The following is a 72,089-nucleotide window of genomic DNA, read 5'->3' as shown; positions in this document are numbered from 1 at the left end:
ATTGAAAGCATGAAGGCTGTCTTTGTAGATGTTATAATGGACTACAAGTTTTGTCTTCCGCCACATGCGCTCTGCTTTTCTGCATTGTCTTTTCATATTTTGCACTGCTGTTGAGTTTCTCCAAGGTGCTTTTTGTCTGCCACTCTTCTTCCTGACTTTCACAGGAGCAATATCATCAATTGCACTTTTAACTTTTGAGTTAAAAGAATCAAGGAGAAAATCAACAGAGTCAGCAGATATGCTTGGTGTTAAGGATATAGCCTTCATAAATAGTACACTAGTGTTCTCATTTAAGCATCTCTTCTTGACAGACTCAGATCTAGCTTCAGTGGCAGGAGAGATCAATATATCAAAGAAAATACAGAAATGATCAGACAGTGCTACATCCTTAATAACAATCGATGAGATGTTTAGACCCTTACTGATAAGTAAATCTAGAGTGTGTCCATGATTGTGTGTGGGTCCATGTACATGCTGAGTCAGATCAAAAGTTTTTAAAACAGTTTTGATTTCTTTTGCCATATTATTTTCTGCATTATCTATGTGAATGTTCAAATCTCCAGCAATGGCAAAACAGTCAAACTCTGAGGTAATTGTTGATAACAGTTCTGTAAATTCCTCAGCAAAGGCTGGAGAGTATTTTGGAGGCCTGTAAATAATGATGAGTAAAATGCGTGGAGCACCTTTTAATACAATACCCAGATATTCGAAAGACGTGTAGTTCCCAAATGATATTTGCTTACATTGATAGATATCTTTAAAAAGAGCAGCTAGACCCCCACCTCTCTTAACAGTAGGGATGCACCGAATATTCGGCCACCGAAAATTTTCGGCCAAAAATGGCCCAAAAGTGCATTTTCGGTTTTCGGCCGAAAGACTTTTATCAGCGAAACAATACGGCCGAAATGTTGTGATGACGCAAACAGCAGATACCGCGACCTGCACGTGCTTGTCTGAAGCAACATATCTGCGGTGTGGACGTATTTCAATATATCTGAGAGTGACCCACGGACAGCGATTTTCAAAACACAGACATCCCAAGTCTTCCGGAAGTTCCGGGAGTCTCCCGCGTATTGATAGCGGCTCCCTGATGCCCGCAAATTAGTTTAAATCTCCCGGAATCGCGAGCGAGCATGAGCGCGCATACGTAGCGTGCGCGCGGCAGAGAGAGGGAGCGAGAGACCTTGCGTGTACCAGCCGTCATTTCTCAGAGGTGTGTGTGTTTACCTTAGCTGTTTATGGTTTTTGCAACTCACGTCCATGAGCATATAGCTGCAGATATTATTATGGGCTATGGCAGTATTGGCCTAAATGCACTTTGTTTTTATGAGAGAACATTTAATTTTTAAACCTTTCTGCAGGCCAGTAGGCTTTTACATCATTATTTAATGTACACATGAGTGGGGTCAAGTTAAACATTTAATTTTATATACTTTGCAATGTGCTAAATAAATATTTGCATACAATTTTAATTGATTTATTCCTTGAAACTTTAACATTAATTTATGCAATTGCAATGCCTTGATTTTAGTAAAGTTAGTACACAGTCATAGCCATAAATGCAATGGTACTAATAATTGGCATAATTTCTTTCGGTGTTTCGGTTTTCGGTTTTCGGCCTTGGTTTCCTCTTTTTCGGTTTTCGGTTTCGGCCAAGAATTTTCATTTCGGTGCATCCCTACTTAACAGCTCTGCAGACACTCATAAAAGTAAAGTTAGGAGGGGATGTTTCATTGAGGATTGTTGCACTGCAGCTGTCTTCTAGCCAGGTTTCATTTAGAAGCATAAAATCCAGGTTGTTTGTGGTTATTAAGTCATTGACTAGAAGTGATTTATTTTTAAGTGAGCGGATGTTTAAAATTGCTAACTTAACAGTCTTACTTTTTTTCCCTACACCAATCTTAGTTAGACGTGCAATAGGCACCAGATTAGTTGAGTTTGCTGTACGGCTATTGAAGGCCTTAGACTTTCTATCTTGTAATAGAACAGCAATAGAGAAAGATACAGGCACACTGGGTTCCCGCTTGTTCTGTAAACATTTGAGAAAGTTACTGTTATCAAAGCGGGGACCCGACACACATCACTGAGAGCTGGTATCAGTTGTTTTTGGTTCACCTCGAGCAGACGGAGGAGGGTGTGGGCCCTGGCGTTGTGGCAGAGGCCGAAGAGCTCTCACAGAGGCAGGGGGAGGGTGAGCTGGGCCCGCAGGCTTTGGTGGTAGCGGTGCCCGACGTTTTTTGGTTGATATCTGGGGGCTTGCAGCAAAAGAGTGTGATAGTCTGGTTCCAGCATGCACAAGTTCTTCCATTTTCTGTGAGAAGCACAGGAGTGGAGTTGCTGGCGAGAGGGAGAACGTGTCTGGTGAAAGGGGCTGTTTCTCTGGTGTTTTAGGAGGCTGTGATATGCTGTCCTGGCTTCCCTGGCTGTTTTCCAGGAAGTCGTCCTTGGGTGCTGAATCTTGGAGCAGTTCTGATGTGTCTGTCTGTGGTGAGCTCTGTGGGCATGGCTCAGCTGAGATTGTGTCCGTGAGCAGAGGTTGTTGTGGCTCAGTGGTGTTATCATTGTCCTTGTGTGATATGTCAACATCATGAAGTGAAGTCCTGTGGTCATTCATACTGTGTCCAGGTGTGTGTGTGCCGTTCTGATTGAGTGGATTGGCACACACTGCAGAAGGATGATTGAGGGAGAAGTAGATGTTGTCCTTTAACACTCTTGAACCAAGTTTGTTTGGGTGATGGCCATCCCGATGAAATAGTTGTCTCTGACTCCAGAAGAGATTGAAGTTGTCAATGAAGTTTACTCCTTTTATATTGCAGGTTTTTTGCAGCCATGTATTAATCCCAAGCAACCGTGAAAACCTGTTTGTTCCTCTTGCTGGGAGTGGTCCACTGATGAATGTCTGAACTTTCAGTTTTTTAAGTGTTTCAAAAAGTTCATTGAAATCCTTCTTAAGGAGTTCTGACTGCTCTTTATGAATGTCATTCTTCCCCACATGAATGATGAGTCGATTTGCAGTCTTATGTTTCATTAGAATGTTCTGAAGTTCCCTGTTTATATCAGAAGTTGTTGCTTGTGGAAGGCAGCATGTAGTTGTATCCCTGCTGCTAATGTTTCTGATTATGGAGTCCCCCACTATCAGAGTCCTGGGCTCGGCTGCGCTCTGAGCTGAGTGCCGCTGTCTGCTCGACCTTGAGCGCCAGTTAGCATCAGTGTTAGCTACTGGCTGATACAGTCTGTGTTCGATCACATTCATCACGTTTGGGGATTCCTCATTTACATTCATTAGTACTTCAAATCTGTTCTCAAGATGTATAGGTGTTGGTGGGAGACCAGTGTTTGCAATCTTTGTCAGAGCTGTATCTGGGGTAGAGGATGCTACTGCGGTAATATGTAAGGCTCGTGACAATCTGATGTCTCGAGTGCCTTTGGGTCTCGCTCCCTGTTTGTGCCATCGGTTTGTAAGTCGATCGGCTTGTTTCTCTACCTGTCGAGGAGCACTAGTTTCATGGGACTCACCGGCTATATGCTGAGGGTGTCCATGACGAAGCTCTGTTGTGTGTTCCGTCTGGTTTGGTGGTCCCGTAAATAACTTTGTTTCAAGAACTGCAATCCTTTGTAAAAGTCTGTGGCAGTTAGTGCAGCAAGTAGATTCCAGAAGAGGCATTTTCTCTCTTATCCTTGTAGGCAGTTGTGTTTTCCTTTCCCCGGAATGTAAGCTGGTCTGGTAGAAGAATTCTGCGTTTTTGTAGTAATCCAAACTTTGTCGTTTGAGCACTGTGCTGATTTGCTGAAGTTAAAATTAGGTGATAAAAGGAGCTCAAATTATAAAAGTATAGAAGATAAAATATAAAAGCGATAGAGCAAAGCGCGGAGCAGTAAGCAAGAGCGTCCGAACAGTAGCTCAGACGCGTACACACACCCGCGTACACATATTACTAATTAGTGTCAACTATTAAATGTAGGCTACTGATAAGAGTTGCCATAGACTAAAGATTTTTTCTAGACTAGTAGTCATTCATTTAAGCAATTACTAATCGCACATTTATATTCAATCCTTGGTATAGCCTATAGCCTATATATTCCGCGCTCAAGCGCATACATAAAACTTGCCGCAAAGCACCGGCAAAAGTAGGCTAATGAAAATAAATTTGTCTGAAAAAATAACAAAACATTTTAATTGTTTATTAATAAACGAGTGTTTTCTAAATCAGTGTCGACTGCAAACATCTCCATACATCTCCGCTGTAAAGTAGATGCACCTTTCATCGGACAGGATTACATCATCAGATAGGCTAGTACCGTACGTATTGGCTTTCGATTGGATTTTTTTCGTTGGTGAACATTTCAAGCTTTATAGATATATTTCTCATGTCTGTGAGGCTAGTGATACGCTGTTTTTTCAGTTCATTTTTGAGATACGCTCCAATTCACAGAGATCATGAAAGCGCGTCCTGTTTCTTTTATTTTACAAATGCACAACGTTTTCTTGTTGTTGTGAGTTTACACAAATAAAAGTAGTTGCGACTGATGTATTATTATTTTCTGTATGACCAGAAATTATGGAGTATTTTAAGTTGTTTCCACTGTTGATAGGAAAATGCGAGTGATGGCACCGGCGCGTCCATGTCATGCAGTGCGCGCTCCACACTCCGCACAAACACCTGGATATGTGCTTAATAATAGCGAACATTTATAGGTTAACGTTAGGACGAGCGGCCATGCCAGACGGATAAGTCCTCTTCATGTTTAACAAATTAAATCATACATTTTCTACGGCGAGTAAGCGCTGTGCCAGTGGGCGGCTGAAACATAACACTAGAGAAAGCTGGTGTTTTTCTTTAAATAAATTCGTTTAGGCTTTAAAATAAATATTGTTTGTGGGCTAATTAATGCCACAATTATTTGTTTATTTTATAGGCTACTTATATATTTTCATTTTTTGTTTTGCATTGAATACCATTTAAAGGATTTGTTGTGCACTGCAATTCCATCCTCCCATAAAGCCACGTTAAGATTTTTCTTTATAATAAAGGGTTTCTATGGGAGGAAAACGCTTAACGTGTGCGTTGCGTTCATATTCTGGACTCATCTGCTTTTCTGTTGGATAGTATGGTTTAGTAATAAGGTGTGTACAGAATTTGATCTTTTAACATGTCCATTAGGGGGCTGCTATATCAGCTTTTTGAACGTAGATGTATGATAGACATGAAAGGCTTAGGCTATATCAATTTTATGTGGATAAAGGCATATTTTGTAGGCTACATAAAATTGATATAGCCTATATCAATAGCGGAAATAATATGTGGCACCGTAGCCTACTCTGACGACACCCAAGACGTCATATTTTATTAAATCTATTATTGAAGCCTTTACATTTATGTCCTTTCACTTTCAAGTCATAATATCATTTTAGTTAATGTTGACACAAATTAAATTAGGCTACTGTTCCAGGAAGATATCACCATACTTTATTTCTCCAAATAAGCTGCCACAACTGCAGTAATAAAATTAAGATAAACAAAGTCTTAAAATTATCTAAAATGACTATTACAATAAAGATTTGTTTTGTTTTGAGTGCGGAGAAGCTCGACAAGTCAAAAAACATCCGCTGATGTAATTGCCGGTAGATTCTTCAGGGAAGTTGTGTGAAGAGTAACGTTAGCGCGTCTGACTCTTTTTCACCGGAAGTCGCTTTACACAACAAACGCTGAACCGGATGTGCGTTCTAACTTACGTGAAAAAGGCCTATTGCGAGATCAAAGATGGATATCGCGGGATTCACGCTCGTGCACAGTGTTGCAAATAAACTGGATGTAATTCAAGTTCTGTTGCTTTTATATGAAAATAAATAAAATGAACAAGACACCCAAAGTACTTGTTATTTAATTCCATTCCAAATACATGTTTATCAATATTTTTTTTCTTTAATACAGACATATGTGTTTTTATTTATTTTATTTTTTTTATAAAAATTTAATTGCATAACCCAAAGAGATCGCACTGTCAGATAGTTTGGGAATATTCACACATAACATATACACATAAAACCTGATATTAGAGTTTTAAAATCAAACATTTTAAAAGAGAACAATACATCACAGTTGTTTAAACCAATGAGCATTAAGCTGTGTCGTCAGCAAGTCGTTTCCCATCGTGCTTTTGATCAGCGCAGTCGGTGGAGAGCAACTGCGCTCGACTGCAGAATCCGACACGTGCGCCTTGCGCTCGCGAGAGATTTTTGACATACGTCAGCATGACATCAGAGCCAGGCGGTCCGCACTCGGACACATTTCTAACCGGCATGCATCTCGCGCTGATCACCGGTGATCGATTCTGCGCAGATTTTGCTCATCTCAAACAAGCCTACTTACTGAGTAAAAAAAAAAAAATAGTCCACCCACATTAAGTATTTATGGTCACATTATAAAAAAAATTATCATAAAAAAAGATTAAAACAAAAATATATTTACAGACTTGCAAGAAACAAACTGAGTTAACTCAACTTGTTTTTGTTTATTGTGTTGCATATGAAACATGGTTCATCACAGATTATTGAAATAAAAGCCATTATGAAACTTACCTATATCTTGCAGATGTCACAATAGCTGATCGTGTCGTTTGCTCAAATCTGTTGACAATAAAATGAGCTTAATGTGTGAATTTACAGATCTGGGGCCTGTACCATGAAGCCGGTTTAGGTGGCTAGCCAGCTATGTTTCAGTTTAGTTTCCACCAACCCTGGGTTTTAGGTACTATGAAAGTAGCTTGGCTTGAATCGGTGTTCGTTGCCATGGTATCTTATGCTGCACGGCTAACCTGCTCCGGGACAGGTTATGTTCTGGATTCAAGATCTCAGACTGAAGTTTGACCAATCAGCTGAGAGCAAAGAAACATATAGGTGACGTAACTTATTCCCAGTGTCTGTTGCAATGACTTCACCTTTTCTTCCAAATCCTGTGACATCTCAGCGCAAATTGTTTGACGAGCACTTCGTAGAGAAAGAGTTTTTAGCCAGACAAAATCCCCTTGCCTTTCCTGATAGTTATTTGTATGAAAGATACAGATTTTCCGCGGAAGCAATGTCTTATCTTTGCGAACTTCTTGAGCCGCACATAAAGAATTTAACACGTCGAATTCATGCACTTACTGTACCGCAAATATTGCGTTGCGTTTTTTTTGCAAGTGGTACATTCCTGCACGGTGGGTGACGCACAGAAGCTATAGGGGAAAACACGGTTTGTCAAACCATTCGCAAGGTCGCTCTGCAGGAGTACATGAATAGTTTCATTAATAGTGTTCCCCGGACATTTATCGACCATGTCCATAAAAGAGGGCTTTTATAAAATTGCCTGTAAAATATATTGATAGGGTGACATCACATGAACACATTTTTGTAAAAAAAAAAAAGAAGCAAATTTCACAAATGTACTATACAATACATGTTAAGAATTATTTTAAATCTTTTTTATTATTATTCTGTTAATCTTATGATATGATTCCCTAGAGTCATTGCAACATGTATGCAGTCTATAGGGATCTCCCAGTCACGTGACCCCTAGCCGCGTGTCAGCCATTTTGACGGAATACTATTGCACAAGCGCACATACATGAGAATGCGGATTATCACGTTTTATGGCTGCGAATTGATTAAAATAATGAATAATGGTCACTGTATTATTTATCTTGAGCCTGCTGAAATGTTCCTATAAATATATTTTCTTTCCAACTGTGCAATCTTAATAATAAATAGGCTAAATATATTTATCCACTAAGCTGCAGCAGTCCTATGCTCTTCTTGCCATTAAGTTTTTTTTCTCTTTCTGACATTTCATACCTGTTGTTACATTTTTTTTATTAAATTGACTATAAAAAAAGATTGCTTGTGTGTGCTGGTGTTCATTCCAGTCTTTTAAAATAGTTGAATGAATGAATGCTCGCGAGGTGCCTGTAACGATTTTGAATAGGCTAACGTTAGGCTATTTAATCAATAAAGTACACAGGGTAGAGGAGAACGACAGTCAACTACTTTGAATATTATAGCATTTTGGGCATAAACATGTAAATAGTGAAAAGACATTGAAAAATGACACAGAATGATTAAAATTTAATATTTAAAAATGTAATCCAAATAAATAAATTTTCGTGGTTCGCACTGATGTTATTCATTTGTTCTCACACACTTCAGCGTCGCGGTCACTGGCCACTATCTATTATTAGCGCAGCGGCCGTCAGCTAACTCTTCACGTCATGTCATCATAAAAAGAAATATACAAGAGGAAGATAAAATAATTAGGAATCATAGATATGAAGCACCACGAGTTCTTTTTACAGGCATTAAATGTGTAGAAAAACTTCCTGACATTGAGTTCGGTGACATTTACAGCTACCTTATTCACTTCCCATCACGCTACACCGGAGCTTCATTAAAAGCATACAAAAGCTTAGCAGACTATCGGTATCACGAGTCCGGATTGGTCAGCAACTCTTTGATTTGGACGCCAGCGGGGAAGGATTTTTCAATCATCACCGCAAAGGTTGGTCAATAGATGAATATTTCGCGACGAGCTGTATTAACACCAGCGGTTTAGCATTTTCTATTCCGTCAAGATGGCTGCTCCAAATGGCGTGACGTCACGCGGGACGTCCCTATTGCTCCAATCTCCACTGCTCTAGGGGAACATGAGGCAGATTATGTTAATAGGAAGTCCTATCACAGCCTTAATGTTCAGGTAGAGATGATGTGAATATGTGAGATGACTATTTTCTGTGAGATGAATCTTTAAATTAATAGTAACATTAACAGATATAACAATGATCTATTAAACATTTCATCTGCAAACGACTTGTGGTCATGAACGTATGATCACAAGTTTGGATGCCAAATGGCCTGGCGCTTGACTCACGAATTTTCCGTGAGTCGATGTTGTGTCAGCGCTTTGAGGAAAGCAAGTTAAATTTGGTACAGTACAAAACACTGTTAATTTGAACGGAGATAGAAAAACCTACACAATAACCCCCTATCATGACCCTCAGACAGGGCCACAGCACCGCTTCAATGTGGCCCTCAGTAAAACCAGAGTGAAGATAGAGATGACCTTTGGCCTCCTAAAGGCACGTTTCACCTGTGTTCGGCGCTTCAGAGTCACCAGAGCGGACCAGCTGGTGCAGATGAAGATGCAATCACCATACAATATTACACTTAATAAAAGCACATTGAAACTGCAGATAGGTCTCAAACTGTTTTATTGGTTTTATGGGATGGGAGGGAGAAAGAGAGCAAGACAAAGTTGCATTAATAAATATTCATACTAAAGTGTTACTTGGTTAAATAAGTTCACATACTGAGATCAGTTTTATCCAGCGGTTTGATCTCCAATTATTTTATTTTTTATTTTTTTTGGAGCCTCCTCAGCTCACATTCCAGCTCCTTTAGTGAACAGTCTAGTTCAAGACTCCTTTAGTGTGCAGTCTAGTTCAAGACTCCTTTAGTGTGCAGTCTAGTTCAAGACTCCTTTAGTGTGCAGTCTAGTTCAAGTCTCCTTTAGTGTGCAGTCTAGTTCAAGACTCCTTTAGTGTGCAGTCTAGTTCAAGTCTCCTTTAGTGTGCAGTCTAGTTCAAGTCTCCTTTAGTGTGCAGTCTAGTTCAAGACTCCTTTAGTGTGCAGTCTAGTTCAAGTCTCCTTTAGTGTGCAGTCTAGTTCAAGACTCCTTTAGTGTGCAGTCTAGTTCAAGACTCCTTTAGTGTGCAGTCTAGTTCAAGTCTCCTTTAGTGTGCAGTCTAGTTCAAGACTCCTTTAGTGTGCAGTCTAGTTCAAGACTCCTTTAGTGTGCAGTCTAGTTCAAGACTCCTTTAGTGTGCAGTCTAGTTCAAGTCTCCTTTAGTGTGCAGTCTAGTTCAAGTCTCCTTTAGTGTGCAGTCTAGTTCAAGACTCCTTTAGTGTGCAGTCTAGTTCAAGACTCCTTTAGTGTGCAGTCTAGTTCAAGTCTCCTTTAGTGTGCAGTCTAGTTCAAGTCTCCTTTAGTGTGCAGTCTAGTTCAAGACTCCTTTAGTGTGCAGTCTAGTTCAAGACTCCTTTAGTGTGCAGTCTAGTTCAAGTCTCCTTTAGTGTGCAGTCTAGTTCAAGACTCCTTTAGTGTGCAGTCTAGTTCAAGTCTCCTCTTGTACAGGGCCCTGACTGAGTCTGTTTCCACCTGAAACATAATTCCACCACAAACATGATCATTACAAGTTTTCTGGAGGCTCATCAAATCACAAAAAGTTCCTTGACTTCCTACAAACACAGGACTGACTGTAATTTATGGCAAGGGTTTTAAATCCTTACCTTGTTCACATTTCTTCTGAAGCCCATTGAGGTAGAGGCCTCAGTTTCTGGGGCAGGTTGTGAAAAATCCTACAATAAAAGAGATGTGTAAGGGCCAGTCCCTTTTTTATGCCACACATTCAAATGTTTGCCATAATAAAAAGCCCAGTGCATTCACCTCAGCAACTGCCTGAGACCACACACACAGAGTGTCTTCATTTCCTCCACCCTAATAAATAAAAATAGGCCAATGTAAAGCATAACTGTTGTAAAGCAGGTTATGTTTCTGGTGTTCTGTCTGCTGTATACTGACCTCTGTGTGGGAGACTGTGTGTATGTGTGCTGGCTTTAACAGGGACATTGTATTTCCCTCTACTGCAGAACATACAGTCAGCCATATTTAAAACTTAAAAGTAGTAATGTATTGCACACGTACCCAGTGTTACTTGCTTAGAGGAGCCAGCACCAGGGTCAGATTGTACAGCACCTGTAATCACATCCATAATCGGCCGTCCCTTATTGCCGACTCAGAGCCAACTCCTCCACCACAGTGTATTCTGGTTTACTGAATTTAACTCTTTATTTCTGTTTGCTGCAAACAAGTGTTTGTGATAAAATGTTCACAAAAGTAATAAAAGGTTGTGGTAAATACTCACCACTTTGAATTATATTTTTATATTTTGTCTTTATCTGCTGGCAAGAACATTTGGAGTTGGGGTTGCATCTAAAAATCAATGAATATTAATCTTTCTTAGTACATGCACATTTTTATATTATAAAAATAGGCTATAGGCTATATTACACGTATAGGCTACACATATATAATTTTACATAAATATAGAATGTATTTGTTTAACTTACACATTAACCATCAGCAATCTTTCTCCAACAGTCTTATCATGCTTTGGCAGCAGAGACCGTATTGTTTCGAGCTTGAAATACATATTTAAATTCATCGTAATTCTGAATGATTATCTCTTGCTCCTCCGCAGAAAAATATATCGCTTTCGCTCTACCCGCGATTGGTTGTTCAGCGTCGACGTCACTCTTTTATGTGCACGCGCGCGTGGAGTAATCATAGCTTGAGGATCAAAGCCTGAGTTGACAGAGAAAGTTGATGAGCTGCATCATGGTACCAATAAAGCCTGATTGCATCGGTTTGGTTGTCAACTCAAAACTAATCCTGTAACCCCGAGTTTGTTTAGCTACCTTCATGGTACAGGCCCCTGAAGACATCAGCATAATGAATGAGGAGAAAACAGGATCTATTGACATGAAATAAAGAGGCTTTTCAGCTGCTCTGATAATAGTGATGAGCCATAGACTATCAATACTCATTCAACAAGAATATAGAGAATACAAGAATGATACATAAAATATATAACAACAGTAATATAAATGTAAATATAAAGACAGACGCTGATGACATTATCAACCCTTGTAATTTGTCCACATGAATCCGATTCCCTAATAACTTCATAACAACAAAGTAGTTCTAACATCTTACCGTTTTGTATAGGAAAAGAAACAGACACACGATGAAAACCTTTCTGAAAAGACCCCGTAATATATTGAGTAAACGTCATCACGCTGGTATACCAAGCGAAAATAATTAATTTAATAACTCTTAATTTAATAAACACTCTTTTTAACATAAAGCACAAATAAGAAATTGAACATTATTTAAAAGTATTAAAAAAATAACATTTTACTATATTATAATGGAATTGAAGAAATTGTAAAAACATAAACGGCTTGTACTCACTATAATTTTTAAGCATAACTTTCAGACATCCCAAGTCTCCATATTGATAGCGGGTCGACTGATGCCCGCTAATTAGTTTAGGGCTGTGTTCGAAACCGAATACTCAATGAGTACTTCATTTAAATAAGTACTTACTTAATGAGCGCTAAAAGAGTAGGTACTATATAGCCAGATCTCGATAAGTATGAATGCGATCAACATGTTGACGTTTTCACGTGACCTACGATGCATTATCACAAGCGCAACAACTTAAAAGATTTGAATGACACGTTTAATTAATCTATCTGTAAATATCTTGATTTTGATTAAACTTGCTCATTTTGTGGTCTTGTTGAAGAAACTGCTGCCCATTTATTTAGTGAATACATTTAAGGCCCGTACACACCGGGACGAATTTCGCGCGTGATATTCGCCGACGTTTAACGCCTCGTGACTAAACAAAGGGCGCCAATGTGAGTGTGCACACCGACGCGAAAAACGGCACGCGTAAAAGCGTAATTTTTTTTTAACCGCCTCGGGTTCGTTTTTTTGGTTTGACGCGCCGCGTCAAAAACTATCCAACCAATGAGATTGGCGCTTTTGCTCACGTGTCTGGAGCTTCTGAAGTTACAGTAAAACACAACTTGGGGGCGCTCAAACACAAAACGGTCTTGCCGAGCACACATACGTAACAGCGAAGAAGATATACGCCAAGTAGCGTCTAGACTCTACACTGCCGGGAAGAAATGACGAGGAAGATGCAAGGCAAGATGAATGTAGAGCTGCTGGTCTCGTTGGTGTCGGAATAAAGAACTATATGACAAACGCGACAGCGACTACAAAAATCTTGTTAAAAGAGAACTGTTATGGAGTGGTATTGCAGAGTATAGACTGTTATGGAGTGGTATTGCAGAGTATAGACTGTTATGGAGTGGTATTGTATTTCTGTTTTACATTAAGCGCCATCTAATGTCAGGGAATGAATTTGCATGTTCACTCGGCTCATCGTCAGCGAAAATCGCTTGGGTGTGAACACAAAAAACGCGTTGAAAAACGCTGGCGAATAACGCGCGCCGATATTCGCCCCGGTGTGTACGGGCCTTTAGGGTTGATTTAAGTTCTTATATTTTTAACCCTACTAATGTGACCCACCGTTTTATCCTTAAAGGTGCATTGCGCAAGTCTCTGAGTTTTTGCAGAACTGTGCCCCCTCTGGCGGCAAGCGAAACTGCAACAACAAAAGTTTTCTTTTTTTAATCTTACGTGGAGTTTGCGTTGGTGTTTGAAATGAACTACAAGCTCTTAGAATCCATCTTCTACGGAGAATGGCGGCGAATACACAAACCTGCCAGACATAGCCAGGTGAGCGTGCCGTGAACGCGCATGACGTCACGCCCAGTCTCAAATTCCGACCCGAATCCCTCTTATTTATTTGACTGTACAGGATTATAGAGACAATCGCAGTGATCAGAGAAGGGCTCATTCAGCCCATCAGGCAATTGTTTAAGCATGTATGGGTTAGAAAACGGGTATTTTTAACATGAAAAGTTGCGCAATGCACCTTTAACGATATTATTTATTTTTATTACGAAATCCCAAAATCGTCATCTCTTGAATATGTTGTTAATTTCTTTATTTTATATCCAAACATTTTCATCCACAAGCAAAAGTGGCTTACTGCTTTATGTTCTCCTCTTTTACTTGTTGAATTTAACTCTCGTTTCATCCCTCAGGCCTAGGCCTATAAATAACAAAAAATGCATTTTTTAAAATTTATTATAATGAATTATTCAAGAAAATATATATTAAGATATTCAACCTTGTCAGTTCTTTTTTCCTGTGTATAAAATCTCATAGTATGTACACAAACACATGACATATATATGTATATATCTTTTTTTTTCTTTTTCTTTTTTGGTCATTGTGATTGTTTATTGTTAAAGATACAACCATGGTATCTTTCCCTGATATTGTATAAGTTCTGCAATAAACAATATTAATATGAGCGACAGGTGCACTGACACCTCATAACATCAGTAACTTGACAGCCCTACCTAGAACGGGTTTCCTCAGTGTTTGTAATGTCTGCACAAAGGAGACGTTGGGCAGCTGTGCGAAGATTCGCCTTTGGAGAAAACTGTTGATTTTATACTCGAAAAATGTAAGTATGATTAATATTAAAAATGTATATTACCCCAGAATGAATTGTATTGCTATCCCATCCCAAAACATACAGTAACAATGATAGATGCTGACCAATACTTAATTATATTACTTTTTACTGAAAATGATACAATTCAATAAAACAAACTAAATGTAATGTACGTCATATGACATAGCTATGCATGAATACACTCTAGATGAGTACATAGTGAACATCTACATTTTCAGTTAAACAATTAATTAATGCATTAATTAAATAATTATATTTCATTTACTGACAACATAAGAAATATGAATAAATTACTAAAAAAAAGAATGAAAGTCACCATCACACAATAAACAAATGCATATACAAGTCAACACATAAAACAAAGCTTTATTCAAACTACAATCATGAATGTAGGCTACAAGCGCTGAACCCCACATCCTTCTGCCATCTCAACACAGCGGTTCCCATTCTGAGGCTTTATTCTGATGAATCAGCTGACCACCAGAGGTAGCCGTTCCTTCGTGCCTGAGGTTGTTGCGTGCTGCGCTGTGCTTCACAATCTGAGGCAATAAGGGAAGGTGGAGTGACGGAGGGTCTCGTAAGGGGAGGAGGAGTGATGGAGGGTCTCGTAAGGGCAGGAGGAGTGATGGAGGGTCTCATAAGGAGTGATGGAGGGTCTCGTAAGGGCAGGAGGAGTTATGAAGGGTCTCATAAGGGCAGGTGGGGTGATGGAGGGTCTCGTGAGGGCAGGAGGAGTGATGGAGGGTCTCATAAGGAGTGATGGAGGGTCTCGTAAGGGCAGGTGGAGTGATGGAGGATCTCATAAGGGCAGGTGGGGTGATGGAGGGTCTCGTGAGGGTAGGAGGAGTGATGGAGGGTCTCATAAGGAGTGATGGAGGGTCTCGTAAGGGCAGGTGGAGTGATGTAGGGTCTCGTGAGGGCAGGTGGACTGATGGAGGGTCTCGTAAGGGCAGGAGGAGTGATGGAGGGTCTCATAAGGAGTGATGGAGGGTCTCGTAACGGCAGGAGGAGTTATGAAGGGTCTCATAAGGGCAGGTGGAGTGATGGAGGGTCTCATAAGGAGTGATGGAGAGTCTCGTAAGGGCAGGTGGAGTGATGGAGGATCTCATAAGGAGTGATGGAGGGTCTCGTAACGGCAGGAGGAGTTATGAAGGGTCTCATAAGGGCAGGTGGAGTGATGGAGGGTCTCGTGAGGGCAGGTGGACTGATGGAGGGTCTCATAAGGAGTGATGGAGGGTCTCGTAAGGGCAGGAGGAGTTATGAAGGGTCTCATAAGGGCAGGTGGGGTGATGGAGGGTCTCGTGAGGGCAGGAGGAGTGATGGAGGGTCTCATAAGGAGTGATGGAGGGTCTTGTAAGGGCAGGAGGAGTTATGAAGGGTCTCATAAGGGCAGGTGGGGTGATGGAGGGTCTCGTGAGGGTAGGAGGAGTGATGGAGGGTCTCATAAGGAGTGATGGAGGGTCTCGTAAGGGCAGGTGGAGTGATGTAGGGTCTCGTGAGGGCAGGTGGACTGATGGAGGGTCTCGTAAGGGCAGGAGGAGTGATGGAGGGTCTCATAAGGAGTGATGGAGGGTCTCGTAACGGCAGGAGGAGTTATGAAGGGTCTCATAAGGGCAGGTGGAGTGATGGAGGGTCTCATAAGGAGTGATGGAGAGTCTCGTAAGGGCAGGTGGAGTGATGGAGGATCTCATAAGGAGTGATGGAGGGTCTCGTAACGGCAGGAGGAGTTATGAAGGGTCTCGTAAGGGCAGGTGGAGTGATGGAGGGTCTCGTGAGGGCAGGTGGACTGATGGAGGGTCTCATAAGGAGTGATGGAGGGTCTCGTAAGGGCAGGTGGAGTGATGGAGGGTCTCGTGAGGGCAGGTGGACTGATGGAGGGTCTCGTAGGGGAAGGAGGAGTGATGGAGGGTCTCATAAGGGCAGGTGGAGTGATGGAGGGTCTCGTAAGGGCAGGAGGAGTGATAGAGGGTCTCATAAGGAGTGATGGAGGGTCTCGTAAGGGCAGGTGGAGTGATGGAGGGTCTCGTGAGGGCAGGTGGACTGATGGAGGGTCTCGTAGGGGAAGGAGGAGTGATGGAGGGTCTCATAAGGGCAGGTGGAGTTATGGAGGGTCTCGTAAGGGCAGGAGGAGTGATAGAGGGTCTCATAAGGAGTGATGGAGGGTCTCGTAAGGGCAGGTGGAGTGATGGAGGGTCTCATAAGGGCAGATGGAGTGATGGAGGGTCTCATAAGGGCAGGTGGAGTGATGGAGGGTCTCATAAGGGAAGGTGGAGTGATGGAGGGTCTCATAAGGAGTGATGGAGGGTCTCGTAAGGGCAGGAGGAGTGATGGAGGGTCTCATAAGGGCAGGTGGAGTGATGGAGGGTCTCGTAAGGGCAGGAGGAGTGATGGAGGGTCTCGTAAGGGCAGGTGGCGTGATGGAGGGTCTCATAAGGGCAGGTGGAGTGATGGAGGGTCTCACAAGGGCAGGTGGAGTGATGGTGGGTCTCATAAGGGCAGATGGAGTGATGGAGGGTCTCATAAGGGCAGGTGGAGTGATGGAGGGTCTCATAAGGAGTGATGAGGGTCTGGTAAGGGCAGGTGGAGTGATGGAGGGTCTCATAAGGAGTGATGGAGGGTCTCGTAAGGTTATGAGGAGTTATGAAGGGTCTCATAAGGGCAGGTGGGGTGATGGAGGGTCTCATAAGGAGTGATGGAGGGTCTCGTGAGGGCAGGTGGACTGATGGAGGGTCTCGTAAGGGCAGGAGGAGTGATTGAGGGTCTCATAAGGGCAGGTGGAGTGATGGAGGGTCTCGTAAGGGTAGGAGGAGTGATGGAGGGTCTCGTAAGGGCAGGTGGAGTGATGGAGGGTCTCGTAAGGGCAGGAGGAGTGATGGAGGGTCTCATAAGGGCAGGTGGCGTGATGGAGGGTCTCATAAGGGCAGGTGGAGTGATGGAGGGTCTCAAAAGGGCAAGTGGAGTGAAGGTGGGTCTCATAAGGGCAGATGGAGTGATTGAAGGTCTCAAAAGGGCAGGTGGAGTGATGGAGGGTCTCATAAGGAGTGATGGGGGTCTGGTAAGGGCAGGTGGAGTGATGGAGGGTCTCATAAGGAGTGATGGAGGGTCTCGTAAGGGCATGAGGAGTTATGAAGGGTCTCATAAGGGCAGGTGGGGTGATGGAGGGTCTCGTGAGGGCAGGAGGAGTGATGGAGGGTCTCATAAGGAGTGATGGAGGGTCTCGTAAGGGCAGGTGGAGTGATTGAGGGTCTCGTGAGGGCAGGTGGACTGATGGAGGGTCTCGTAAGGGCAGGAGGAGTGATGGAGGGTCTCGTAAGGGCAGGTGGAGTGATGGAGGGTCTCGTAAGGGCAGGAGGAGTGATGGAGGGTCTCATAAGGAGTGATGGAGGGTCTCGTAAGGGCAGGTGGAGTGAGGGAGGGTCTCATAAGGGCAGGTGGAGTGATGGAGGGTCTCATCAGAATCAGAATCAGAATCAGAAAGAGCTTTATTGCCAAGTGTGCTTGCACCCACAAGGAATTTTTCTTGGTACTGAAGCTTCCAGTGCACATATACAAATACAAATACAACAAGAAACATAGTAATACAAATTCTAAGAATAAAATATATAAAAAAATAAAATAAAATAAAATAGTATAAAAAGTAAAAAAAAGGGGTCACAGTTGGGTTTAGTCTGAATAAACATTTACAGATTATGAACATATTTACAGTATTTTGAGAAGTATGAATAATATAAATATAAATATCACCTGAGTTAGAGAATATTACACTAGACAGTGGGAGTCTCGTGCATGTTACAGATTATGAACATATTTACAGTATTTTGAGTAGCATGAATAATATAAATATAAATATCACCTGAGTTAAGAGAATATTGCACTAGACAGTGGGAGTATTGCACTTACAGGCATATGCCTTGGGGGGCATGTTAAGTGTTCAGAAGGGAAATGGCCTGTGGAAAGAAACTGTTCCTGTGCCTGGATGTTCTTGTGGCCAGTGATCTGTGTCGCCGTCCTGACGGTAACAGTTCAAACAGGGGGTGTCCAGGGTGAGTGGAGTCTGTGATGATTTTACCTGCTCTCTTCCTCACTCTGGAAGAGTACAGGTCCTGGAGGGTTGGCAGGGGGGCACCAATAATCCTCTCTGCTGTCCGGACTGTCCGTTGTAGTCTCCTGATGTCCGATTTGGTAGCTGAACCAAACCAGACAGTGATGGAAGTGCTTAAAACAGACTCAATGACGGCTGAGTAGAACTGGATCAGCAGCTCCTGTGGCAGATTGAACTTCTTCAGCTGGCGAAGGAAGTACAGTCTCTGCTGGGCCTTTTTCACAATGGAGTCAATGTGATTTGCCCACTTCAGGTCCTGAGAGATGGTAGAGCCCAGGAACCTGAATGACTCCACTGCTTCCACAGTGCTGTTCATGATGGTGAGAGGGGGGAGTGCTGGGGATTTTCTCCTGAAATCCACAATCATCTCCACTGTTTTGAGCGTGTTCAGCTCAAGGTTGTTATAGCTGCACCAGACAGCCAGCTGTTCAACCCCCAGTCTGTAAGCAGACTCGTCACCATTTTGGATGAGACCGATGACGGTGGTGTCGTCTGCAAATTTCAGGAGCTTGACAGAGGGGTCTTTAGAAGTGCAGTCATTAGTGTACAGGGAGAAGAGCAGTGGGGAGAGAACGCACCCTTGGGGGGCGCCAGTGCTGATGGTGAGGGTCCTGGATGTGAGCTTCCCCAGTCTCACTCGCTGCTGCCGGTCTGTCAGGAAGCTGGAGATCCACTGACAGATTGAGGATGGCATGGAGAGCTGAGTCAGTTTGGCTGTGAGAAGATCAGGGATGATGGTATTGAAGGCCGAACTGAAGTCCACAAATAAGATCCGTGCATAAGTCCCAGGTCTGTCAAGATGTTGCAGGATATAGTGCAGTCCCATGTTGACTGCATCATCCACAGACCTGTTTGCTCTGTAAGCAAACTGAAAGGGATCCAGAAGGGGTCCAGTGATGTCCTTCAGATAGGCCAACACCAGTCTTTCAAACGACTTCATGACCACAGACGTGAGAGCGACAGGTCTGTAGTCATTAAGTCCAGTGATTTTAGGTTTTTTGGGAACCGGAATGATAGTGGAGCGTTTGAAGCAGCAGGGAACTTCACACTGCTCCAATGATCTGTTGAAGATCTGCGTGAAGACTGGGGCCAGTTGGTCAGCGCAGGCTTTTAGACAAGCAGATGAGATGCCGTCTGGGCCTGAAGCTTTCCTAGTCTTCTGTTTTTTGAAGACTCGGCTCACGTCCTCCACACAGACCTTAAGCTCAGGTTGGATGGCAGAAGGGGGGAGGAGAGGGGTTGCAGGAGGTGATGGTGGATGTGTGAAGTGCACATCAGAGCGGGTGTGAGGTGTGAGTCTGGGCTTCTCAAACCTGCAATAGAATGCATTGAGAGTGTCAGCCAGTTGTTGATTCTCCACAGATCGGGGGGATGGTGATTTGTAGTTGGTGATGTTCCTCAGGCCTCTCCAGACTGATGCCGGGTCGTTGGCTGAAAACTGGTTTTTCAGCTTTTCAGAGTAGCTTCTTTTAGCAACTCTGATCTCCTTTGTCAGCCTGTTTCTGGCCTGGTTATACAAGATTTTATCCCCACTTCTGTAAGCATCCTCTTTGGCATGACGAAGCTGTTTGAGTTTCCCAGTAAACCATGGTTTATCATTAGTGAATGATAAGAATGTCCTGGTAGGAATGCATGTATCCTCACAGAAACTGATATATGATGTTACAGTATCTGTGAGTTCATCCAGATCGGTGGCTGCAGCTTCAAAAACAGTCCAATCAGTGCAATCGAAGCAGGCCTGTAGATCCTGCTCTGCTTCGTTGGTCCATCTTTTTACAGTCCTTATTACAGGTTTAGCTGATTTCAGTTTCTGCCTGTAGGTCGGTATAAGATGAACCAAACAATGATCAGAGAGCCCCAAAGCTGCCCGTGGGACGGAGTGATACGCATTCTTTATCGTGGTGTAACAGTGGTCCAATATATTACTGTCTCTGGTAGGACATGTAACATGCTGTCTGTATTTTGGCAGTTCACGGGAGAGATTTGCTTTGTTAAAATCCCCAAGAATGATTAAAAGAGAGTCTGGGTACCTTTGTTCCATTTCAGCTATGTGTTCAGCCAGCTGTTGTATCGCCGCGCTCACACACGCGTCTGGAGGAATGTAAACATTCGCGAGAATGAATGAGGAAAACTCCCGCGGCGAGTAGAAAGGTTTACAGTTTATGAAATGTGCCTCTAAATTAGGAGAGCACATCTTCTTCAGTGTTGTTACATCTGAACACCAACTTTCGTTAATGTAGAAACACAATCCACCACCTCTCGTTTTCCCTGTTAGTTCCGCGATGCGATCCGCTCGGAACAGCTGAAAGCCCGGCAGATGTAGTGCGTTGTCCGGTATGGCTTCACTCAGCCAGGTTTCAGTGAAGCACAGAGCAGCGGAGTTTAAAAAATCCTTGTTAGTGCGGGTGAGGAGAAGAAGTTCGTCCATTTTGTTAGGAAGAGATCGGAGATTCGCAAGATGAATACTGGGGAGTGCAGTACGGAGGCCGCGCTCGCGGAGTTTAACCAGCGCGCCAGCGCGCTTCCCGCGTTTGCGTCTGACCGCGCGTTTGAACAACACCGCTGCCCCTCCGACGAGAATGTCCAGTAAAACGTCTGAGTAATCAAAATCTGTAAAAAAGTTGTCTGATGTGTGTTTCCTAATGTCCAGTAGTTCGTCTTTGGTGAAACTGATAGGAAAAGAATGACTAAACGCAGAACAAACCAACAAAAACAACACAATAACTGGAGAGCTCCACACCGAGGCAGCCATCCGCGGCGCCATCTTGGATATAGCAGGGGGCCATCCACCTCATAAGGGCAGGTGGAGTGATGGTGGGTCTCATAAGGGCAGATGGAGTGATGGAGGGTCTCATAAGGGCAGGTGGAGTGATGGAGGGTCTCATAAGGGCAGGTGGAGTGATGGAGGGTCTCATAAGGAGTGATGGAGCGTCTCGTAAGGGCAGGTGGAGTGATGGAGGGTCTCGTAAGGGCAGGAGGAGTGATGGAGGGTCTCATAAGGGCAGGTGGAGTGATGGAGGGTCTCGTAAGAGCAGGAGGAGTGATGGAGGGTCTCATTAGGAGTGATGGAGGGTCTCGTAAGGGCAGGTGGAGTGATGGAGGGTCTCATAAGGGCAGGTGGAGTGATGGAGGGTCTCAAAAGGGCAGGTGGAGTGACGGTGGGTCTCATAAGGGCAGATGAGTGATGGAGGGTCTCATAAGGGCAGGTGGAGTGATGGAGGGTCTCATAAGGAGTGATGAGGGTCTGGTAAGGGCAGGTGGAGTGATGGAGGGTCTCATAAGGAGTGATGGAGGGTCTCGTACCGGCAGGAGGAGTTATCAAGGGTCTCATAAGGGCAGGTGGGGGGATGGAGGGTCTCGTAAGGGCAGGAGGAGTGATGGAGGGTCTCGTACATTTACATTTACATTTAGTCATTTAGCAGACGCTTTTATCCAAAGCGACTTACAAATTAGGACTAAATTAAGCGAGTCATCATGAAGAGGCAAAAACAACAACAACGCAAGAAGTGCTCAAAATATGAAGTTCAGGTATTATTCAGAGTAGCATAAGCCTGATAAGTGATGTTTCAAAGGGAAAGGTTTTTTTTATTATTATTATTTTTTATAAGGTTAAGTGCTCACGGAAGAGATGGGTTTTCAGCTGTCTTTTGAATGTTGTCAGGGATTCTGCATTCCGGATGAGGGTGGGGAGAGCGTTCCACCAGCATGGAACTGTGAATGAGAATGTTCTGGAAAGTGATTTTGTGGCTTTCTGTGATGGAACCACGAGACGTCGCTCGTTGACCGATCGTAGGTGTCTGGTAGGGATGTAGACTCGTAGGAGTGAGTGAAAGTAAGAGGGAGCTGAGCCTGTGATAGATCTGTAAGCAAGCGTCAATGCCTTGAACTTGATGCGAGCAGCGAGAGGTAGCCAGTGTAGAGAGATGAACAGAGGAGTGACGTGGGCCCTCTTGGGCTCGTTGAAGACAAGACGAGCTGCAGCATTCTGGATCATCTGTAGGGGTTTGGTTGCACATGCTGGAATTCCGGCCAGAAGAGCATTGCAGTAGTCAAGCCTAGAGATGACCAGGGTCTGGACGAGAAGTTGTGTTGCATGCTCAGTTAGGAAGGGCCTGATCTTCCTGATGTTGTGTAGTGCAAACCTGCATGATCGAGCTGTCTTTGAAATGTGATCTGTGAAGGTCATCTGGTCATCAAACGTTACTCCAAGATTTCTGACCGACCTTGATGGGGTGATTAATGATGACTTTAGCTGGATGGTGAAGTCATGCTGTAGAGACGGATTGGCAGGGAGGACGAGAAGCTCAGTCTTTGCCAGGTTGAGCTGCAGGTGATGTTCCTTCATCCATGTGGAGATGTCCGCCAGACAGCTTGAGACCCGTGCAGCTACTGTGGGATCATCTGGTTGAAATGAGAGGAAGAGCTGCGTGTCATCAGCATAGCAGTGGTAGGAAAAACCGTGTGCCTGTATGATGTGTCCCAGTGATGTGGTGTAGATGGAGAAGAGGAGGGGACCAAGAACTGAACCCTGGGGAACCCCTGTGGTCAGCTGATGTGCTCTGGATACCTTGCCTCTCCATGTGACCTTGAAGGACCTACCTGTGAGATAGGACTTAAACCAGTGGAGTGAAGTTCCTGTGATGCCCAGTGATGAGAGGGTGGACAGAAGGATCTGATGATTCACAGTGTCGAAGGCTGCAGACAGATCCAGGAGAATGAGGACTGAAGATTTGGAAGCAGCTTTTGCGATCCGTAGGGCTTTTGTGACTGACATTAGTGCAGTCTCAGTTGAATGCCCTTTCTTGAAGCCAGATTGGTTGACATCCAGCTGGTTGTTTTGAGACAAGAAGGATGTTACTTGGTTGAAAACAGCTCTTTCAAGTGTCTTCGCAATGAATGGTAGGAGAGAGATAGGTCTGTAATTCTCTACAAATGATGTGTTTAGTGTTGGTTTTTTGAGCAGTGGAGTAACCCGAGCCTGCTTGAATGCTGTAGGGAAAGTGCCAGTATGGAGGGATGAGTTGATGATGTGTGTGAGTGATGGTAGAAGTGTGGGAGAGATGGCTTGTAGAAGGTGTGAGGGGATGGGGTCAAGTGGGCAGGTGGTAGGGTGACTGGAGAGGAGAAGTGTAGATACTTCTTCCTCGGTTAGCGAAGAAAAGGAGGACAGAGGGATATTGGCTGTGGAAGGGGTCGGTCTGGGTTCCTGTGTGTGTGGAGCTGAGAACTGACTGCTGATAGCTGTTGTTTTATTGGTGAAGAAGTTCGCAAAATCGTCAGCAGTTAAGGAGGAGGCGGGTGGTGGTGGAGGTGGACAGAGGAGAGAGTTGAATGTCTTGAAGAGTAATCGTGTGTTGGAGGAGCTGTTGATCTTGTTGTGGAAGTATGACGATTTTGCAGCATGAACATCAACAGAAAAGGAAGAGAGGAGAGATTGATACATACTCAGGTCAGATGCGTCTTTTGATTTGTGCCATTTCCTCTCCGCTGCCCTGAGATCGGTCCGGTGTTCCCGAAGAACCTCAGATAACCAGGGGTTAGAGGGAGTAGCGCGTGCTGGCCTGGAGGAGAGAGGGCAGATAATGTCTAGAGAAGAGGTTAGAGTGGAGCATAAGGTGTCCGTTGCGGTATTCACATCCAGAGATGAGAATTGTGAGGGTGGGGGAAGAGAGGATGACACGGCAGAGGAAAGATGGGAGGGGGAAAGTGAGCGCAGGTTTCGTCTGAAAGTGACTGGTGGTGGGGGTGGTGGTGCAGGGGTAGAGAGTTGTAGACTGAAAGTAATGAGGAAATGATCTGAAACATGGAGAGGTCTCACCAATATGTTCTCTGTGGTGCAGTTGCGTGTGTAAGCCAGGTCCAGTATGTTGCCTGATTTGTGAGTACCTGTGGTGATGAGTCATTTGAAATCGAAAGAGGCTAGGAGAGAGGTGAAGTCTGTTGCATGTGGCTTTTCGAGATGAATGTTGAAGTCACCGAAGACTAGAAGTGGGGTGCCGTCCTCAGGGAAAGTGGACAGCAGCACATCCAGCTCATCTACAAAGTTACCCAGCTGACCTGGGGGGCGATAAATGACTACAATATGGATCTTAATGGGAGTTGTAAGTGTAATAGCATGATATTCAAATGAGTTGTTGTTGCATAGAGAAGAGAGCGCGGAGTATTTGTAATTGTTAGAAACGAGAAGCCCTGTACCCCCACCTCTCCCAGACTGGCGAGGGGAGTGAGAGAAGGAGAAATTGCTAGAGAGAGCAGCGGGGGTTGCTGAGTCTTCTGGACGAATCCAGGTCTCAGTCAGGCCCAAGATACTAAGAGTAGAATGAGATGCAAAGGCTGGAATGAAGTCAGCTTTATTGACTGCTGACTGACAATTCCATAGACCCACGGAAAGAGAGAGAGGAGTATGTGAGGATGAGAGAATGGGACGCAGATTGGCAGTATTGCGCTGCCTTTTACGCGTGATGAAAGGGTGTTGCCGAGAGATAACAGGAATGGTTTGGAAACACATGTTGATTAAGGTGAGTAATAAGATAAGTAGAGGGAAGAAAAAAGTGAAGAGGAGATACTTAAGTGCCTTTCTGGTGTCCTTGCTCGGTGGAGTCGCGCAGGTAGAGTCGCTGGTCTTTACCCGAGTCGGTCTTCACACGAGGAGGCTGAACACGAGAGCTGAACGCTTCCGCTGACGCTTCCGCAACAGCGTGCAAATTACACAGATAATGCTATCACCGCTTGAGTGAGTACAGCTGTTTCGTTCGGGCAATTAAGTCAATAACGCGAAAATGTGTCAAATCGAAAGTGCTAGGAGCAAGGGCTTACGTGCAAATTAGATTGCTATAAAAAATTTTATTTGTTTCACTCGCGGCTATTTCTCTAAAGTGCCAACGCGTCTAACTGAAATACAGAATTATGTGAAGTTAAAATGAGAAAATAGCAAGAGAATCGTAAGGGCAGGAGGAGTGATAGAGGGTCTCGTAAGGACAGGTGGAGTGATGGAGGGTCTCATAAGGGCAGGTGGAGTGATGGAGGGTCTCATAAGGGCAGGTGGATTGATGGTGGGTCTCATAAGGGCAGATGGAGTGATGGAGGGTCTCATAAGGGCAGGTGGAGTGATGGAGGGTCTCATAAGGGCAGGTGGAGTGATGGAGGGTCTCATAAGGGCAGGTGGAGTGATGGTGGGTCTCATAAGGGCAGATGGAGTGATGGAGGGTCTCATAAGGGCAGGTGGAGTGATGGAGGGTCTCATAAGGGCAGGTGGAGTGATGGAGGGTCTCAAAAGGAGTGATGGAGGGTCTCGTAAGGGCAGGTGGAGTGATGGAGGGTCTCATAAGGGCAGGAGGAGTGATGGAGGGTCTCATAAGGGCAGGTGGAGTGATGGAGGGTCTCGTAAGAGCAGGAGGAGTGATGGAGGGTCTCATAAGGAGTGATGGGGGGTCTCGTAAGGGCAGGTGGAGTGATGGAAGGTCTCATAAGTGCAGGTGGAGTGATGGAGGGTCTCAAAAGGGCAGGTAGAGTGATGGTGGGTCTCATAAGGGCAGATGAGTGATGGAGGGTCTCATAAGGGCAGGTGGAGTGATGGAGGGTCTCATAAGGAGTGATGAGGGTCTGGTAAGGGCAGGTGGAGTGATGGAGAGTCTCATAAGGAGTGATGGAGGGTCTCGTAAGGGCAGGAGGAGTTATGAAGGGTCTCATAAGGGCAGGTGGGGTGATGGAGGGTCTCGTGAGGGCAGGATGAGTGATGGAGGGTCTCATAAGGAGTGATGGAGGGTCTCATAAGGAGTGATGGAGGGTCTCGTAAGGGCAGGTGGAGTGATTGAGGGTCTCGTGAGGGCAGGTGGACTGATGGAGGGTCTCGTAAGGGCAGGAGGAGTGATGGAGGGTCTCGTAAGGGCAGGTGGAGTGATGGAGGGTCTCGTAAGGGCAGGAGGAGTGATGGAGGGTCTCATAAGCAGTGATGGAGGGTCTCGTAAGGGCAGGTGAAGTGATGGAGGGTCTCAAAAGGGCAGGTGGAGTGATGGAGGGTCTCATGAGGGCAGGTGGAGTGATGGTGGGTCTCATAAGGGCAGATGGAGTGATGGAGGGTCTCATAAGGGCAGGTGGAGTGATGGAGGGTCTCATAAAGAGTGATGAGGGTCTGGAAAAGGGAAGGTGGAGTGATGGAGGGTCTCATAAGGGCAGGTGGAGTGATGGGGGGTCTCATAAGGGCAGATGAGTGATGGAGGGTCTCATAAGGGCAGGTGGAGTGATGGAGGGTCTCATAAGGAGTGATGGAGGGTCTTGTAAGGGCAGGTGGAGTGATGGAGGGTCTCGTGAGGGCAGGTGGACTGATGGAGGGTCTCGTAAGGGCAGGAGGAGTGATGGAGGGTCTCATAAGGGCAGGTGGAGTGATGGAGGGTCTCGTAAGGGCAGGAGGAGTGATGGAGGGTCTCATAAGGAGTGATGGAGGGTCTCGCAATGGCAGGTGGAGTGATGGAGGGTCTCATAAGGGCAGGTGGAGTGATGGTGGGTCTCATAAGGGCAGATGGAGTGATGGAGGGTCTCATAAGGGCAGGTGGAGTGATGGAGGGTCTCATAAGGGCAGGTGGAGTGATGGAGGGTCTCGTAAGGGCAGGTGGAGTGATGGAGGGTCTCATAAGGGCAGGTGGAGTGATGGTGGGTCTCGTAAGGGCAGGAGGAGTGATGGAGGGTCTCATAAGGAGTGATGGAGGGTCTCGTAAGGGCAGGTGGAGTGATGGAGGGTCTCATAAGCAGTGATGAGGGTCTGGTAAGGGCAGGTGGAGTGATGGCGGGTCTCGTAAGGGCAGGTGGAGCGATGGAGGGTCTCGTAAGGGCAGGTGGAGTGGAGGGTCTCATAAGGGCAGGTGGAGTGATGGTGGGTCTTGTAAGGGCAGGAGGAGTGATGGAGGGTCTCATAAGGAGTGATGGAGGGTCTCGTAAGGGCAGGTGGAGTGATGGAGGGTCTCATAAGGGCAGGTGGAGTGATGGAGGGTCTCAAAGGGGCAGGTGGAGTGATGGTGGGTCTCATAAGGGCAGATGGAGTAATGGAGGGTCTCGTAAGGGCAGGTGGAGTGGAGGGTCTCATAAGGGCAGGTGGAGTGATGGTGGGTCTCATAAGGGCAGATGGAGGGATGGAGGGTCTCATAAGGGCAGGTGGAGTGATGGAGGGTCTCATAAGGGCAGGTGGAGTGATGGAGGGTCTCGTAAGGGCAGGTGGAGTGATGGAGGGTCTCATAAGGGCAGGTGGAGTGATGGTGGGTCTCGTAAGGGCAGGAGGAGTGATGGAGGGTCTCATAAGGAGTGATGGAGGGTCTCGTAAGGGCAGGTGGAGTGATGGAGGGTCTCATAAGGGCAGGTGGAGTGATGGAGGGTCTCAAAAGGGCAGGTGGAGTGATGGTGGGTCTCAAAAGGGCAGATGGAGTGATGGAGGGTCTCAAAAGGGCAGGTGGAGTGATGGTGGGTCTCATAAGGGCAGATGGAGTGATGGAGGGTCTCATGAGGGCAGGTGGAGTGATGGAGGGTCTCATAAGCAGTGATGAGGGTCTGGTAAGGGCAGGTGGAGTGATGGAGGGTCTCATAAGGAGTGATGGAGGGTCTCATAAGGGCAGATGGAGTGATGGAGGGTCTCATAAGGGCAGGTGGAGTGATGGATGGTCTCATAAGGGCAGGTGGAGTGATGGTGGGTCTCATAAGGGCAGATGGAGGGATGGAGGGTCTCATAAGGGCAGGTGGAGTGATGGAGGGTCTCATAAGGGCAGGTGGAGTGATGGAGGGTCTCATAAGGCTAGGTGGAGTGATGGTCGGTCTCATAAGGGCAGGTGGAGTGATGGAGGGTCTCATAAGGGCAGGTGGAGTGATGGAGGGTCTCATAAGGAGTGATGGTGGGTCTCATAAGGGCAGGTGGAGAGATGGTGGGTCTCATAAGGGCAGGTGGAGTGATGGCGGGTCTCGTAAGGGCAGGTGGAGCGATGGAGGGTCTCGTAAGGGCAGGTGGAGTGATGGTGGGTCTTGTAAGGGCAGGTGGAATGATGGAGGGTGTTGTAAGGGCAGGTGGAGTGATGGAGGGTCTAGTAAGGGCAGGTGGAGAGATGGTGGGTCTCGTAAACGTTTTTACACCTTCAACAATTCAACAGTTTACTCTACAGCAGTTAACTACAATTGCAGACACATGCAATTTTAACACAAGGAACCGTGTTTACTCACATTTGAAAGCACCCGCGTCGCTGATCTCTGCCATGTTCGATTATGACGTATCCTCTCCCATGGCCTCCTGGGATAGAAAAGTATCCATCGGTTGAGCACTCGAAAAATCTGTCCAGAAGTAGTAAGCATAGACAATATAAGAAATGGACACAGCGACCCCATAGATTTCAATAGAGAAAAGTGAAGCAAATTAGAAGCACTCACTTCCTGATGGCTGAGCGTACTGCGCAGACTCAATCTGAGCTTGATGATGTAGATGTGACGTGAGCAGCCTGTCTGACAGCTGTAAGTCTTCTAGTAGCTGTGCCAAGAGAAATCTGAATCATTCCCTTCCGAATCTTGCATAAACGGAGAGCGTGAGTAGGAGCTGTCCATGAGCTAGGAGCAGGAGCAACTTTATGATTCTCTATGGGCTTCTCCCTTGACTTTATGGGACTTTTTGCCTCCACGTCCCCCCGATTGACTGTGAGCTTCTCTTCCTGTCTATACGGTAATTTCCAGAGAGTCGCGTAATTATGACGCAATCGTTAGCCTATTTTTCCAAAAACTGCTTCTACGGGGCCTTACCGTAAGATACAAGGTAATGGAGCCTTTTATACATAGGCGTATTCGAACGTACTATTAGTATGCGTATGTCCGAATCTTGCGAGAATTAGTACTTCACCCAGGTAATTCTCGCCTACTCTTTTATGAATACTAAGGATTCGTACATACTTTTTCGCTCGCCTACTCTTTTTCCCCTACTATTTAGTAGGGAAGTATGTGGTTTCGAACGCATCAAAAATCTCCCAGAATCTAGAGCGAGCGAGACAAAAGACTGTTGCTGCGTTCCAGTCCAAAATTGTCATGCCCTTCACTCGCTAACTTCCCTCCGTCTTATTCACTCGGATGTATGTCATTGCTTACGTTGCACGAGTGCCCACTACTGGCGGAAACTGAGGTGGGCTGAATTGGAACGTCCTAAGCCCTTGATCACTTGGAATCAGCTTTGGAGTTGATTTATTTATTCATTTATTTTTCCCTTTAAGAATTTGTTTAATGCAGCATCCAAATGTTTATAGGTGTGTTTGGATTGTTTTAAATGAAAAAAATTATAATGTTTTTCAATTTTGTTGTCTGTTGTGGTGGTGATTAGACGAGATATGTGGTGACGTCACAATCGTACTGCATTGTGGGACATATAGGTGTCTGAAGTGTACATTTGAAGTAGAAAATCGAGGGAATGAGGGTCTGTCCATATAAACTTCCCTCGTCCACTTCACGAAGTGGAACGCACTTCAAAATGGCGGCAGGGATTCCCCCGAGGAGAGGCGCTTAGGGAAGTTCACAAGTGCGTGTCTAAAAGTGGACTGAAACGCAGCACCGGTTTAACCCTGTGTGTTCGTAATGATATGACGCAGCGCATGCCGCCTGATAATAGGCTACTGAGCTGGGGACTATTATCAGGCGCTGCGTCATATCATTACGCCTGCTTCACCCATGGTACGGCAGCAAAGTTTCTTGATTATTACACAGGAATGAGAGTATAGTTCCTAGCCATATCAGCCTAGAAAATCGCAACTTTACATTTTCCGTCGGTCTTAGTACACGATGTAACTACAGAAGAATCAAGTTTTAAATAGGAAAAATATTGAAACTCTTTGTTCATTTTTTTGAGAGAGATGCTAATGGTCTTGTCCGGTTCAATTCATTATGCTAAGCTATGCTAAAAGTGGGACCCCCAGACTCAGAGATCGGCTGAATGGATTCCAAAATGATAAAACTCAACTGTTTAACTCTGGGGGAGTTGTAAAATTAGCCTATTTCCAAAAAAAGTGGAGTATCCCTTTAAAATAAAAAATAAATGATTTTATTTAAGTTGTTCCAAACCTGAATACATTTCTTTCTTCTGCTGAACACAAAATAAGATGTTTTGAAGAATGCTGGTAACCCCGCTGATTTCCATAGTATTTTCTTCCATACTATGGAAATAAATGGGGCCCATCAACTGTGTGGTTACCAACATTCTTCAAAATATCTTATTTTTGATTTCATGTCATGTGAATAATATACTGGCAAAAGTGATTTACATAGACATACTGTCATTCACATTCGCACAGCTGTGTCGTTTCTGGGGTCTTCTCAAAAAAAACTCTTTGCACACAAAGAACACACATGAAGTTTCTGGTGGTTCCTCAGGCCTGACAGACATTATTATAATTATTTTTTAATAAAAAATATTAGTAACTATTTTTAACTTTAATTTTACACCCAAACCTGTTACGACACAATTCCCCCCTTTAAAAAACCCCAGCATTTCATGAAATTGTGACACCGAGGCGGTTATGCAAACCATTTCTACAGCATGATGGGAGGTCAAGACAGTAATCTCAAACCATTGTGTCAGTTTTTACTCAAACTGTAGTGTTAACTGCACTACTCTCAAACACAATAATTCAACTGTTACCTATTTTTTCATTTATATTCATGAGAAAAACTCTTCAGTCACTTGAAATGAAAGTTAGCCTAGAATTTAAAATAAACATGCTAGCCCTATAGAACAACTCTCATAGTATTTAGTTTGACCTGGGGCATGTTCAAGTTCAAAACGGTATGCAACATTTTGCTACGGTTTCCGGGTTGAACGTGATGTTTCCTGGAAATGGCCTTCTCAGCTGCCATAGTTGCAACTCTTGCGTCATCAGAACAGTGTGTTCAACGCATCACCGTTTCGGTTTAAAAAACGTTGTGCAACGTTTTGTCGGGGCTGAACGCAGCCCTGGTATTGACAATCAAAATTTCACTTACCATTTTTACCTTTGTGGCAATTGTGCACTGTCGCCACTTGCTGGACTGGAGCATGGAAAATACTGCAGGTTAGTCCTCGAGAGTACTTATATATATATATATATATTATATATATATATATAAGCCAAATTTCAATTCAATAGTACTTTTACACACAATCAAACGTGGCAATTAGTTATTATCAGAATTATTTAAATAAAAATAGCATCACCGGAAATCATACCAACAACTAACAACAGCTTTTCCCCACAGGATTGATTAGAGATTGTTATAAAAACATGCATGGATGAATTGTTCACAATAGAAGCCGTAATATGCACTCAAATTCAGTCAGTTTTTACTTCATGTCACTTTAATTATTGACAGAAAAGATTCACACGGACAGCTTCCAACAACACAGCACTCATAAACATAGGATCATCAAGGTTTTGTCAAAGCCACAGCAATACTTATTTTCTACAAATTGTCTTTCATGTACAAGACAAATTAAAATGAACAAATTTTGCTCTGTTGGAAATATCCACATTTCAGTTTATCTGAATCTCACAACTCCAGTGAGAAGTTATTAACCTCTGCAATTCAAGATGAACTATACTTTCGGTACAACAGGACTAAAGGCACACCTTAAGAAAAATGGGATCTTTCCCATCTTCACTACTCCCATAAATGAGTGCAAAACAATTTAGATAGAGAGAAACAGATTTTGTGTGAAAATTAAGCATAAAAGTGGTTTATTTTGTATAAAAATCTTATAAATGTATAAAAATCTTATAAATGTATAAAAATCTTATAAATGTATGAGGTGGCAAGTAAGACATTTTACTCCACAGACACTCAGCAAAACCAGCATGGGGTAAAAGACACACAGTATTGATAATAATGGTTTTATTTTTAATAATTTCTAAGTTAATACTTATTCAAAACAAATCACTTTTGCAAAGTTTGCACTATTTTTGGTTTATTTTGATAAATAAAAGAATTCATCTTTGTTTAATATACTGTCATTAAAATGTTATAGAATATATATATATATATATATATATATATATATATATATATATATATATATATATATATAAAACAAAATTATTTTAAAAAGTAAAGATACTGAAGGAGATCCCAAAATAATTTAATATATATTTACAGTAGTAACAATAAATACCATAGTTTCATTATAAATATGGAGATTATCTCTAAGGTGGACACCCAACTTAATATATGATATTTACCATCTGAATCTAACAATGTCATGTCAACAAATGGAAAAGTCTACCGGCTGTTTATTATCATATACATTTTTGTCTTTCGCCCCAACAGCAGCGGCGCCTTTTACCCCAAATACCATACTTTTACATTTCTGTCAGGACCACTATCGTCAAATACGATTGACAATTAGCATACAGTTTGGATTGGCGGTATGGTTTTGTTCTGAGCAGCCTAGCATGGATAAGAGCAGCAAGAACCCCGCTTAGGATTAACCGAACAGAACCAACATAAATGTATTGCAGATATCATTAATTCAAGATTTTAAAGTACAATATAATTTAAGAATTTTTTCTGATTCAAGGGGAATCAGAATACCAAATCCTGACTGAGACAGGTGGAGCTGGGGAGGGAGGAGGGTAATCAGCTCCTGAGGAACGAGAGGTGGAGCTGGGGAGGGAGGAGGGTAATCAGCTCCTGAGAAACGAGAGGAGGAGCTGGGGAGGGAGGAGGGTAATCAGCTCCTGAGAAACGAGAGGTGGAGCTGGGGAGGGAGGAGGGTAATCAGCTCCTGAGAAACGAGAGGAGGAGCTGGGGAGGGAGGAGGGTAATCAGCTCCTGAGAAACGAGAGGAGGAGCTGGGGAGGGAGGAGGGTAATCAGCTCCTGTGAAACGAGAGGTGGAGCTGGGGAGGGAGGAGGGTAATCAGCTCCTGAGAAACGAGAGGTGGAGCTGGGGAGGGAGGAGGGTAATCAGCTCCTGAGAAATGAGAGGTGGAGCTGGGGAGGGAGGAGGGTAATCAGCTCCTGAGAAACGAGAGGTGGAGCTGGGGAGGGAGGAGGGTAATCAGCTCCTGAGAAACGAGAGGAGGAGCTGGGGAGGGAGGAGGGTAATCAGCTCCTGAGAAACGAGAGGTGGAGCTGGGGAGGGAGGAGGATAATCAGCTCCTGAAAAACGAGAGGTGGAGCTGGGGAGGGAGAAGGGTAATCAGCTCCTGAGAAACGAGAGGTGGAGCTGGGGAGGGAGGAGGGTAATCAGCTCCTGAGAAACAAGAGGAGGAGCTGGGGAGGGAGGAGGGTAATCAGCTCCTGAGAAACGAGAGGAGGAGCTGGGGAGGGAGGAGGGTAATCAGCTCCTGAGAAACAAGAGGAGGAGCTGGGGAGGGAGGAGGGTAATCAGCTCCTGAGAAACGAGAGGAGGAGCTGGGGAGGGAGGAGGGTAATCAGCTCCTGAGAAACGAGAGGTGGAGCTGGGGATGGAGGAGGGTAATCAGCTCCTGGGAAACGCGAGGAGGAGGGTAATCAGCTCCTGAGAAACGAGAGGTGGAGCTGGGGATGGAGGAGGGTAATCAGCTCCTGGGAAACGCGATAGCTGCTGATAATACTGAAGGAGCTCATATATGTATACAGTGATAGGTGTCGTATTCCTATGGACTCTGTGCACAAGCGTAGTAACAAACTTCCGCTGACGCCAGAAGTCGGCATATCTGTTTCCGGTCTACTTGCGCGTCACCCAAAATGGCTATTTCGTGCAGCGAAATTGAAGCTCAAATGGCTGTTAGCGACTTGAATCAGAGCAAAGTGGCACACAGCAGTGCTCCTTATACGTACCCATGTTAACAGGTTAGAGCTTTCACACTGCACGCGGTTGCAGTCCGTCGATTCGTTCCAGGTGCGGCAAGTATACAGCAGTGCAGAGATCGTTCCCACACCGAGTCTATTTCTGCTGTGCTGCAAACGCTGAATTAAAGTGACAGCGCATGTTTCGTGGTCAAAATTAACAAAGATTGACCTGAAAATGTAGTAATCGCACCATAAATGCATTTAATGCTATAGGCCTACTACTATTTTTCACAGTCATCTTTTTACTTTTAGAAGACCGGGGTAAAGCAAGGTAAACTACAATTTACTTCAACAAGGCGACATAATGAACAACACTTGTCTCATTCGTGGAGGTGGAAAAACAAGTTCTTTGTGACATGCAAGATTTATTTTATTAAAATTTAAATGGGAAAGAAAAGGCATGAGAGTCGGCTGTTTTTGTCAATTTACAGTTAAATATTTGACCACTTGCTTGAAGTAACGCATGGAATAATAGCCCTTCGTTGTTTAAATTGTTTAAACGTGCATGTGTCCATTAAAGTGTGTAAGTTATATGTGTACAAAGAGAATCGCAATGTTGAAAAAACATTTTTTTTAAATAAAAGTTGCAGCGTAACTTCTGGATTTTAAATAAAAATAGTAAGTGTTTGTGGTCCAGCCGTGAATCAGTTATTCACTGCAAACGCATCATATGTGAAGCACACGCGTGCTGCTCCTGCACCGCACACACACACACACACACACACACACACACACACACACACACACACACACACACACACTGGAAACGGCCGTTAGATCCACCTACAGTTCTTAGAAACTTAGATGTGTCACGCACGTTATATCTCTTTATTTCCAGACTGATCTCATGAAATGGCGTATGTATGACACGCCAATTCGATTTCCATTTTTGGCGTGCTATCAACACGCATAATCGCTTTTCAGCGTGTTTATCAACGCCGTTGACTTAAAGTTACATTACTTAGTCTGTATATATAGATATGACCTACCCCAACTCCCTAAAAGTCCCTAAACCTACCCGTCACTGGGGTTAATCTTCCCACTCCTAAACATACCCATTTTATGGACAATATTAAAATGATAAAACGTAATGGACAGATATGAAAATGGCATTTTTATGAACAATATGGCATTAAAAGATAGTTTGAGCCACGAATCCTACCCCTAAACCTAACCATAAACATTTCTTAAAACTACCTAGGCAACAATTATAAAGAAAAACAACAGACAGACGAGTATAATCACAATTTATTTATGGTTCCTATAGAACCATAATATACTAACCTTACAACACAACATCGATTCACAAAATACACCAATTTTATTAGCTTGATGTAATCCAAACCTTCAGAATCCATTATTATTTGCAAGAAAAAGATCCAAACTCAGCCCTTTATCCAGTAATCGTCATCTTGACCGTAAACGTCAAACCCCGCGCTTGTTATGAATTCAAATTCAAAAATTGCACCCTCAAGAAGCGACAGGTTACTATGGTTACGGCAGTAATATCAAACGCTCATTGGCTCTCGTCTCGCCTGCTTCGTCACAGATTGCGTCATGCACATTCACATTTGAAATGAAGTGCGCACTGCCGCGCAGCCCTCAGAGCGAACCGAACCCAAGACGGATTAACGTTTTCATGGATTTGAATTAATAACTTAAATTCTGCTCTGTTACCTCATACAAAACCACTGCCAGAGAGGACTGCGACACATCGTCACGTGAACAACTTTTGGTACCGATTTTGACATTTTCTCATTAAATAAATTATTGTGATTATACTTGTCTGTCTGTTGTTTTTCTTTATAATTGTAGCCTATAGTTTTAAGAAATGGTTATGATTAGATTTAGGGGTAGGATTAGCAAACGTCCGGGGATAATGGTACGTGTAAGATTCACGTCTGAGGCTGTTAAACTGTGACATCTACACGTTTTCCAAAGGGGACCAACATGATTATTTCACGTACATTTTGCTCCGTTTCGCTCGGACATTTAACGGACATACACGCGGAAGATGACGGTTCGTTTCGGCGTGAACATACACGCGGATAGCTCAAAATGCGTATAACACGCCACTTTTGACTTGAAAGTGGCGTGTATGTTTACGCAAAGTCATGATGTCATGTTGTTATTTCGTACAACAGCAGCACTCATCTTGTTTGTTTATAGCGGATGCCGATGAAGACAGTCGTAAACCGGAAACTGATATGCCGACTTCTGACAATAGCGGAAGTTCGTCACGACGCTTGTGCACTTAGCCCATAGGTAGATGTGGATCAGCTGAGAGTCATTGACGTGAGCTTGAAAACTTTCCTTTAACTACCTGATTTTTTTACTAACTGATCTTAAGTTGCTACATAAATCTACAACATTTTAAAAGCATAAAATATTAGATAAAATAAGCACAGAATCAACTTTGTGCTGCTGTCGCGTCAAGGATCAGACAAATTTCCACGTGCATCTTGAAAAGCAGATGTTTATGAAAGTGCTGCGGCAAGAAAAAGAAAAAGCCTTTTAGCCCCGTTGTACCCTACAGCTTATTACAGATAGTAGTGTTTCCATGCCTGAGCAGAGACGCGAACTGACTGAAACTCTTCCCACACTGATCACATGTGAACGGTTTCTCTCCAGTGTGGATCCTCATGTGGGTCTTCAGGTTCCCTGATTGGTTGAATCTCTTGTCGCAGTGTGAACACTTGAACGGTTTCTCTCCAGTGTGGATATTCTGGTGCACTTTTAGTTCACTATTTGTGATAAAGGACTTGCCACACTCGCTGCATATGTGATTCTTCACGCCGCCGTGTCTTTTCTGGTGTACCATTAAAGAACCAAGCTCTGTGAAACTCTTTCCACACAAAGAACACATGTGTGGCTTTTCCTGCAAATGGACTTTCAGGTGTTTCTTCAGGGATAGCGATGTGAAAAAAGACTTGCCGCACTGATCGCAGCTGAACAGTCTCTCTCCAGAGTGAGAACGCAGATGTGATTTGAGATATTTCGCCTGCGTGAAACTCTTTTCACACTGACTGCATGCGAAAGGCCGCTCTCCGGTGTGGATCCTCATGTGGATCTTAAAGGTTTTCCTATCAGCGAAACTCTTTCCGCAGTGAACGCATGCATAAGGTCTCTCTCCGGTGTGGATCCTCGTGTGGTCCTTAAGATTTCCCTCATATTTGAAAGTCTTTCCACAGTAATCGCATGTGAAGAGCTTCTCCCCGGTATGAACTCTCATGTGAACTCGAAGATTTTGCTTGAATGTGAATCTTTTTCCACACTGACTGCATGCGAACGGTCTCTCTCCGGTGTGGATCCTCATGTGAACCTCCAGGATATATTTGGTGGTTAAACTCTTTCCACACTGAGTGCAGTTGAAAACTGCTCTTTCTCCAGTTTTGACATGATGATGTTTCTTCAGTTGATCAGTCTCGTTGTTCTCATCCATCAGGTCTGAAATTAAAGCAGCACAAAAGCTCTCAGTAAATCATAAAAACAGATCTGCTATACAAGATCATGATGATTTTAATGCATTATATTTACAGTACACTAATTACACCATGGTATTGTGAATGGAAATGTGGGATATTCATATCGAATTTTATTATATTATCAATGTAGACATGTAATACATTTATTAAAAGAGTAATGGAATATAATTACTAGGGCTGGGTAAAAAAAAAAATAGATTTCTCGAATTTAATCGATTCTCATTTTTACGAACGGATATCGATTCTTAAATCCCAGGAATCGATTAGTCATCCTGTTTCCAGTTGATGAATGAATGCAACATTGTAGCGTGAATCCCATCCAATAAATCGCAATAATCTTTGTGCTTGTTACTATTGATATGAAACAGTCTCAGATTTCAAATTACGTCCATTTTCTTACAAATTCAAAAACATAAATGCTGTTTTGTTGCTGTGGCGTGAGATCGCTCAAGAGAAGCACATGATCTTCTCTTCCGCCTTAATAACACCAGTTACAGCGCAAAATAAACATGAATGAGCATCTGAAAGTGTGTTAAAAGACAACTTATCGAAGATAGAGTACAACTTATCGAAACCCGTATCATGTCACATGGAGTCGCTCAATCAGTGTTTCAACCGTGGAAAGACGTTAGTAAACAATGTCGTGTAGGGGTGCACGATTCAGAAAATTTCACGATTCGATTCGATACCGATTTTTAGTCTCAAGATTCGATTCAAAATCGATTTTCGATTCAAAAACGATTCTCGATTCAAAAAACGATTCACAGTATGTAAATGTAGTTGACTTTTTCCTGTGTGATTGCAGTAGACATACAATTTAAAAGAAAATAAATAACAAATTAAATGAAGTTTGATATTACTTTGTCTTCATAAAAACTTTTGCAACTAAACAGTGCAAAGTGCCAAGCTTTGGCCATGCAGCTTTCGAATACATTTAATTCAAGTTTAAATTAAAACTTAAATACTTTTTTTTTTTTTACATTTAGCTTTAAAGTGCTGTAGTCAGATTAAACAAACAATACTGCTAAATGTAGTTTAATGAGTAGGCTATTGACGGCAAAATAGGCTACAGAATATTTCGTTCTGTATTGACAGGTGCAATTTTTGAAAATCCAAAAAAAAAAAAAATACAATAAGCCTACATTATATCTGCATTTATGTCAAAACCTAGACTTTCAAACATCAAAATGTCATTTATTAATATGAATATTCGTGTCAAAATGACATATAAACATTCTATTTTGCCTGGAAACGCTTCCAACACGCTTGCGTGTCGCGAGAAAAATAGGCGTTGGTTCTATTTCTAGCATGTACACGTTTTCCGCACGACTCGGGCCACACCTGAGACGCGCGTGTCACGCAGGCTGTGTGCAAGCTCTAACCTGTTAACATGGGAGCCGAAATAAAAACAGACACGCCACAAAGCCAGCCAGCCAGCCAGCCTTCCTTCTGCTCCGCTTCGCTTCTGCTGCACTTCTTCTTTTGGCTATGACAAGAATGTGCAGGCGTAAGTGTGAATTCGATGCAGTGCCATCTATGGGAATGGCAAGCTAAACTCATTTCAGGACAATACCAAAAAATGTATATTTAAAAAAAAAAAAAAAAAAAAAAAAAACAAGAATCGATTTTTGGAATTCTATGAATCGATTTTAAATCGGTAACGTTTGAATCGCGATTCATATGTGAATCGATTTTTTTGCCCACCCCTAATGTCGTGTAACGTCACATTTACCTCAGAAAAACCATATCCAGTGACCATAAACTCGCTAGTCAGCTAGAAATATTAACTCTAGAGAGGAACATTTTGCTAATACATGCACCATATTACATATTCATTATCATTTTTAATGTTCTTCAATATTTAATGCATGTTTGAATAAATCTGGCAGGTTTTTATGACAGCCACCATTTGTTTCAATTTCAAATAACTTTATTATTATAAAAATAAATAAAAGTGTAATTTAAGTGTTTGTATACAAATCAGTACATTTTCACTTTCAATATTATAGTAGGCTAATGAAGGCTAGGCTACAACTGACTCCCATAGTTTACAATAATAGTTAAGAGATTTGTTTTCCTTGAGAAAATTTGCCATGTATTGTCCCTGATATAAAAAAAAAAATCAACATTGAATCGAAATCGAATCGAATTGTGAAATTTGTGTCAATACCCAGCCCTAATAATTACAGTATTTTTCATGATTAAGCTATAGCATTTGTGAATTTATACTAATTGTATTTAGGCTACTGTTTTTCATACAAATACCATAGAAATCACAGTGTAACATTTTACCATGGTATTGAGGTGCTATACACGTGTTTTAACTGTGGTTATCGGGATCCGGATGACCAATGGATAATTTTAACAGACTCAAACAGTCCAAATATTTACATTTTCCCATATAAAAAATTCATTTTTACAGATGTTACGTTTTTTTGTTAATGACCATGAATTTACATCTTCATCCCAAATCAAGCTACTGCTTTTGTCAACTCTACTGTCAAATGTGCATTTCTAAGAGACAAAACATGTAGTAGTATTATTAATATTGCAGCCTGCAGTGCGAACTGTGCTGAAGATACACGTCAAAGTCAGGCGACACAAACCTGTCCTGACCTGAAACAATATCACCTGTTAGCACATGCAGAAACTAAGAAATTCAATTAATTTTGTTATGGAAAAATAACCGGAAAAGTGTAAAGAATTCAAAAATGGTTTAAATGTTGTACCTGAGATTTGTGAAATGTTCACCTGTTTGGAAAGTGTTTCTCATGTTCTGACAATAAAGAGAAGTTTAAAAACAAAATTAACGCTCTGGTTTCTACAATTTCCTCACAAATCTGCCTTTAAACGAAAGATTTGACATTTTTCGTGATAATTATCAATACCGACTGATGGAAATTTTTTATAGTGATAATTTTTTTGGTCCCTACATTCAGTGCAACAGCAAAAACTGTGAGGAAAAAATAAATGTTACATTTGTTTAGAGCTTACACACACACACACACGGTTTCATAGCTAGTCTTAGACTAAAATGCGAAGTTTGAGCTGTTTTAACTGAAAGCATATCTTAAAATAAATCAGTGTCATTGTTAATGTTTCTTTTCTATGGCATGTTTATAAAAGCAACTTAAATCTCCTAAAGGCATAAATCTGGCTTTCACCTGCAAGATGTCTGTGAAAGATCACTTCATCTGGAAAGCATCTGCGGTTTACAAACATCAGATAGATGTCAGTTTTACATGCATTCTCAATCATAAACATCTTAAAGACATCTTCTAAACGTCTATTTGACATCTGACTGGAAACGTCCTATAGACGTATTGCAGATGAGCAAACACTCAAAAAAATACTGTACGTCTTCCAGATGTAAACATGCACATCAAACAGACATCTCCGAGACGTACGTGTGCTATCAGGGTAGAAAAATATGATGTGTAGATTAGTGTTGTCACGATACTAGAATTTCTAACTTCGATACGATACCTTGAAAAATATCGATATTCGATACCATTTTCGATACCACGGAGAAAAAAACTGCCACAATATTAAGGGGGTATTTTTTTTTTACTTAAAGCTAAATATAACAAGTCTAGAACATGACAATGAGGGATATTTTACATGAACAAAAATGTCCTGAGGTAGTGCACTTGTTCAAAAGCATAAATGCTGGTTAATACATTAACGTTATTTGATGAACAGATTTAAACGCAACGCGAAACACTGCTCACTGGATCGACATGAAGTCAAGTCACCTTTATTTATATAGTGCTTTTAACAATAAAGATTGTGTCAAAGCACTTAACAGTATCAAATTGGAGGATAGAGTGTCAGTAATGTATAATAATACGATTAAACATTCAATTTTCAGTTAAAGGCATTTCATTATTGAATTCAGAGATGTCATTGTCTAGCTCAATTTAGTTTAATTAGTATCTGTGTAATCAAATGATAATCGCTAATGAAGGCAAATATTTTTTTTGAATAAAGTTAAATAAGCACAAGTTAATTTACATTTGACCACAGTTAAAATATTTACTTGTCTAAGATTCCTCAGTCAGATTATATTAACTTTAAGAATTACGATGAAAAAACGAGACGACACACACTCATATCAACAACAATACTAGGCCAACTTGGTTAATGTTTCAGAAATGTTAAAACGAGAAGAGTTACCAACCTCTCGAAATTATTTATATAGATTCGGGTGTCGGTCTTTCAGGTGCTTAGCTATATTAGGCCCCGATCACACCTAACGCATTTTTCAGGTTCGAACACGCTAGGCTCACAGCACTGCCCTGATCACACAGATCGAGCACTGCACTGCGTTTGTTATGTTGCTAGGCAACCACTGAAACAGCTGTCCTGTCAGTCAAGTACACGTCAAATCAGCCTTTTATTAACTTTATTTACTTTCTGTTAACATTGTGGTAGTTACAGTTCGTGAAGTCGTTAAGCTCCTGGGTAGGGTTACACCAGCCGTTCGTAAGTTCTTTCATAAAGGTGCATTGCGCAACTTTTCATGTTAAAAATACCCGTTTTCTAACCCATACATGCTTAAACAATTGCCTGATGGGCTGAATGAGCCCTTCTCTGATCACTGCGATTGTCTCTATAATCCTGTACAGTAAAATAAATAAGAGGGATTTGAGACTGGGTGTGACGTCATGCGCGTTCACGGCACGCTCACCTGGCTGTCTGGCAGGTTTGTGTATTCGCCGCCATTCTCCGTAGAAGATGGATTCTAAGAGACCGGCTTGTAGTTAATTTCAAACACCAACGCAAACTCCACGTAAGATAAAAAAAAAGAAAACTTTTGTCTAGTGCAAAAGACAACCTCTGGTTGCAGTTTCGCTTGTCGCCAGAGGGGGCATAGTTCTGCAAAAACTCAGAGACTTGCGCAATGCACCTTTAAATTGGAACGTAAAGTCCACACTAGAGGCTTAGTAACTACTAGCTAGTTTTTAACTAACTCTGAACTTTATTCCGTTGCACCATTTGTTCGTAAGGCAGAACGTAGCTAGTAGGTCGTAAGCTCTCCGTAAAGTAATGCGTAGTCGCATAATATGACGTTTAGCCTCTGATCCAATAGCAGCCTTCAAATACGTGAGCAGATGTTGTGTTGAAATGCTGTGAATTTCAGTTTAAATCCTTCATTCTTTTGTCTCACGTTACTAACGGTAAAAATAAGTTTCCATTAAATACGATAGCCTACTTGATCATGAATAGCAAAAGTGTTTTTATATGTAAATAAGATTCAGAAACTGTATTTGAAATGAAATGAATAAGGATCAATAAATAAATATTGATACAAAAAACATAAGAAATTACGTTTATTGATTATGACTGATATTTGACATGCACAACATGGACCGATGCACACAGCGTTTAGTGTGCTGTTTAGGACGGGTTTGTGTTAAAGAGCCGCTAACAAAGTAATCTTTTCACATAATGTTCTCTCTCTTAAAATGTAAGCGAGTGTAAATGTCAGCATAATCATATATGTCTAAAGAACTGAAGTCTGTCCGGTAAAAGAAGAGCTTATTGATGCAGTTCAGTCTGTCTGATATTTTATTCCATCCGTTACTCCTGATCGGATGCTGCCGTAAGTATTTAGTTTATACGTAGAGTTACGCTTCAACTAAGTTTAATGGTGCAACGTAAAAATATTTAGAAGTGCGCAAGTCGTAACTTAGTGTCCATTTACGTCAAAACTAGGCTAAGTTATAACTTACTCACAGCTGGTGCAACCGGCCCCTGGTAACCCGCGAGAGCACCACAAGTTTATCCTCCATCATCGCACTCTCCGGGCGTTCAAGCAACTAGCTTTCATCACTACAGCGGAAGGCCCGCGAGGCGCAGCAGGCGCATAAACCGCGCAGAACACTCGCTGGAAACCAATTGAAAATAGGCGCCTCTCACTGCAAAAAACGCGTCAGGTGTGATCAGCCCCATTCACTTCACTTTTGCTATTTAACCAGAGCGAATGAGACGAGTGCGCGTGTGGTGTTTGTCAACGCGCCTTTGGAGAGAAGTGAAAGTGACAGCTCGGCTAGTATCGATACTTCGGGAAATTAGTATTGGTACCGTTCAGATATTTCAGACAACACTAGTGTAGATCTTCATTCGGTCTAATAAACCTGCTGATGATTGCGCCATTGTAAAAATATATATATATGCACTGGGTAGTTCAAGGAACTGATCTGATCCGATGTGGATTCTAATCACCGTATAAGGAAGAAATTTATATTTATATGCGATGCAAAAGTCTATGCGCGCTAACCATTACCATAGTAAACATGGTAAATATGAACGCTTGAAGAAATCAGACAAATCATAAAGGCTATCACAATCATGTTTTTATTTGATCAGTCAGTCTCTTTATACCAGACTATCATAAAAAAAAGCAACTCTGGTTTTTCAGGAGCTTCCTCTGTTTCTCTGACTGAAAATATCACTGTACTGGGAGAGATGCTAAAGCTTCTCAGGTCGTGTTTTTGGTGGCATATTTGTAGAAATTATCATTCTTTCTAAATGTGATGTAAATATGTCCTGTACCAAATAAACAGAAACAGATGCGAGTGTGTCCTCTTTCTTTTGTGAAATAATGGTAAACCACTTTATTTCTGTATGACTAATGTGCAATTTTGACACAAATTAATGAATTATGGTCAATAGGCTATCACTTTTTATTGTAAACCTGTGGTAAAACATCAATTCTTGGGTTTTAAATAATCAAGTAAACGATTAAAATGCCAGCAAACGGCCACTTTTATCATGTTAGTTTTGCGATCACACTGTTTCCAGTGATTTCTTTCTGATTAGTTTTCTGATAAAACTTCCATCTGTTGGTGAAATGATGGGTTAGTGTGACGTTGTTCCAGAGAGGCGTGTTACGGGCGTGTTTTAGTGAAGTGAAGTGGAAACGACAGTGGAAACGTAGTGTGTTTTGGGCTTGATGCTCCAGACCCGAGGCTATTAGCCCGGCAAACATTCACAACATTCATTTACTAAACATTCACGAGTGTGCTTACTTCTCACTAGTGACGTGTCGTTCATTTTGAACGAATCTTTATTATGACTCGGGACTACGGAGTTCAACATACAACATACAATTATCAAACTGCAATAAACATTATCTGAAAAATAAAAAAGTTCCATCTTGTTATTGTCCCTGTCCTTCTCTTTTTTATTGTTAAATGTTTCTTGTGCATCTGTGGTGTTTTTGTTATTGTTGTTGTAATTATATATATATATATACACACAGTCAAGTCAAGTCAAGTCAAGTTTATTTGTATAGCGCTTTTCACAATACAGATTGCATCAAAGCAGCTTCACAGTATTAAATTAAAATAATACAACAAAGTTTGTTTCAAGAGGAATTTATTGATTGATAAAATTAAATTAAATATCCCCAAAATATCCCCAACTGAGCAAGCCAAAGGCAACAGTGGCAAGGAACCGAAAAACTCCATCAAGTGACCTAATGGTGTCCTAAAACTCCATCAGGTGCCTTAATGGAGAAAAAAAAAACCTTGGGAGAACCCAGGCTCAGTCGGGGGCCAGTTCTCCTCTGGCATTGGATAGAGGCCGGATTGTAGTTTGAACTGTAGGATTATATGAATGCCTGGCTGAAGAGATGCGACTTTAATCTAGTTTTAAACTGGGAGAGCGAGTCTGAGCAACGAACAGTATCAGGAAGACTATTCCAGAGTTTTGGAGCCAAATGTGAAAATGCTCTCCCTCCTTTGGTGGTTCTGGATATCCTAGGTATGACCAAAAGCCTTGAATTTAGTGATCTCAAAGAGCGCGATGGATTATAGGGCGATAGAAGATCCGTTAAATAGACTGGAGCTAAGCCGTTTAGGGCTTTATAAGTCAGTAGCAATACCTTGTAATTAATACGGAACTTTATAGGTAACCAATGCAGTGATGATAAAATCGGTGTTATATGATCATATTTTCTTGATCTCGTAAGAACTCTAGCGGCGGCATTTTGGACTAACTGTAGCTTGTTTATTGAGGATGCAGGACAACCAGCTAATAAAGCATTACAGTAATCCAGTCTCGAGGTCATGAATGCATGAACTAACTTTTCTGCATCAGAAACTGATAGCATATTACGTAGCTTAGCAATGTTTCTAAGGTGGAAAAAGGCTGTTTTTGTAACATAAGAAATATGATTTTCAAAAGACAGGTTGCAATCGAGTATAACACCCAGGTCTTTTACTGTAGAGGATAAAGTAACAGGACATCCTATGATGTTAAAGTTGTATTGTGCGAGGTTTTGTGGGCGGTTTTTTGAACCGATAAGTATTACCTCTGTCTTGTCTGGATTTAATAAAAGAAAATTACGCGTCATCCAATCTTTTATATCTTTAACACACTCTGTCAATTTGGAAAATGTAGCGTTTTCATCCGGCCGTGATGAAATATATATTTGAGTGTCATCAGCATAACAATGGAAACTAATTCCATGTTTCCTTATAATATTTCCAAGTGGCATCATATATATTGAAAATAACAGAGGGCCTAATGCAGATCCCTGCGGCACTCCATAGTTTACTGGAGTTATGATCGATTTTTCTCCATTTAAATAGACAAAATGGTAGCGGTCAGATAGGTATGATTTGAACCAGCTTAGTGCTTGTCCTTGAACACCAGTATAATTTTGTAGTCGATCTAAGAGTATTGTGTGATCTATAGTATCGAACGCAGCACTAAGATCAAGTAAAACTAGTATTGAGATACAGCCTTGGTCAGAAGCTAAAAGTAAATCATTTGTGATTTTAACGAGCGCAGTTTCAGTGCTATGATGCGGTCTGAATCCAGACTGAAACTTTTCATAGATATCATTTTGTTGCAAGAAAGAGCCCAGTTGAGCGGACACCACTTTTTCTAATATTTTAGACATAAATGGAAGATTTGAAATGGGTCTATAATTTGCTAGATTATTATGATCTAATTGTGGTTTCTTAATGAGAGGTTTTATAACTGCCAGTTTAAATGTTCTTGGAACATGACCTAAAGATAAAGACGAGTTAATAATATTGAGGAGAGGCTCTTCCACTACAGATAACACTTCTTTCAGTAGTTTAGTTGGTATAGGATCTAATAAACATGTTGTTGTTTTAGATGAAGTGATAAGTTTATTTAACTCTTTTTGTTCTATAGTTGTAAAGCACTGTAATTGTTCTTTCGGGGTGATAATTGAAGCTGAATTGTAAGGCGCGATTGAAGATTGAACGTTTATAATTGTGGTTCTGATGCTTTCTATTTTCTCAGTGAAGAAGTTCATGAAATCATTACTACTGAACTGTAACGGGATATTTTGTTCGGGTGACGTCTGTTTATTTGTTAGTCTAGCCACGGTGTTAAATAGAAACCTTGGATTGTTTTGGTTGTTTTCTATTAGTTTGCGGAGGTGCTCAGCCCTGGCAGCTTTTAGGGCCTTTTTATAACGTGACATACTGTCTTTCCACGCGATTCTAAAGACCTCTAAATTAGTTTGTTTCCATTTACGCTCTAAAATACGGGTTTCTCTCTTTAAAACATGCGTAGTATTGTTATACCATGGTGCTTTATTTTTCTCTCTGACCTTTTTTAATTTAATAGGTGCAACCACATCCAATGTTCTAGAGAGAATGGTGCTCATAGTGCTAGTTAGTTCTTCTAGTTCATCTGTTTGTTTGGGTTCAGGCAGCAGCTGAGACAGATTAGATAAGCAATTTGAGAAATGATCTATGGTGGATGGGAGGATTGTTCTGCCTGGTTGATAACGCGACGCCGCATGACATATTACAGCAGTACGTAATATGCAAGTTACCATGTAGTGATCAGTGACTTCATCACTTTGTGGAATGATATCTATATCGGTTGGATCGGTTCCATGTGATATAATTAAATCGAGTGTATGATTAAGACGATGTGTTGGTCCGGTGACGTTTTGCTTGACCCCAAATGAATTTAATAAATCTGTAAACGCAGCCCCTAACGCATCATTTGGATTATCTACGTGTATGTTAAAATCTCCAACAATTAATGCTTTATCGACATTGACTAATAGGTCTGAGAGAAAATCTGCAAACTCTTTTAGGAAATCAGCGTAAGGCCCTGGCGGTCTATATACGGTAGCCAAGGCTAGAGATAATAGGGATGTTTTTCTAACATCTAAGAGCGTAACATTTAGTACAAGTACTTCAAATGAAATAAACTTATAACCCGTTTTCTGAGTAACATTTAGAATATCTTTATAAATGGTTGCAACACCTCCGCCACGGCCAATCAGACGGGGCTCATGCTTATAACAGTATCCAGGAGGAGTAGACTCATTAATACCGAAATAATCATTTGGTTTAAGCCAGGTTTCAGTAAGGCAAAGTACATCGAAGCTATTATCTGTGACTATTTCATTTACAATAACTGCCTTAGGTGTGAGTGATCTAATGTTTAGAAGACCTAGCCTATAGACACAGTATAGGCCAAAAGTTTGGACACATTACTATTTTTAATGTTTTTGAAAGAAGTTTCTTCTGCTCTTCAAGCCTACATTTATTTGATCAAAAATACAGAATTTTTTTTAATATTGTGATATATTATTACAACTTAAAATAATTGGTTTTCAATGTATTATACTTTAAATGATCATTTATTCCTGTGATGCAAAGCTGAATTTTCAGGATCATTACTTTAGAAATCATTCTTATATGATGATTCATTATCAAAGTTGGAAACAGTTCTGCTGCTTAATATTTTTTCATAACCTGTGATACTTTTTTAGGATACTTTGATGAATAAAAAGTAAAAATAATAATTATAAAAAAAACAAATTTAAAAAAGAAGCAAATGATTTAAAAATAGAAATCTTTTGTAACAACAATATACACTACTGGTCAGTCATTTGGGGTCAGTCTTTTTTCTTTTTTTTTCTTTAAAAAAAATAAATAAATCAATACTTTTATTCAGCAAGGATGTGTTAAATTGATAAAAAGTGATAGTAAAGAAGATTTATATTATTAGAAAATTTTGTTTTGTTTTGAATAAATGCAGTTCTTTTTAACCTTTTATTCATCAAATATATTAGGCAGCAGAACTGTGTCCAACACTCATAATAAATCAGAATATTAGAATGATTTCTAAACTGGATGACACAAATTCAGCTTTACATCACAGGAATAAATTATTTAGTTATTTTCTAACTAAAACAACTAGCCTAAATGAACTTGAAGCTTTATTAATTTTCTTCAGTCTCATTAATGAAAAATCATGAATAAACAATGTTCTTCACTAACCCACGTTATAAAACGTGGTTTCTAATGATATACTTGTTTCTTCTGACTAGTTGTCGCAATATAATCATTCAAATCGTGGATGTTGCTTAATGTTTATTTCGTATGTTTATCTGTCGTGCCACATTAAAGAGCGCGAAAACGACAAATATTAAAATTATTACAATAACACAAAACTAAATTCAATCATTTGATACTTGCATTTAATGCAAAATAATGCTTTGGTTTACTCCACAAATAATGGTTAAGTCCTATTCACGGATAAACATAGATAGATCTTGGGATTTAGGGATCGAGATCGTTCAGATGAAGTTTGTGTCGGGAAATGATGATTTTACTCACCAATTCAGTCGATCACAGTCCAGACACAAGTTTGCGTTCATAGCCTCCTTCTTCTTTTACTTTTGTGGTACGTGACAAATCAACTTGACATCAGTGCATTTTCGCCCCCGACTGGACTGGAGTGTTAAAATCAAATAGTGCAGAGTTCTGTAAGAGAGGTAAATAAACTTAGGTCTATATGAATGTAAAAATATATATTTTTAGGTCTTTTAAATAGGACAAATACGTATTTATAAATTAGAAATCATGTAGTGAATTAAGTGAATAAAAGCTTATTTATTTAGATTTATGTTATTGCAAAATGTGTACATCAAATTAGCGCTACTCTTAAATGACTCTTAAACTCTTAAGTGACATGTGGCAATTAATAACCTGCAGTATATATTATAACTCCAAACAGAGAAACAAGCATAGCGTAGAAACAATAGAAGACAACCAACAAACCGCACTGTTTCCCCCAACAATTTGCTTAAAGATTGTAATTAAAAATGCTATAAAAAAAAGCATGGATGAATTGTTCACAGTAAAATCATCAGGTCATTTGTCATGTCACTTTAATCACTGATTGTGTAACGTGGACAAGAGTGTTTTAGGAGTGCCCAGATGACAGGAATAAATGTGGAAAAACAACACTCATAGACAATAGTTGGAAATCCCATACGTTTTTATTCGTAGCTTCAGTGGAAGTTTGTGGGGAGAACAATACAACAGACGCACTCTGGCAGTGTTACAAATAAATAAGAATAAAAGAATCAGGATTCTTTGGAGCAGAGTATGGAAGAGCAGTCCTCTATATCATCAGCGTATACGCCACACAGACACAGCGCATGACATCAAAGGAGGCGTCTTAAAGGTATATAACAAATCAGGTAGCCGTTATAAAGAGCCTAAGGGCCGCTACATAGTCAACGCGAGTAACGCGAGAAAGCAACGCGAGCGACGCGCTCCCTTTCATAGTCTAAACAGTGGACGCAAGCAGACGCAAGCGTCACGGGCGATGCGTGAAATGCAATACACCGCTCACGCAACAGGGGGTAGTAAAGTCATAGTAGAGTCATAGCTCTGAACGCCCGTCTATTCGGCTTCAAACGCTTGCTTTTATCATAGACAGTATATAAACTGGACACAGCGACCCCATAGGTTTCAACGGAGAGAAGTGAAGCATATTAGAAGCCCTCACTTCCTGATGGCTGAGCGTACTGCGCAGACTCAAACTGAGCTTGACGACGTGGATGTGACGTGAGCAGCCTGCCTGACAGTTGTAAGTTTTCTAGTAGCTGTGCCGAGAGAAATCTGAACCATTCCCTTCCGAATCTCGCAGAGACGGAGAGCGTGAGTAGGAGGTGTCCATGAGCTAGGAGCAGGAGCAACGTCATGACTCTCTATGGGCCTCTCCCTTGACTTTATCGGACTTTTTGCCTCCACGTCCCCCCGATTGACTGCGAGCTTCTCTTCCTGTCTATACGGTAATTTCCAGAGAGTCGCGTGGTTATGACGCAATCGTTAGCCTACTTTTACAAAAACTGCTTCTACGGGGCCATAACGTAAGATACAAGGTAATGGAGCCTTTTATACATTGTCATGTTTCTTTAGAAATAAACAATGGACAAATGGAGTCTTTAAACGCCTCAGATGTAAAGTTATTCGCTGTCAAAGTGACGCCAAAATGAATGGGAGTCAATGGGATGCTAACAGCAGGTGAAGGCTTGTCAGCTAATGGCGGCTAATGGCGGCTCCCGGGGGTGGTACGGAAATCGAGCGCTCGATTATTCCCCTGGCTTTTATATGCGCGACCTATTCGCTTTGGACACGCGAATGGATTCAAATGTTCAAGCGTTGAAATAGACGTGATAGACCCGAATTTGACGCTCTATTCGCGTTTGGTGTGAACGCAGCATAATAACAGGCTGCGATGTCAAGATTGCAATGCTGGAATGTGTGTGTGTGTGTGTGTGTGTGTGTGTGTGTGTGTGCTTTTGTCAAACTGTAAACTGTCACCCAACCAAAAATCACACACACGTTGTAGAGGAGATGTGTATAAGTTTGTATAATTTTTCCTCTTCGCCCGCCATTGTATTCAAACCTTCTTCTGTAAACATAATATACTTGAATTAATGTACAATACTTGCAATGTCGCCCCCACCGACAACGCATAGTATTGCGTGCATCGGCGCGGCGCGTATCAAAAACTAGGACGACACATTTGGCAACGCATCGACGCATAATGGCGGCCGAAGCGTAGCGATGCGCAGCCGCGGACGCGTATGCGTACCGATGCGTTGACTATGTAAGAGCCCTAAGTCCCTCACCTTCCACTGGACCACCATGGGACCTTATTTCGGAACAATATTGTATGGTAGTCAATGGCGAGAGACAACAAATATTTTGATCTTGTTTGAATTGTGCCTTGAATTACACATATGATGTTTGTCAATTTAAAAGATAATTATGAAAGTCAAGAAAGTCGCAGTTTGTCATAAAACAGAAGAGAAACATTTAGTTTTATGTGAAAATCGTTCAATGAACCACATCTCTCGTCTCGCACTATGTAGTTGTAGTCTTTGTAATTATGTATTTTCACAGTCTTATACCTCAACAGTTTTACATCAAACTGCGACTTTCTTGACTTTAAAATGTATCTTTTAAATTGACAAACATCATATGTGTAATTCAGGGCACAATTCAAACCAGATCAAAATATTTGTTGTCTCTCGCCATTGACTACCATACAATATTTTTCCGAAATAAGGTCCCATGGTGGTCCAGCGGAAGGGGAGGGACTTAGGCTCTCTATATAACAAATCAGGTAGCCGTTACAATTGACCCTTCGCAGTGAGTTTGATTGACAGGCGATCAGACCAATCATAATCCGCCATCGGCCGACTCGCCATTTTTGTCCGACAAAGCAGTCAAGAGAGTTAGTAGATTAACGTTGGAGGATTTGAACTTGAAAAACAGAGTGTATTGAAGTCTTTCCGCGGTTAAAACAACATTCCTTCTGATGTTCATTGATGTTTATTTGATGCTATAAATGAACTAGAAGGAAGAGATGATCGGTTCACGAGCAGCTTTAACTCTAAAGGCTCTACAGCGATCTCTCAGACACATTAAAGAGACACAAAACGGTATTTATTGTTTCAATTTCTTTAAAAAATGACCAAATGTGAAAGTTGAGCCTTTGTTTCACATCAACCGTAAACCGTCCTGTGTGTCAGTGTGTTGTCAGTGTCCTCTCTGCTCCGCGATGTGTTTTTCACTGTGTGTGTGAGAGAGGCGTGGCTTGTCGGACATAGCAACAGTAACTAAAGGGGGCGGGGCTTTGCGAACGGTCAGTTGACTGAAGTGATTTTGATAGAGCGCTTCCAGCAACACGGCACTCGTTCAGCCTAAATATAGAATATCCACGTTTCAGTACATGTGAATCTCACAACTCCCAATTCACAACTATTACAGAAATGGTTTCTCTCCAGTGTGGATCCTCTCGTGTGTTTTCAGGGCATTTGTATAAGTGAATCTCTTGTCGCAGTGTGAACACTTGTAAGGTTTCTCTCCAGTGTGAATCCTCTGATGCCGTTTCAGTACAGCGTATGTTGTAAAGGACTTCCAGCAATTAAAACACACATGATCCCGCACAACAGATATGCATTTTCATATGCCCTTTTAAAGAGTGTTTTCGCATAAAACTCTTTCCTCACGAAGGACACACGTGAGGCTTCTCCTTCATATGAGTGAGCCGGTGTTTTTTCAGATGCCTCGCCGAAGCAAACGTTTTACTGCGCTGATCGCAGCTGACTGACTTTCTTCCAGAGTGAGTTTCTAGATGAACTTTCTGATATTTCCTTATTCTGAAACTCTTTCCGCACTGAACTCATTTGTGCGGCTTTTCTTCACTGTGGATTTTCATGTGAGACTTGAGCGTTTTTTTATGTGCTGATCTCGTCCCAAACAGATCGCAGATCATGAAGAGCCTCTCTCCAGAGTGAACTTTCGTGTGACGACTCAGGTCATTTTCAGATGTGAAACTCGTCACATGTGAACTCTCTGTCTTCAGCATGAGTTTTTATGTGCTTTGTTTACATGCAAAACCCTTTCCACATGGGTCAAATGTTAACAGTTTCTCTTTAGAAGGAGTAATCATGTGCTCCCTAAGACTTCTTTTATACGCGAAACTCTTTCCACACCGAGGGCAGGCGAACGACTTCTTTGTTTCTGTCTTTTCAGTCTGTGAGAGTCAAAGATTTTTCTCCAGCGATGAAATGTTTCGATTTCGAATTCGATATGAATTCGATTCTTTACTTTTAAAATAAGTTTTTCTTATTTCTTTACTTTTTTCTAAAATAACCATAATAAATCATCTTAAATTAAATGTACAGCGAAATGTATCAGGAATAAACACCAACCTCTTTGTTCTTCAGTGTGTTTCATTCTGCAGTGTTCTGGATCTCTCATGTTCTCACTGTCCTTCAATAAACTCTGTCTTTGCAGATTTCAGCTCTTCCTGATGGTTTGATGCTCGTCTTCACTTGTAGCTGATGGGAATATTCCAGCATTTATTGGTGAATTGCAGTGGGAGGAGCTTCACTGAAGGAGGAGGAGCTTACCTGAAGGAGGAGGAGCTTTGCTGAAGGAGGAGGAGCAGATCTGACAAAATCAAGAAGAAATCACTTACTGAGTTTATGTTTTTATACTAATTCACACATTTTAATTATTTATGGTCACATATCTACATTTACATTTAGTCATTTAGCAGACGCTTTTATCCAAAGCGACTTACAAATTAGGACTAAATTAAGCGAGTCATAATGAAGAGGCAAAAACAACGCAAGAAGTGCTCAAATACAAAGTGCAGGCATTGTTCAGAGTAGCATAAGCCTGATAAGGGAGGATTAAGGGAAAAGGAAAGGAATTATTATTATTATTTTATTATTAGGATAAGTGCTCACGGAAGAGATGGGTTTTCAGCTGTCTTTTGAAAGTTGTCAGGGATTCTGCATTCCGGATGAGGGTGGGGAGAGCGTTCCACCAGCATGGAACTGTGAATGAGAATGTTCTGGAAAGTGATTTTGTGGCTCTCTGTGATGGAACCACGAGACGTCGCTCGTTGACCGATCGTAGGCTTCTGGTAGGGATGTAGACTCGTAGGAGTGAGTGAAAGTAGGAGGGAGCTGAGCCTGTGACAGATCTGTAAGCAAGCGTCAATGCCTTGAACTTGATGCGAGCAGCGAGAGGTAGCCAGTGTAGAGAGATGAACAGAGGAGTGACGTGGGCCCTTTTGGGCTCGTTGAAGACAAGACGAGCTGCAGCGTTCTGAATCATCTGTAGGGGTTTAGTTGCACATGATGGAAGTCCAGCCAGAAGAGCATTGCAGTAGTCAAGCCTAGAGATGACCAGGGCCTGGACGAGAAGTTGTGTTGCATGCTCAGTTAGGAAAGGCCTGATCTTCCTTTTTTTTTTGTGAACAATTTTTTTTAATTTAGTTTCATACAAACAAACAAACAGAAAATAGAATAAACAGGGCATATACATGCACAGAAAATACATTATACACCCCCACATTCCCTCACTCGCTCAAACCAAAAACTACGTACACACACCCGCCCACACACACACACACACACACACACAAACAATACAAACAGAACCCCCCCTCCTCTACCCTCCCTACTGAGTGATCTACCATATTTCCCTCCCCCTCCTGGCAAGAGATTTAGTAACTTGAAGAGCTTCTGACCAATATCTCATGGTCTTTTCCTTAGCACCATGAGACCGTGCCACAGAGAGCTCCAAAGTAAGAATATCTAACAGCAAATTCCACCAATGATGTAATGAAAGAGTATGTGGTGGTTTCCACCGTATAACCAGGATTTTCTTTGCAGCAGTTAGGCCAGAAAGCCAAATTCTTTTTTCATGCACAGACATAGGAACCCGAGAGTTATCATTTAACAAGCATAATATAGGACAACAAGGAATCTCTTTACTGATAATTTCAGATAAAGATTTAGTAACTTGTAACCAAAAGGACTGTACTTCAGAGCATTCCCAAAACATATGAAGAAAAGTACCTACACTGCCCTGTGAACACAGCTGACAGAGAGGAGATGACTCTAACTTAATCAGATGTCTGATTCTGGGCGTTAAATAAGTTCTATATACAAATCTTAAGGGAATGGATCGATGATTAGGATTTTTTGATGCTTGGTTAATATTATTCCAAATAGTTTTCCAAGCTATTGTAGGGGAAATGAAATCATAATCATTTTGCCAAGTTGTTTGAATTGTAATTAGTTTATAAGAACTTTGCATTATTTGAGAATACATTGTGGAAACAATTCCCTTAGTGTTTACGTTGTACAGTTGATTTGTAAAATCATGTTTTGGAAGTTTACATTCCCATGGGACTCCATATGCCTTTAAGGCAGAACGAAGCTGAAAATATATATAAAAAAAGAAAATCCAGGTAAATTATAGCTTTCCTTCAAATCTTGAAATGTACGAAGACCATTAGTGTTGAAAAACTGTCCAAGTAGATAAATTCCATTATTCGCCCATATTGGGTAGGCCACTGTCCGATCCCCTGGCAATAAATTATGATTATGAAATATTGGCGTATGGTAATGCCACTTTTTTTAATAATCAGTATTGTTAGTCGCAAGCTTCCAGATTAGTAAAAGATTAAAAATAATAGGCCCGAAACGCATTTTGGCTTGTTTTAAAGGAACTTCTGCATAAATTAGATCTTGTAATCTATACGGATAAACTAATTTCTCTTCCAGAGAGCGCCAACAAACAGATTTTGTGGGGTCTAGCCAAGATTTTATAGTGCGCAATACGAAACACCAATGATAGACTTTAAAATTTGGGACTCCCCAACCTCCGGCTAATTTTTCTCTCTGAAGAGTTGTAAGTTTAATCTTTGGTCTTTTGTTATTCCAGATAAAACCAGTGATTAAACTATGTAAACTACCCCAGTACTCAATCTGTGGACTCAAAGGCAACATAAAGCTAACAAAATTTACTTGCGGTAACACCATCATTTTTATAACAGAAATCCTAGCATCAAAAGATATACTGTAGGCCTTGACATCCAATTCCCCAAATCTTTTTTGATTTTTTCCAAAACTTTTATATAGTTCTTACTAACTGTAGATTCTAAAGTTGGAAAAATATCAATTCCTAAATATTTAAATTGATTCACAATTGGGATCTTAATTTGAGTTAAATCATCGCCAGAGCTACTTAGGGGAAAGAGAGCAGATTTTTGCCAGTTTATTTTATATCCTGAGATACTACTAAAGTCTGAAAATAGCTTCAGGACATGAGGAAGCGACTGCGAGATTTTACTAATAAAGAGAAGCACATCATCTGCATAAACTGATATATGGTGAATAGTGGAGTTTATTATGATGGGTAAAATATTTGTAGATTGACGTACTTTTTGAGCAAGAGGTTCAAGAGATAGAATAAATAATAACGGAGACAGTGGGCATCCCTGGCGAGAACCTCTAGAAATTGTAAAATGTGAGGAGCAAATATTGCCAGATAACACCATTGCACATGGATTTGCGTACAAAACTTTAATATTCTTAATAAATTGTTCACCAAGCCCCATGTGATCTAATAAAGCCATGTGATCTAAGTAATCCCATTCAAGTCTATCGAAAGCCTTTTCTGCGTCAAGCGTTAAAATTCCACATGACGTCAGAAAATCGGAGGTGAAATAGAGGATGTGCAATAATCTTCTCATATTGTCTGAACTAAAACGACCCCTTCACAAAGCCTGTTTGATCACAATGAATAAGATTCTCAAGATGTTGATTTAGACGGCGCACTAATACTTTGGCATATATCTTCATATCAACATTAATTAATGATATAGGACGATAACTAGCACAGAACATTGAATCTTTATGTTTTTTGAGAAGTAGAGATATTAATGTTGTATTTGTTTGTCTTAAAAAATAACCTCTTCTAATAGATGTATTTATCATTTCCAGGAGCATGGGACCTAATTCAGACCAAAAAGTACTATAAATCTCAATGGGAATACCGTCTGGTCCAGGAGATTTTCCCGACTTAATTTCTTGTACTGAATCCCATAATTCTTCTAAGGAAATATTTTCTCCTAAATTGACTGCTTCTGTTTCAGATAGTTTCCTTATATTTACATCGGTAAAGAAATTCTGAAATCTCTCTTTATTGAAGATTTTTATAAAAACAAACGAGGGTTGCATTAATTTCTATTGGAGTAGTTACTATATTTCCATCTGAAGATTGTATTGCAGAAATGCAAGCCCGCCGTTCGTTAGAGCGAAGCCGAAGGGCTAGCTGATGTGAGGGCCTGCTACCATTAAAGTAATGATGTTCTCTGGATTTTTGAATTAGAAACTCAGCTTTTTCTCTAAATAATGAATTAAGCTCACTTTTCACCAGACTAAGCTGACCTGTTCGTAAAGAAGCAAAGGAGTTCTGTTGTGCTCTTTCCATTGATGCCAACTGTTTCTCCAACTCAACAATTCTTTGCTGACGAGAGCGATTTTGAAAGGAAGCAAATGATGTGACATTATCTTTTATAAACCCTTTAGTCGCCTCCCAAATAAACCTGAAATCTTCCACTGAGTCCTTATTAAAAGAAAGAAATTCACTTAATTTAGATTTGAATTGAAAACAAAATTCGTTATTTGATATTAAAGTGGTATTAAACCTCCAACGGGGTGCTTTTTGTTTGGTATATGGTTAATATAAAATTTGCAACTAAATACGTTAATCTAAAGAAACTAAAATATAATCTATTCTTGAATATGATTTATGTCTGTTGGAAAAAAAAAGTATACTCTTTGGCCACTGGATTATAGAATCTCCATAAGTCTGACAAATTAAGATCCAACATGCATTGTTGCAAAGCCTTGGAACAGGATAACTGGGAACTGCTTGCTAAAGGATTTGATTTATCCAACATCGGATTTATTATAGTATTCATATCAGCTCCAATAAATAAATAATACTCTGACAAATTCATCAGCATATTTGTTAATATTGAAAAGAATGTTTTATCATAGTTAGCTGGAGCATAGGCACTGACAAAAACAACTTTCAAATGAGAAATATCTGCTTTAATATAAGCAATCCTACCTTCCATATCATTGCCCATGTCAATAATGTTTATATTTAATGAGCGTCTGATTACAACTAGCACACCTTTTGTTTTATCATCTGCTGAAGATGAAGCTACAACTTCATATTTGGCATTACTAAAACTGTTCACAGACTCCTTTGTAAGATGTGATTCCTGAATCAGTGCTATATCAATATGTTTACTATCTATGTACTCCAGACAGGCAGTTCTCTTAGTTATCCTATTCAAACCTTGTACATTCCATGATATTACAGAAAGATTAGTCATTAGTGTCAAAAGGAAATGTAAAACATTTAACTGTAATCAAAGACCACCACTTTATTTGTGCATAAATGCTGTGTAAAATATCAATATACTTGCCAGGCCAACTTTCCAGTAGATCACTCAATCCCCTCCCCATCCCTCTATCTATATTATCTTCCATGATTAGTGGATGGAGAGTTGTGCTCCTGTGAGCACCTATTTCCCCTTCTTACAGCCACCAAAACTTGGGGAAAAAAAAGAATAACATCAACAATTATGCATGCTTATTAAATTAACAAAAGAAAGTAGGCTGTTCATTAAGGTCATATATATCCACATCAATCTAAAAATAGTAATTAAACCCACTTATCTTTGTTAACTTTCAAAACAATAATTCCTATATTTCCCATCTCTGTTTGTAGTCTAACCTACGAATTACTTCATTTGGAACATCTTTTATTATCCAGTCCAAAATAATTGTAATAAACAAAGGAGAAAAAGGAAAAGGGGATCAGCCTACTTGGCAGATTCACTGTTATCCTGAGGCAGGGAACTGATCATCTCTGACCCAACTGCCCCATCATCCGAGCCCAATAAGTGGTCCAGATTGAGGCTGTTCGCAAATTCGCCTCCTTCTGCACATTTGAACAGCATGACTTCTTTTCCGATGGTTACCTTGAGAGTTGCTGGATGAAGTAGAAAATTAGCGATGCCCTCTTTTGTCAACCTGTTGCGTATGTCGCCTAAAACTTTCCTCCTAAGTGCCGTGTGTTTGCTGTAATCCACAAAAAACCGCAGCTCTTTTCCCGCATACATGATTGGTTTCACCCGTCGGGCTTCTTTTAGTATCGCCACTCTCGTACTGTATCGCAGACATTTGAAGATCATAGTTCGTGGATGGCCAACATGATTTCCACTGTATATTCGGTGTCCATATTCCAAATCCAGTGGCCTATCCTTGAAAGCAGGTATCCATAGCGGGAGATGAGTTGAAAGAAACTGCAGTACATTACTGCCTTCTGCTCCTTCCTTCAATCCACTGATTCGTGCCCGGTCCTCCTGGTCCACCAGCCTCAATGTGAGTTTTTCAATTTGGCTGTGGCACTCTTCAATAGATCCGGTGAGGCTTTTTTGTTCTTTTTGAAGTGTATTAGTTGCTAAAATACACTGCTTAAGTTTTATATCATTTTCTTTGGTCTGTTCTTTCAGTACGTTCAGACTGATAGAGAGAGCCGACAGTTCCGATCGAAGTGTGGAAATACCTTCCGAGATGTCGGACTTCAATTCTGTTCGTAGATTCCGGATTTCTCCTTGCAATGTTCCAGTAAAAGAAGCCGATTGTTCACTCACGGCAGTCTGAATAGCCTCGACAATGTCTTCAAATTTTGTCGGAGTACGGCCTGAACGTAACATCGTTCAAAGGCAAAAGCGCGGGCCACGTGAGCGTAATGTTTGTTAGTAGATTAGCAGTCCTTAAATCCGCCGTCAATACAATAAAACGGCAATCGACTTTCAGCAGGTTTTATATTATGTCATCTTCCTTATCCGTTGTTTCTTTTTAATGCATAATTTTTATATCTAAAGTTGTTTGGCTGTTTGAAGGGTTGAAGGCGCTCAGTGGCGTTCCGCCATCACCGAAAGGCCTGATCTTCCTGATGTTGTGCAGTGCAAACCTGCATGATCGATCTGTCTTTGAAATGTGATCTGTGGAGGTCAGCTGGTCATCAAATGTTACTCCAAGATTTCTGACCGACCTTGATGGGGTGATTGATGATGAATCTAGCTGGATAGTGAAGTCGTGCTGTAGAGATGGATTGGCAGGGAGGACGATATCTATTGTCATGACCTGGCTCTAAAGCCAAGATAAAAATAGAAGGACGCAGTTTTAAACCACAAAAAATGAAATTTATTAACTAAACAAAAACACCATTACAACAACTAACGTAACATAATACAACCATGAAGTGTGAAAGTCAGTAAGGTCAGTAGAGTGAGGTGCATGTTTGGATGAATGGAATGTATGCTGTTGCGTGTTGCATGAACAAAACAATTAATGCACGGGAGAGAGGGGCTCTACTGGAACAAGGAGAGTGGTAGGTTTATGAAGGCGTGAAACACCTGGGTCCAGGTGTCCCCAATCTCACTGACAAGCTATAGCCACGCCCCCTGCAACACAGAACAAACCAGACACAAGGAAACAGGCCAGGCCATCAGGCCGTCACACTATCTATCTAGAGTAAGTAACTTTTAAGTAAATTAATGGAAAAGTGTCAACCTCATACTTTATTCCTACATTTATCTTACCTCTCATTAACATATTGGCAAAGAATTTTATAAAAAAAAAAAGAAGTACAACAATTAAAGGGATAGTTCACCCAAAAATGAAAATTCTGTCATCATTTACTCACCCTCAAGTTGTTCCAAACCTGTATGAGTTTCTTTGTTCTGCTGAACACAAAGGAAGATATTTGGAAGAATGTTTGTAATCAACAGATCTCGGTCCCCATTGACTTCCATAGTAGGAAAAAAATATACTACGGTAGTCAATGGGGACCGAGATCTGTTGATTACAAACATTCTTCCAAATATCTTCCTTTGTGTTCAGCAGAACAAAGAAACTCATACAGGTTTGGAACAACTTGAGGGTGAGTAAATGATGACAGAATTGTCATTTTTGGGTGAACTATCCCTTTAACAGACACCAAATATATGTAAGAATAAAGATGAAAGAATCAAACTTAGAAAAATACATTTAGAGATTTGCAAGAAACAAATAAAGCACCAAGTGAGTTTTTTGTTGATTTTTTGTTTATCATATTTTATATGAAACGTGTTTAAATCTAGATTATTGAAATAAACAGTGTAATGAAACTTACCTATATCTTGCAGATGTCACAATAGCTGATCGTGTCGTTTGCTCAAATCTGTTGACAATAAAATGAGCTTAATGTGGCAATTTACAGATCTGAAGACATCAGCATTATGAATGAGGAGAAAACAGGATCTATTGACATGAAATAAAGAGGCTTTTCAGCTGCTCTGATAATAGTGATGAGCCATAGACTATCAATACTCATTCAACAAGCCATTCAGGATCAGCAGATTATCTCACTTTATTATAAGTATTTGCTGCTAGAAACAGATTGTTTGAGTCAGAATATCTGCTGAAAGACTATTAAAATGCTTTAAAATGTCTATTATTTCTCAAATGACAGAAAACATAGTAATAATATAAAGACAGACACTATGACACCCATCTTTATCAACCATTGTAATTTGTCTATATGAATCTAAATATAGTTTGATTTCCTAATAACAACAAAGTAGTTCGCTAACATCTTACCGTTTTGTATGTGAAGAGAAACCAAATCATGAAGACTGTATTTTAGTTAGCAGACACACGAATCGCGCCGAACATGATGGAAACTATTCAGAAACTAAAAATGTTGCTTAAACAAATGAAATATCGTGGAACTGTTCACCCCAGAAGCCATTTGGGACAGGGCCCGAGACTTTGTTAAAGTGGACGGTATAGTCGATTGCGTCACTTCCAAATGGGTCCTACAAATGTGGCCTTTGTTTCATATGAAAGATGGTTTGGTTTGAAGATGAATAAAATGTGTTTGACGTAAACTTGCAGCTATCAGAGCAGAAACGAAAGCTGCTGCTCTCCGTATATTTTTCTGGTCATGTTCACATGCAAATTGCATGAGCTTATTTTGTCCATTAGTTTGAAAGCCCGTATATTTACCTGCCCATAGACCATCCCTTTAAAAAAATCTGAACAAAAGTCGTTGAAAGTGGACAAAAGAGATGGATTTGAATCACCAGGTGTAAACGGGAATGGGAACCTTGTATACTTTTTATATCCAATCGACCAGAACACGCCTTAATACCAGGTGTAAACAGAGCCTTACAATCTTCTTTAATCCCTTCCTTGACCATGTGACTGAATCCAAATGTGAGACATTTAAACTGACCAATCAGCAGATTACAGCTTCCCGAATCATACTAAAGGTGTGACATTTAGCAATATTTTTCTGTGCGTGAGAAAATGGATGTGCGGCGTGAGAGCGTGTGAAAAGTGTCAATAGCGTGGAATGCGTGACAGTTGGCAGCTCTGTTGAAGTTTTTAAACCCAAAGCTTACTATGAATGGCACAGCAGCCAGTGGCCGGTGCAGTCGACATGTTTGTTGTCCTCTCATGTGTGGCCGCGCGCAGCAGTTACGTAGGCAGTTTATAGGTAACGGAGGGAGGGGAATAACAGCGAGCTTGTCAGACGTTTTCCTAATAATAAACATTGTTCACGAGTCCCGCAGCTCGAGTCCGAGTCGAGTCTGAAGTCTGTCGAGGACGAGTCTCAAGTCGAGTCTGAAGTCACGCTGTGTGCGACTTAGGGTGTACTCACACTAGCCAGTTTGAACCGTGCCCGAGTGCGTTTGACCACCAAAGCGCGGTTCGTTTGACTAGTGTGAGTGCTCCGAACCGTGCCCGGGCGCGGCTCGATTAGCCGGCCCTGGCCCGCTTGGAAGAGGTGGGCCAGAGCACGGTTCAGTTGGACTCGGGCGCGGTTCGCATGCAGTGTGAGCGCTAACCGTGCTGGACTCCATTGTGTTCAGTGAGAGCGCCGCTCTTCCTGTTTATCCCGAAACCGTCGCACCATAATGAAGTAAGCGTGCTCCGGCACGAATGCTGAAACCCTATGTGAGTGCAGGCCAGAGGGGGAGTGGGGAGGGGGGACAATCGTACTCGGGCCCGGTTCATGGCAACCGTGCCTAGTGTGAGTACACCCTTAAGTCGCACTCGAGTCCGAGTCTCAAACTCGAGTCCCCATCTCTGACACACACACATCTTGGCCAACAGGGCCCGTATTTATCAAGCTTCTCAAAGTGACATTTTAGTCTTAAGTGCTGAGAATTCATGAAATTTACTCCTACTTTCAAATTCAAGTATAAAAGGAAGTTATCAAATTTCTTAAAGCTAAGAATAACTCTTACTCTCCCAGTTAAGACAGTTTGAGAAGTCTCTCAAGTGGTTAAGAGTTGCCAGTCGGCCTTGTGATGCGACAGAGACAGAGACGTGTGCCAATCTTTCAGGAGAGGAAGAATGTTTTAAATGTTTGACGACGAGCAGTAAATCAGACGGTATCGTTTATATATCATGCAATTTAGACGCGAAAATGTGATACGTACTTTATGGCGTGTAATACGCATGTACCCCACACCACTAATCCTACCCAAGGGGTTTACAGTACGTATCATATTAATATAATGCGTATAAATTGCATGATAAACAATGCGTGCTATAGAGAAGCATTTCATTTTGTGGTCGTTTCATCTGACCTGCGGCCGTATGTCTTGGATACTCGGGTGAAGAGGGGGCGGAGCTGTCAACTGATCACCGCCTGGTGGTGAGTTGGATCCGATGGCGGGGGAGGAAGCTGGACAGACTCAGCAGACCCAAGCGTACTGTGAGGGTCTGCTGGGAAAGTTTGGCCGAGTCTCCTGTCAGAGAGATCTTCAACTCCCACCTCCGGCAGAGCTTCAACCGGATCCCGAGGGAGACTATAGATATTGAGTCCAAGTGGACCATGTTCTCCACCTCCATTGTTGACGCGGCCGCTCAGAGCTGTGGCCGTAAGGTCTCCGGTGCCTGTCGAGACGGCAATCCCCGAACCCGGTGGTGGACACCGGAAGTAAAGGATGCCGTCAAGCTGAAGGAGTCCTATCAGGCCTGGTTGGCTTGTGGGACTCCTGAGGCAGCTGACGGGTACCGGCAGGCCAAGCGAACTGCAGCCCAGGTGGTTGTGGAGGCAAAATCTCGGGCCTGGGAGGAGTTCGGTGAGGCCATGGAAAAGGACTATCGGCTGGCCTCGAAGAGATTCTGGCAAACCGTCCGGCGCCTCAGGAGAGGGAAGCAGTGTCCTACCAATGCTGTCTACAGTGGAGGTGGGCAGCTGTTGACCTCGACTGGGGATGTCATCGGACGGTGGAAGGAATACTTCGAGGATCTCCTCAATCTCGCCGAGGCTGAGGGCTCAGAGGTGGACTCGTCCATCACCCAAGCTGAAGTCACCGAGGTAGTCAAGAAACTCCTCGGTGGCAAGGCACCGGGGGTGGATGAGATCCGCCCTGAGTACCTCAAGTCTCTGGATGTTGTGGGGATGTCTTACTGACACGCCTCTGCAGCATCGCGTGGCGGTCGGGGACAGTGCCTTTGGACTGGCAGACCGGGGTGGTGGTCCCTCTTTTTAAGAAGGGGGACCGGAGGGTGTGTTCCAACTACAGGGGGATCTCACTTCTCAGCCTCCCTGGGAAAGTCTATGCCAGGGTACTGGAGAGGAGAATACGGCCGATAGTAGAACCTCGGATTCAGGAGGAACAGTGTGGTTTTCGTCCCGGTCGTGGAACACTGGACCAGCTCTATACCCTCTCCAGGGTGCTGGAGGGTTCATGGGAGTTTGCCCAACCAATCCACATGTGCTTTGTGGATTTGGAGAAGGCATTCGACTGTGTCCCTCATGGCGGCCTGTGGAGGGTGCTCCGGGAGTAAGGGGTCCCGGGTCCTTTGCTAAGGGCTATCCGGTCCCTGTACGACCGGAGCAGGAGCTTGGTTCGCATTGCCGGCAGTAAGTCAGACTTGTTCCCGGTGCATGTTGGACTCCGGCAGGGCTGCCCTTTGTCGCCGGTTCTGTTCATAATTTTTATGGACAGAATTTCTGGGCGCAGCCAGGGGCCGGAATCAGCACCTCCAAATTCGAGGCCATGGTCCTCAGTCGGAAAAGGGTGGCTTGCCCACTTCAGGTTGGTGGAGAGTTCCTGCCTCTAGTGGAGGAGTTTAAGTATTTTGGGGTTTTGTTCACGAGTGAGATTGACAGACGGATCGGTGCAGCTTCTGCAGTAATGCGTTCGATGTACTGGTCTGTCGTGGTGAAGATTTACCGGTCAATCTATGTTCCTACTCTCACCTATGGTCATGAGATTTGGAGATCTGTGTCCCCCCCGGAAGAGCTGGAGGAAGTGTCTAGGGAGAGGGAAGTCTGGGCATCTCTGCTTAGACTGCTCCCCCCGCGACCCGGATAAGCGGAAGAAGATGGATGGATGTTTGATTACTAACTTTTAAGCGCAGCTTTGAGCTAATAAATGTTTTACTCTTCAGTTAATTCTCAGCAGTGTTCTTGTGAGTAATTCTCAGAGGCTTGATAAATACGGGCCCAGACCTTTAGCACTATCAGCACTTCTACCTTTACCCAGGGCTCGACATTAACGCGTGTCCGGGACAAGTGGACCTTTTGAAGGGACAAGTAAAAGAGAATTTTACTTGCTCGACCTGACAAGTACCCTGATTAAAACGTCAATGACAAAAAATAAAAATAACTAGGAAATCACTAAACGAGAGAATTCTGATTTTATTACATTCAAGTTGTAATCGATAGTGGTCGGATAATAAATGTATTACTGACGGTAACAATGTTGTGCTGTTGAGGTTCACAGCCTCTTGAGGAGAAATCTGAACAAATGAGCGCAGCTCACACAAAGAAACTCAGTGAACAACACACTGCCTATAAAAATTCAAAATGTGGAGTTTTTATATTTTTAACATATGATACAGTTAAGCAACCTCACACGCCGAGTGCTGTTTCCCAAACACCATCACGATTGAAAATGTGGCATTGATTTCATACAACAGTTCAATAAACAGTTAAAATTAAGTCACTTAGTGGAACCATTCCCCTTGGCAACAACTTCTCCCTTCTTATAACACCAGTGACATCCATGTTCCCCATTAAATTGTTTTATATTTTGGACAGTGCAGTGAGCAACACACAGACAAGATTAAACACACGAACATTCAAGCTTTGTGTATTACTGTTAGACATTCCTGTTCTAGCTGAATGCATTTATCGACAAATGGCTGCATAAAATAATTCATTTTCTCCCCTCAAACAAATCTGGACAGAAGTGGTTGAATTGGGTGGGTGTGAAGTGGGTGACCGATTAAACCACCAGGAGTAAACGTGAATGGGCCCTTGTATACTTGTGATCCAATTGACCAAAATGTATCTTAACAGCAGCTTAACAAAGCTTTACAATCTTATTTCATCCCTTCCTTGACCATGTGACTGAAACCAAATGTGAGACATTTAAACTGACCAATCAGCAGATTACAGTTTCCCACATCATACTTTAGGTGTGACATTAGAGGCTTTCGCACCAGAGGAACCTCTTAACCTTTACGCTGAGTAGAAAATCCAATGCAACTTTGAAGGGACCAAGAGAAACATGATTGCGTATTTCTGCTCAGCATGACTTTTAGATGTAACTAAAGTAAAATTATACTTATTCTTGATGCAAGAAGAAGCAGACAATAAAAATGGACAATAAAAGTTTAATACTTGGTGCAGAGAATACAAAAAGAAAGTAAAACTGGACAGATTTCTCTCTTTATTGACTATCAATCAGCCTCTTCTTCAGCTTCCTGAGCAAGAACAGTTAGTAAAAAAAATGTTTAAAAAAAAACACTTGTACTTTTAAACATATAGATTATATTAAGCAACATTAATATGCGATATTGCTCTTTGGGAAGGAACTTCATCTTTGAGTTGATGTGAATCTTACAATAGAAACTGCTGTTCTTAAAGATAAACTATTTAATGTGACAAATTTTGACAATGTTTATTTTATACTGTCGATGGTTGTGGCCAGGGCTGTAGAGTTCTAGAATCGCTCCCCCGAGAAAAATTTGATTTCTCCGATTTACATATGTGCATTTCAAGACATATGAAGGCTAAAATCTCCATCACTCTTTCTTTTTCTCTCAGTCTCTCTACTATGGTCTGTCTCTTCCCCTCCTAAAGCTGAGCTTTCTCTGATATTCTTTTGATTTTTGTCTGTGTCAGTGAAGAAAGTAAACATAGGCTCAACTGATATTTATATTCATCAGTTTTCTTGATTATTTTTGTGTGTTGTTTAAAGGTTGTATCAGTGATTTCAGGCCCAAACATAAATGATCACATTCATCTAATCTTTCCTAACGATCCGCTAGCATGCCGTAAAAAAAAGCGTCTCTGTTGTGAGGTTTTCGCGTGCAGTCGTCATAGGCAGCCGTGCACGAGCGCAAAACCTCATAACACCCACCCCTGTCGGTGATTGGTTGGAACACTATTTATTTTGGTTTTGAGTGGTTGGTGAAACCAATTGTTTTTGTGTGCAGATCTCAGAGCCTAGGCTGCCTACAGAGACGCGGTTTTTTGACGGCATGCTTATGGGGCGGGCAGCTAGCGGATCGTTAGGAAAGATTAGAGGATCGCTGATACAACCTTTAACATTTCTATTCTAAAACAGCTGTCAAATATGAAATGTTTAGTTTAGCTATATTTGATCTCACACTTCATGACCGTTAACTGAAGCGCTAGAACATGCGCTCAGCAGCTTCTGTGAACATAAAGCCTGTCTACTTTAATTTGATTGGTCATCTCAATATTCTGATGTTGATGAGCGGCGACAGACCGCAGAGCTCAGACGAGAAGATCTTGGAGCTGTGCAATATCCTTGCAGCACTAAAGTAGAGTTAATACTATATTAGGGAATTATTTCACAACCTTTGTTATATACACCTCGGAAATATACTTAAAGGGTACATAACATACACAGTTTCACCTAATCTCATGTTAATCTTGAGTACCTATAGTAGTAGTGCATCCTTCATATCTCCAAAAAGTCTTTAGTTTTATCATATTTATAAAAGAAAAATACAGCTTTCCGATTCTCTCCGGAAAAAGCCGAGCTCCTGGAGGCGTGCCGTGGGCGGAGCTATAGAGCATGTCTTTTTCCAGCAAAAGACAGAAATCTGATCCAGTTGTACTTAATGAATGGGGTCTTTTATCACTGGGACCACTCCACGTTTTAATAGCAAACGATTTGCAAATCCAGCGTTGACCTGGGCCTTGTTAATAAAACATTCGTCACTGAAATGACCAGAACACACAACCGCACTTGCTACACTCCGTTGCTGCCCCGGAAAAACAAACTGCATCCACTGTTCCTGTAACGCTGGGTTCTTTGGGAAGCTGAACACGGTAAGCTTTCCCTCACATCCAAAAACACACTTTTTTGGAGACATTCTTGAACAAATCCTATGAAGCGCTGCCAATGATTTCCTTTTGAAGCGCGTTGATGTGCGCGGTCTCGCTCTCCTCTGGTTGACGTGTGCGCAGGCGCGCTTTTCCCGAGAGAAATGCTCATATAAGGAGTTCCACGATCGAAAAAAAACAGCCGAAACTTGTACCAACCCGGAAGTAAGATTTTCGGCACAGAAATGCTCCGTTATTCGTCCAAAATATTTTTTTTAAACTTTGGCCATGTTTAGCATGAATACATGAAACACCATTGTACCCCCCCTTTAAGTCTGGACCACGGTGACTTCATAACTGGCTACAGCCGTGGTTGTGGCTCGTTTAGACAAACTAATAGGAAAGAGAGGTGGCATCGCACTTGAAAGTGCTGGAACTGAAGATAAGCTACTTAATGTGAGTTTTTGTATGACTTTGTAGATTAGATGAATGAGTGAAGCTCTTCCCACATGCAGTGCAGTGATACGGTTTCTCTCCAGTGTGGATCCTCTCGTGTGTTTTCAGGGATCCTGACTCACTGAATCTCTTGTCGCAGTGTGAACACTTGTAAGGTTTCTCTCCAGTGTGAATCCTTTCATGTTTTTTCAGGGATCCTGACTCACTGAATCTCTTGTTGCAGTGTGAACACTTGTAAGGTTTCTCTCCAGTGTGAATCCTTTCATGTTTTTTCAGGGATCCTGACCAACTGAATCTTTTGTCGCAGTGTGAACACTTGTAAGGTTTCTCTCCAGTGTGAATTCTCTGGTGCTGTTTCAAAACTTCAGCTGTGATAAAAGTCTTCTCACACTCAAAGCACATATGATTTCTTACACCAGTGTGTATTTTCTGATGTTCTTTTAAACTCTGCAGACGTGAAAAACTCTTTCCACACAAAGAACATGAATGTGGTTTCTCCTGTGAATGAACTAACATGTGGCTCTTCAGGTTTGAAGCCCTCAAAAATGTTTTGCCACATTGATCACATTCGTGCAGTTTCTCTCCAGTGTGGATCTTCATGTGTGTCTTAAAGGAACCTTGTCGTGCAAAACTCTTCCCACACTGATCACACGTGAACGGTTTCTCTCCAGTGTGGATCTTCATGTGTTCCTGAAGGGTTCCATGTTGTGTGAAACTCTTCCCACACTGATCACATGTGAACAGTTTCTCTCCAGTGTGGATCCTCATGTGAACCTTGAGATTCGGTTTGTTTGTGAAACTCTTTCCACACTGACTGCAAGTGAAACATTTCTTGTCTCTTCTTTTCAGTAAAGAAATACTTTCAGTCTGTGAGCGAGTTTTAGCTCTAGTTTTGACCTGATGATGTTCCTCCTCCTCTTCACTCTCCTCATTCTCCAGCATCACGTCTGAAATTATAGTTAAAAGTATCATGTTTCTGTAGCAAGGACTATTACATATATTAAATCAACTGCACAATTATCTAGCATAATATTAACATTTTAAAACTATACAACAGTAATACAGTTCTGACAGTCTCTCAGAGAAATATTACATTTATTTTAATAAAAATGTTATGAACAAGTAATTAGCCATTGTACATTTTTGGCAAACAAATGGCGACAACCAGGAAGTGACATCATTTGAACTCTTTCTCGAGTATGATGGGAAAATAATCTCAATCATTTGTAGTGTTGACTACATTCATCAACCCTGATACCAAAGTTACAAGATAAATTACTTTTTATTATGAAATACAACTAGACTAACTTTGGCCTTGACATTCATAGGGAATTTGAGAGTTTAAACTCTAGCCATAGTCATTTGTGCGCAGGCTATATGCATATATATGTATGGAGGTTGCCGAGCTGGCGAATGGCCATAGCAGATGTTTAAGCCCTATATGATATAGGCAAATCAATTCTTCTTCGTCTTCTAACAGCATTTAATAAAACGGGTCCACCATGACAAGGTTCCCTCAATGCTCACAGCAGACCTTTTTTTTGTCAAATATTCAGAAAAGAGTATACAAAACATTTTGGATGGAAACCCAGCCTGGCGAATTCAATTTATGATATATATATATATATATATATCATAAATTGAATCGTTTCCATCTCTTCTCGTTCTGTTTAAAAGAACAAAATCATTACTTCCCAGGATTTCTACCAATGACTTTAATATTAATAAGTTATTAACAGTCAAAACATGATAAAAACATGTCCAAATATAGCTGCAAGCAGCCATTATCGGGGCCAAGCAGAATAAGACGACAAGACATGCCAACATGTCTGAAAGTGTCAGACAAACTGCAACAATGAGAAAGACAAATGTTAAAGACATTTAAAGAGGATTTTAGGCAGAAAAATCATATAAACAGTAATAAAATATGTAATAAAAAAATATGATTTAATGGATTATCACTTTCAACCAATAGGTGGCACAGTTACAAAACTGATGTGATGTGGTCAGAGTGAAGTGACAATGACACATACAAAGTTTGGTGTCAATATGTCAAGGCATTGCAGAGATAAAGCCTGAATAGTGCTTTTGGCATCATGCCTCAAATTTGCTGCTACGCTATATGAAAACGGTTTCGTCTATCAACACGAAATCCATAATCTTTAGTCGGCACAGTCTGGAGATGATCCGATTCGATTTTGGTGAAAATCGGACAAACGGTCTAGGAGGAGTTCGAAAAAGTAGGTTTTGAATGAAAATCAAGATGGCGGACAGGAAGTTCGGCCAAATAAGGAAAACTTGGAATCTGTGTTCTCGGCTTGACCCAAGGAATCTATTAAGACCAGTGACGTTACAATTAAAGGTGGGCGATATGGCAAAAATATCATATCACGATTTTTTTCAGGAAAATCACGATTCACGATTTTATCACGATTCTTTTTTATGTTGGTTTTACTATTTTGTGACTGAGCATTACAGCCAAACTAATGTCCATATTTTAAAAACAAAGCCTTAGGTAACAAAATATAAAATAAAAAAGAATGGCAGACAGGGGCGAAGATAAAAAATGTTGTCATTATTTTCTTTGTTATTAAATATTAAGATCAAAGGTACACATTACACATACACAACTTAATATTCAAATTAAATAAACAGTGCTTTATGTTTTCAGCTACAGGTGTATTTAACAGTAGCATTGAAGAAAGTAATTAAATGAACAAATATGAAAATAAAACAAAACAGACTTCACTGTATAAATTATACATTGATACTTATTAAAGCTACTATTAAAAGTGATCAGTCAACAGCAGTGAGTGATTTTCTCTTTGCATTTTGTTGTTTTATTAACATTAAAGGGATAGTTCTTTATAAAAATTGTCAAATTGTCATAATTTACTCTCTCAAGTTGTTTTAAACTCGAATAAGTTTCTTTCTTCTGTTG

The 72,089-nt window shown here is 41.6% G+C and overlaps 2 protein-coding genes across 3 annotated transcripts in view; both read right to left on the bottom strand.

Annotated features, from left to right (window-relative positions):
- Window positions 1–31,633: 31,633 nt before the first annotated feature.
- LOC309476152 (uncharacterized protein) lies at window positions 31,634–53,778 on the bottom strand. The gene is made up of 3 exons (XM_082139374.1): window positions 53,644–53,778; window positions 49,244–49,390; window positions 31,634–37,575 (listed from the first exon to the last, which is right to left on the bottom strand). The coding sequence occupies exon 3, from the start codon at window positions 37,568–37,570 to the stop codon at window positions 36,659–36,661; it is 912 nt and encodes a 303-aa protein (XP_081995500.1). The 5' UTR covers window positions 37,571–37,575; window positions 49,244–49,390; window positions 53,644–53,778; the 3' UTR covers window positions 31,634–36,658.
- A 13,216-nt stretch (window positions 53,779–66,994) lies between these two features.
- Window positions 66,995–72,089, bottom strand: part of LOC309476126 (uncharacterized protein) — an 11,679-nt gene continuing 6,584 nt past the window's right edge. For both annotated transcript variants that reach the window (XM_082139335.1, XM_082139336.1), the window contains one exon: window positions 66,995–70,095. In XM_082139335.1, coding sequence (XP_081995461.1) covers window positions 69,140–70,095 — 956 coding nt within the window. In that variant the 3' untranslated portion in view covers window positions 66,995–69,139. The remainder of the gene's footprint in view (window positions 70,096–72,089) is intronic.

The sequence above is a fragment of the Leuciscus leuciscus genome (genome assembly GCF_965113295.1).
Source record: "Leuciscus leuciscus genome assembly, chromosome: 15".
Classification (NCBI taxonomy): Eukaryota; Metazoa; Chordata; class Actinopteri; order Cypriniformes; family Leuciscidae; genus Leuciscus; species Leuciscus leuciscus.
Note: the sequence above shows the minus strand (reverse complement) of the source record. Positions and strands in the feature narration are given on the sequence as shown.

Bases quoted from the DNA above. Each gene is read 5' to 3' on its own strand.
- LOC309476152 (XM_082139374.1), bottom strand. From the start codon at position 37,570: ATGGATGAGAACAACGAGACTGATCAACTGAAGAAACATCATCATGTC.